The sequence below is a fragment of the Cyprinus carpio genome, chromosome A8, assembly GCF_018340385.1.
Source record: "Cyprinus carpio isolate SPL01 chromosome A8, ASM1834038v1, whole genome shotgun sequence".
Lineage (NCBI taxonomy): Eukaryota > Metazoa > Chordata > Actinopteri > Cypriniformes > Cyprinidae > Cyprinus > Cyprinus carpio.
The window spans coordinates 13,493,388-13,565,476 of NC_056579.1; the positions used below are offsets into that span (position 1 = coordinate 13,493,388).

The window sequence follows — 72,089 nt, forward strand, 5'->3', positions numbered from 1 at the left end:
TTGCAAAATTCCAGTACTACATGCTGAAGTGATGCTGAGACAGGTACCCAGGAGGTCATTTTGGCCCATAATTGATATCACACGTGTTATTATGCCCTATATTTGTTACCGTGATTGTGCTTTAGAAGGCTGCGATACACCAAAATGTATGCAATAATTGTTTTGTTTTTTTAGGGATGACGTCATCACGCACACCATTTTATTGGTAAAAGGTCAGTTGGATGGAAACAGGCTGTAGACAGCAATTTTCGCAAAGTTTTTTTTATGCATATTCTCTTTGTCGTTAACAAAACAGTGCAAAAAGATTCAAGATTCAGGACTTTATTGTCATATGTACTACAGTACAATGAAATTCTTACTTTGCTTACTCCTCTCGAGAATGACAGGGTATAATGGGAACAAATATATCTTACACAGGCAATACAAAGTATGTAAAAAATATAGAAAATACAGTAAAGTAAAAATATAAATAATAATAGCTTAAAAAAGAAAGTGATGACAGAGAAAGAAAAGGAAAAGAGAACCCGTATGCTAATTAGAAAAAAAAATGTCAAAAAATTCTTCACAGAATAAATGTGCAGTGCAAGTAGCAATAAAGTGACAAATTGTAAAGTGTCAAGTGGTGATAAAGTGTCAGTGTAAAGACTAGTGTTTAAATTGTCAGTCAGATGTGTTATGAGTGTAAGACGGTCCAGCAGGTAAAGTGCAGAGTGCCATTAAACAGGCTGAGTTTATACTGATGATACAGGTGGAAGTGGCAGTGGGTTTTGACTATTTATCAGTCTAATGGCCTGGGGGTATAAACGGTTCTGGAGTCTGGATGTTCTGGTCGCAGTTCTCCGGTACCGCTTGCCAGACTTCATGAGGGTGAAGAAATTGTGGATGGGATGGGTGGTGTCCTTGAGGATGTTGCAAGCCCATTTGCAGGTCCTTTTTTTGTATATGTCCTGTAGTGAGGGGAGATCAGTCCCTGTGATTTTCCGGGCCAGATTTATCACGCTCTGTAAAGCCTTTCTATCCTGTGTTGTGCTGTTACCAAACCACACAGCAATGCAGCAAGTTAACACGCTCTCCACAGAGCTTCTGTAGAAGTTATGGAGAATCTGTGATGACATGCCAAATTTCCTTAGCCTCCTCAGGAAGTACATTCTTTGATTGGCCTTACTTACTAGTTTCTTTGTATTTACTGTCCATTGTAGGTCCTCACAGATGTGTGCACCCAGGAACTTAGACAGCTGCCCACTCTCTCAACCTCAGCATCTCTGATCACTGATCAGCAGAGGCTGATAGACACACTCACTCCTCCTCATGTCCACAACCATCTCCTTGGTCTTGCTGATGTTCAGTGTGAGATTGTTAGCCTCACACCATGTGACCAGTTCAGACACTTCTTTCCTTGTATGTGGTCTCATCATTGTTAGTGATAAGGCCAATGACTGTGGTGTCATCTGCAAATTTTATGAAGATGTTGTTAGGATGGCTAGCAACACAGTCATGAGTGAAAAGAGTGTACAGCAACGGGCTGAGAACACAGCCCTGGGGAGTGCCTGTGTTCATTGTGATGGTGCTGGAGGAGTGTTTTCCGAGGCGGACATGTTGAGGTCTACTGGTGAGGAAGCTCAGTATCCAGTTACACAGTGTAGAAGGCAGGCCTAAGTTATATAGCTTTTTTATGAGTTTGGAGGGGATGCTAGTGTTGAATGCTGAACTGTAAACAATGAAAAGCAGTCTGGCATAGCTATCTTTATTTTCCAGGTGAGTTAGGATTTTGGAGTCACTTCCAGTTTTGTCCAGGGCTCTGTGTTCAGGGCTTCAAAACGTGCATAAAAGAGGTTGAGCTCATTGGACAGAGATGCAGAGATGTTTGCAGTTCTTACCGGAGGCAACTGTCCGATCACTCCGGTATATGGAGTGGGTTTGTAAAGAGATTGCATTGTCTGGAATATCCACATTTAGCCACGTTTCAGTAAATATTAAGGCACAACAGTCTCTGTACTCCCTTTGAATTGAAACGCTGGTGCGGATCTCATCCACTTTGTTTAGAAGCAAGCGAACATTTGCAAGTAACAGGCTAGGTAGGGATGAGCCCCTCTTTCCACAACATATCATAAGCTTTTTCTACATCGAAAAGGACTCCCACTCAAACCTCTAGTTTGAGCCTTTCGAATTTCATCTTCCAAACACAGGATTGAATCCATAATATTTGCCCTTTTCAAAATCCAGTGACATGCTGAAAAAATGTTTCTGCTCTCAATTACATACGTCAACAGGTTCATAACCATCCGTTTCATAAGTTTGATGTCAGTGCAATAGCTCTATATTCTAATAAATCTAATGGCTGCAACTAGTATAAAAACCGCTGCATATGATTCAAAGTCACTGATGAAAACAGCGACTCATTTGCGCGAATCGGTTCTTTGGGACAGGTCGATTCAAATAAACAGCTTATGCGAATCGGACCTTCTAAAATAAGCTCGGTTCAATGAGCCGGTGAGTCATTTGAGAAACAGTTGGACTGATTCGTCAATGAATCATTCAGACCGGTTTTGGTTCGATCGCTTTATTACAAAATCCGACTCAGAAGACTGATTCGTTCAGGGACCATACAGAACTGCATATGGTGCATTTGGAATTCAATCAACTGGTCCTGCTCGCACTGCGCCCACACCTCAACCCCATACCGCCGCTCGCGCCAATGATGTCATTCTATTTTAACGGCTGGGGGCGCGGCTGTAACCGGCAGCTCCGCCCTTCGAGCGAACAGCGATCGGGCATAGAGACCTCCAGCCGCCTGTCCACGGTCTATGGGAGGATCTAACGGCAGCGCTCCACTCCTACACGGCCAGCCAAACACTTGAACACACACTGCGCCACGCAAAAACGAAACCTTCAGCTCTGAAACTTCAGTTTGATAAGAAGGTAAGAGTTTAGTTTGAAAGCATTGAGGGTTCTTAGTAGTTCTGATTAAATCGTGGATAAAGCAAGAGCCCTTTCACGGCTTAACACTTCTGCAGGCAGAAAAGAAGTAGGTGTTGGCTTCAGAAAAGCGTCTTTTATGAAGCTCAACAACTTGACGTGTTTCTTAAAAATCCTGGAAAACATACGCACCAACAGACCTGACTGTGATCTATTAAGTGACAAAGGCGTCGACGAAGTTGTGTTGTGTTTCGCGGTGGTCACCACCTGTTTTGATGCGCAGCTCGTTATCGCAGGGTTTGTTTTTGACCACAGCACTGGATTCAGATGGATTCGGCTTGGGAGTGTGAGGCAACACCCCTGTTGAACACCTCACATCGTTGTGTCTAGTTCAACGAGGTCGTAGTTCAGTTTAGAAACGCAAACATTACACTGTAACACGCTCATAAAGGCACAAAGATTAGCGTTCATTAAAGAAACTTAAAGATGAAAGACCGCGCCTCGAAATAGAGCAACTAACTTTCAGCGTAGTGCGTGTTCACGTTACACATTTGTGCGCTGACGCGCGTTCATGCCAAACTATTTTTTTTTCTTCTTCTTCTTCTTCTTCTTATTCTTTTATTAATTTTGGGTCAATGACGTGATGGTCATTTATTTTTAAAAGGATATGTTAGATCGCCACTTAAGTTTTTATTAATGGCAAAAGTTTTACACAACTTTTAAGTTATATGATTATAATGTACACTTACGTGAGATGAAAACTTAAGTCTTCGAGCGAAAAAAAATAGATGATTTATTCGACACGGAGCAGGTCGCCTCCTGAACGCCGCCATGTCGACGTCACATGACACGAATGTCCATTATATGGATGCTGGTGGTATGACATGTAAACGAAAAGAAACTAAACAAAAGATAAACAAAATGGCTTAGGATTTATTTTTTTTTTTTTTGAGGAAAGGAAATGTTGGAGTAATTATTTGAAATTATTGTTTCTGTTGTAAGATATTTTTTTTTTCAATATTTAAATTAAATATTAATAAAATGAATTATTTCTATACATTATAATAATTATAATAATAATTAATTATATACATTAATTATTTGAATAATTATGTTTGAAAACTTAATTAAAAACTGAGTTTTTAATTAATTAAGTTTATTTATTTATTTATTTATTTAGAAAACAGAATCAATGTTTTTGAAAAATGTTTGAAACCACCACAGATATAAACAACTTTCTGTAATCCAGGATTTCCTTGTTTGTCATTGACCCAAGTCAATGTTTTGGACAGAAACAGCTGGTCATGGTCTGTTTTGTAGGCTATTGAAAGTTAAATGTTCATTCAAAAACTTGTTAGACAGGAATGATTCAGGTGTTTGTGTTTAAAGCAGTGACTCCCTATTTGTGTTTGGGAAGGAAGAGGCCACATTTCAGCAGGAATTTCCTAGCTATTCTCTCTGAAAAGACCACCACCACGTTAGGACAACGTTTGCTTCTCCAGATCTCAATGGCTGTGGCACAAAACGTATTGAGCTGCCTACCTAGACAGATTTTTTTTTGTGCCTATTGAGGACTGTAATATTCACTGTATACACTGAAAGAGCATGACTCACTGCTTATCTATTTACCATTTTTTAATCTGATGAGTTTGACTGTGATAAACTGACGCAGAAAAGGAGTGGCGGGTCTGAAAAACATTAGTCTCTCTTGATCAGAATGTCTAAGTATACCAGTCACACTTGGGAGGCTGCGTCTGTTGTGCTACCTCAGCATTGCCAACAGGTGTGGGCCCACTGCCACACCACTCTCTGAGAGGTGCAGGTCTATATCTGGGTCATTATTTAGCTCACTGTCCAAAACATCAAAGTGAGGCGCACTGGTTTGATTCGGAAGCAGCCTTCAGAGCTTTAGTGGGCAGTAAGCCACAGATAACATTAGTGATGCAAACACTGCACATGCTAAATAATTGCAAAATAATAAAAACAGAACTGACGTTTTATCTGAAAATGAATTATTAAATGTGTTTAACAGACTGGGAGGTTTGTTTGTTTACATTTATCTTACATAAGCAGAATATTTTTAAGGGTGGTTTCTTGCTTGCTAAAATCAAGTAGATGTCCTGGAGGTGCGTCTGTATACTGTTGTCCTCTGGGCTGTTTTCTGCTCCTGTGGTATCAGACATTTGTAAAGTAGAGGAGCGCTTGGATCCATCATAAAGGACAGTGATTGTTAATGAGCTTCAGATCTATTTTGTACCACTGTATTTATAAGTTAGAAGTGTGAGGTCTGTCTTGCCCTAAGGGGCCAGATGTAATGTTAAAAGTGTCAAAAGTATGGGGCCTATAGCTATATAATGAAAAAGTTGCAGGACATTTGCATTTTGATCAGCCTGAATTCAAATCCCGGCTCATGGTTCTTTTGCATCCCGTCCCCCACTGGATTCCTTGCTTTGTCTCTTTAACCACCAAGCGGTCCTTGAACTGAATTAGGTTGAAAACCCTTGATCTCTCAAAGGTCAGCATTAATACAGCTGGATTCCCATGTGTCGTTCTGCTGGAAAAGGAAAACAGATTTTTTTATGCCGGAAATGAGAGTATTCAGAATTTTGGATTTTTTTGTTTTAATACACGACACCACTCACTGTAAAAACATAGAGAAGCAGACATGTCCAAACTAGTAGCTGCTACTTTTTGCTCACTTTCTGACTGCTTAAAGATCAGTTTGTAGTGTGCATTGTCACTGATTTTGAGTGATTGTCCATGGAAAGCTGTTTTCAGGTCAGTGTTCGCCCTCTGGGCTACAGTCCATTTTCTCTCTGATGGTGACCTGATCGTGTGAGAAAGAGGGAAAAAAAGAGTAGAGGAGGAGGAAGAGAGGACGGTCTTTAATTAGGACACCCTCTTTTTCTCCTCTCCAACTCCCCCCTCTCTCTAGGAACAAGAACAAACATTCAAGTAGGTCAGACCCTTCTGCTTTTTCTGTCCTTTTGGTTGGAGAAATCTGTCCATTCTGTTTTGCTATGCTGAGGCTTTTTTCTTTCTTTCTTTCTTTCTTTGGAAGTTGAAATCAGAGACACAATCACCGCCTAGAAATCATTATTTACAACAATGTGATATAAATTTTTGTTTCTATTGAGCTTAAGAAATTTATTTAAAGTTGTGAGAGATTTGTTTCTGATTTCCTGCCTTGATGTGTGTGATACACTGGAAGTGTTTCCTCTCTCAGTGTGATAAGGAAGCCAAACATCAGCGAGGCCTTTAAATTAGAGTTTAATCTTCTGTGCTCTTCTCTCTTCTGTCGTGTGGAGAATCCGATCTAAGGATCCGCTGCTGCTCCACAGAAGCATGAGGCAGATGTGTGCTTGTGTCTGGCATTTGCTGTTGATTGGCTATCACCCTCGGGGTCAATGAATCCCGTGATAAAAGTGTAGCTGTTGCAATCTACAAGTGTCACTGGGACTGTGCTTCAGCAAGTGGTTTGTAAAATACCTCATCTGGCTTTCCACACAAACACACACCCATAGTGTCACATCTCACACAGGTGATTAAACATTAAACTGCACAAAAAAACAACACTGCTATACACACAGTAGGTGCCCATATATCACAAAAAAGTTGTTATGCTCGCATGAGGTGGTTTTCAGGCAATGCAAATAATGAATAACACACAAAACTGCAATGGAAAGTTTTTTTTTCTTTTTTTTTTCGCATTTACAGGTCACATGGCGAATGATCATATGATCATTCTTAAATGTGCTATAACCTCCAAGAAACACTTAATACATGGCCGCTCTTCAGTATAAGGGGCTTTCTCTACCATTTATGCTTAGACAGTTTACACTGCACATGTCTGAGGTGCAGTGTGGCTCTGATACGGCCACTGAAGCTGATTGAGGGCACTCTATTCAATGCTTATTACAGCTGCTCCATGCACATTTCTGAAGTTGCTCTCTGTGCCGTTTCTGCAAAGATACATGCATACGCCTCCTTTGATTAAATACAGCCAAAATCCGTTGCCACGTCTTATCGCGAGAGGCAAAAGGTTCCGTTTTAGTCGCATAACATTGGTTAATGGAAACGCCGTCATTTAGCAATACTTTTTTATCAATGTTTATAAAATATTGCCAAAGTTTTGCACAAATTTGTAATGGAAACATGCCTAGTGACAGGAGCAGGGTAATTAGGGATTGTTGCGGCTTGTGTGAAGTAATTATTGATTATTGTGGCTGAAGATAGACTAAATATTGAGTGGTTGTGGCTAATGTAGAGTCATTGTTTATTTCAGTCAGACTAAAACAATAATTTGTCTTAATTTTGTCTTATTAAAATGTTAAATCGTTAAAAACTTTAAACGGGCTGAAATCGTACCATTCCAGTTTTTGCAAAGTAGACAGATATGTGGGAATATTATGAAAAGTTATAAGCCATGAACTAAAACAACCAAGGTGAATCACAACATTACAAACTTAGATTTTAACCATAAAAGTATTTGAAATTTGAGCAAGAAGAAAAAGATACAAGTCCTAAAAAGCATTACAAATGACACAAACAAATTAAAAACAATGGATAAATATAAAACTATCCATTTAAAGTACATTTATTTGAAAATGTTTATATGGTTTAATAACGAAGGGATTTAGGTGTGTTCGATCTTAAAAACACAGTACTGAAAGAGCGATTAGACATCGGATGCCTCCTCATTCTTCCAAATTGCTCTCGTGGTACTTTGATGTCATACAGCGATTGTTCTGCACAGCGTCGCTTCGTCTAACATACCTATTAATTATCATGTCATTCTCAGTGCCTCATGGGAGCAGTTCTTTGGCATGATTCTCCACCTGGTGGAAATTTCTTTGCAGAATCATTGGTAATGTAGTTTTTCACCAGGAATTCCACTAATAAATGCCATAAGTACTTAAAAATAAGTTGAAACAATGCAGGCTGATGGCTTCAACAAAAGTGTACACCACTGATAAACGACTGTAGCTGATGTTCAGTATCCCACACATCAAATCATAAACTTAGGTTTAATCTCTGTTATCTTTTTATTTTACAGAGATTTAGTACCCTTAGCTTCCAAGACTTTTGTTTGCCAGGCAAATGACATGCATTAAAAGCACAACCAATGACAAACACCACTGAAGAATCACACTTTTTTTAGGAATATTTTTAAATTAATTGCTTACTTTGATATGAGGAAGTATTTTCAAAAAAAAAATTATTTAGAGAATAATTTGTCTGTTTAATGTTGAACACAAACGCAACAGTTCTTAAGTTAACGTCTCTAGTTAAGTTGAAACATTCTTAACCTGCCCAGCATGCGTGCAGATTCCAAAAAGTCCAGACACCCAACAGCCTTCATACACTAACCTCAGCACAGCTCTCATCTGTTTTTAGCTTCGAGTCAAGGTTGGATTAGAGAATTGAGAATGATCCTAGATCAGCATTAATAAACTAGTTAATGTGTGCTCTTAGATAAGCATCTTTATTTATTGTTTTATTGTGTGTGTTTACACCTTCTGTAAGTCACTGTGAGCTAGGGCTGCACAGTAAATCGAAATGGAATCGAAATCGTGATTCGACAGAAGCTGCAATTGTCATGCGTATCTTTCAGTGAAGCACGGTTCTGTGATCAGCAGTAAATCTCCATCCGAAGGCCAGAGGGCACTCTCGAATTGAAACTCCAAATACACCTCGCAGAAGAAACCCAGGAAATGCCTATAGCAGTGAGTGGATACTATTGATAGTGGTAGCTGGACAAACAGAAGATTTAACTGCTTTTATTGATTCAATGTGACTAATAAACACACGATTATGACAATATATGTTTTATCTGAGTTATTATTATTATTATAATTTTCATTAAAATAAAGTATATTTATAGTGCAATGCCTTTATCACTGCTTAAAATACTATGAAATATGTTGCGTGCCTTATTCTGTGTAAAAGGCCACATCATCTCACAGAAGGATTTATTTCAAACACTCGACTGACGTTATGAAGTGAGTTTTGAGTAAATTTTTTTTTGTTTTATTAAATGTTTTATTTTCACATGTTTTCAGATGGAGCAGCATTTATGACACAGATCTGTAGTTCACTGAGAAGCTATGCACACCGCTGTCATTATCGCGAATGATTTCTTTAATTTCATAATCGCGCAATAAAATCATCGTGTTTTTTTTTTTTTTTTCTTTTTTTGCGTAACTTGTCAGTGAACTATGGCTATGTGTAGTAAATGCTGCTCCATCTGAAAGCACGTGATGATGATTTACTGCTGATTACACAACCAGCTTTACTAATAAAATGTGTATGACAATTGCGTTCAATTAATCGTGCAGCCCTACTCTGAGCTATATTACTGATATTTTTGTGAAATAAAGGGATATGTAAGGCAAAAAAAGAAACATTTTTCTACCTACCCTCATGTTGTTCCAAACCTGTATGACTTCTGTGGAACACAAAAAAAGATATTTTAAAGTGATTTCATAATATCACCATCTTTGTTCCTCAGAAAAAAAGAAACACACAGGTTTGGAACAACAAGGTGCGTAAATGATAACAGAGGTTTTATTTTTGTGTGAACTGTACCTGCCTGACACTTCCAGCCATATTCTCCAGTCTTTTTGTGTGTTCAGTGTCATTGGCACATAGGGGTGTACAGTTCACTGTGTATTTACGCAGGTATTATCACTAATAGACTTTTAGGATTTCAGAAGCTTCTTTATGATGATGTGATTTAGGGTTGGGCCGATAGACGATGCCATCGTCCATTGCCGATGGCTGATAGACATCACGATGTTGAGCTGACATCGTGACCCCCTTTTACAAAGATTAGATGTTTGTCAGTGGTGCTCAGGATCTGTTAATCATTCACCATTGTCCTCAATGATCTCTCCTTACTCTGTTTATGTGGTAAGTGAAATTTTATGTACTGTAGTGTAACAGGCAACCGTTAGCAACCCCACCACCCCCTTCCCTGATGTCATCGTCCATCGCAATGTTTCACTGTAGACATCGTCCGATGCCAATTTTGAAGACATTGCACAACCCTAAAAGTGATTCAGGTTTTAGGTTATGAAGGTTAAGAATAATGACATACTCAACACAAACTGAAGGATCCTCTTTTTTAGATATCCTCCCATGGAACTTGCCAAAATTTTGACACTTGCGGCAATGTTTATAAAACCAAACTTGGCAATGTTTTACTTATAAAACTATGATGCTGTTTTGCCGGATCTGCAGTGGCTGTGTTGGCTGATTCAGACCATCACCTACTAGAAAACCACATCAAGGGATGCTCCTTATCTGAAAGTGGTTTGGTGGTTCAATCAAAAAGTAATGGGAGTAAGACAAAGATAAGAAATGTGGAGTCGGTGAGTTTTTGGTTGGAGTTTGACCCCCTCACAGGATCATTGAGGACACAAATCGGCAGGTACTTTCCAAAGTCCTCCTGGTTAAATTCAGTTTTGCCTGCATTTTAATTTGTGTGTCTTTTGATCCAGTTGCAAAAGAATAAGTGTGTGCTCCACTGGGTTTGTGTGAGGTGTCTCAGTCTTAAAGGCCCAGTGGACCCCCTGATGATCTCTACAGGTCATTAATTGTGAGATTAGCTGTGAATTGATGGCAGAGCTTCACCTTATTAAATAAATACTTATAGCCCATTAAATATTTCTAATGTGCTCCAGTGGGTTTGAGTATATTGAAGCTCCAGTCAGATTTCCTGGAGAGAGAGATTTATCTGCTTTACCTGTTCATAATCGTACTGAGTGAAATTCCCTCGGATACATACAGAGCAATGAGATTCCTGCTGAAAATAATGTGATCAGTTGTTACATCAAGGTTCATTGTGTTTTGTTCATTGTACATTGCCCTCAGTGCTTTAATTTTTATTCTTAAACATCAATTTCTGATCACTTACTAGTTTATCTTTGTGTGTGTGTGTGTGTGTGTGTTTAGTTTGCCAGAAGTGTTTCGGTTTTAACAAAGCATATGGAAAAAAAATAGTCCCTCAATAATTTGTAAATAGGAGACCTGTATTCTGTTCAGTTGTACTCTGTCAATCTGTTTTTGAATGCAAAAATACATCGTAAACTCACCCGTTTAGGGTAAATGTATTCTGTTCAGTTGTACTCTGTCAATCTGTTTTTGAATGCAAAAATACATCGTAAACTCACCCGTGAGAACAGGGAAGTCCACAACACACCTAGAGTGATAATGACACAGATGAATGATAACACTGGAATCGCTATAGGAACAAGTTTTCCAGCTGAAAAATTATGTAAACATTGGCAGCCAATCGTTGTACTCTGTCAATCTGTTTTTGAATGCAAAAATGTTATGTCAAAACGGCTGTTGGTGTGGATGCTAATATAGTTATTAGTTATCCTCCTTTGTGAAGGGGGCTTAATTATACAGGTCTCGAGGTGTCACAATATACTGGTATTGACGATAATTGTGATATTTAAAGAATGAAATATTGATATAATGTTAGTGCTACACATAACACATTTCAATATAGTAGGTGGGGATATTGCTTATTATCGCTGGTTAACACCGGTTATAAGATGGAAAAATGAAGGCTGCAATGATGTACTGTGTAGTGAGCAATGCCACACAAAATCATTTCAGAGGAGATGACAGATGAAAGCGAGACACTCTACAGAAAATGTTAACAGTAAGGTATTTTTGTGCACTTTTGTTACAGTCACAGTTACATACTCTGTCTCTGCCATATTTTGAGTGTGATTTAATTTCTCAAAAAAAGAAAAACCCAAAATAAACAGTTAAATATGATTTTGGTTGATGCCATTTTATTTTTTTAACATTTCTATAGATATCGCAGTAATATCAGTATCGTGAATTCTTTAAACCACAATAATCATGTAGTGAAAATCTCCCACCGTAACAGCCATATTTCCAGGTCAGACGGCTAACCCAACTATTTCATTTAGAAAAGTCATTTTGCTTATCCCTAGTAAACAGGGTCATTGTGCAAGTTGGTTGGAGCTTTAGGCAGAGACCGAGTGCTGCAGAGTGATTTTACAACTTGCCTATGAGGCTCAGACACATGTTTCACAGAGCTCTGAGTACTGCGGCTCCCACTGCAGGCATCATATATTCACATCATCCTCCAGACACACTCTCGCCTGTGCTCACATCAGCCGTTACTTCCTAAGGACTCAGGAATCAGGCCAGCGGGCATCACTCAGCACCATTTCATTATTCTCATGTACCCAACCTGTCTGAGGCCTTTGTGTGAGCAAGATAGAGACAGAGGGAGAGTTACTCGGTTCAAACGTTACAGTGTCCCCTCAGTGACCAGGCAGACTGACAGATGACTGCAGGCTTTATAGAGATAGTGCCAGGAGGAGACGCGCCCTAGCACACAGCCTGGGCAATATAGACTTTTAACAATATATCTTTTGATGTCAGTGTATCTTTTTCTCCCTGTTTTTATTTATTAATTTTCTGTAATTGTATTTTTCTGTAGATTTTCCACTACCATTTGGAAGTTTGGGGTCAGTAGTCTTTTTTTCTTTTATTCTTTTTTTTTTTTTTTTTAAGAAATGTGTTCTGTTCCAAAAGAATGCATTAAATTGATCAAAAGTAACAGTAAAAAAAAAAAAAAAAAAAAACGGTTATGCCCGGTTACAGTATAATTCAAATAAATGATAATTTTACAATTACTCTATTACTGTTTTCGAACTATTTTAGATCAAATAAATGCAGCCTATGATATGCATAAATGATTGACAGTTTTTGATTTTTGGCAATGATTGAGACAAATTCACCACCTCCATTTAAAGCTATGCTCACATTCCTGGGAGACAGAGGGAACTAGAAACTAGTTTATTGACACTTCAGGAAGCTTAATGGCCAAATTAAAAGCACATTAGAAGTTCTCGGTGTTGCTTAATTTGTTATCACCAGCCAAACTGTCGCAAATCTATCATGGATATACAGTATGGTGGCCAGCTGTATTACAGATCCTTCACTACACAGCTCTTGTGGCTCAAGGTCAATTGAAAGCATTTAAAGTATCTGTTCGTTCACTTCACACCCCAAAACGCTCTCCAGGGCCCTGTTTAGAGAGAGAGAGAGAGAGAGAGAGTGTGTGTGTGTGTGTGCGTGTGTGTGTGTCATTTCTATGGTGGGTTTGGAGGGAAGAAGGCTGTCGTGATGGACTGGACTCAATTATCCCATGTTCCCTTATGGAAATCTTTGAAGCAGAAAGACTAAACCCCCTCCTGAATCCAATTTAAATCTAATTCACTTTCCATATCCAGGTTGTATCGAGCTGTAATAGATTCTTATCAATCATAATGAAACCCACTCATTTTCTTCTGATTAACTCCTGCTGATTCAGTGCAGTGCTTGACTCAACTAGTCTTTGATTCTGTGGGTGTTAGGGTTGTGCAGAACTATTTTCATAATTGACTTTTCGATTCTACAAACAATCCACATCCTCACTTACCTGTATTGATTGACACAGCTCGTCATTTTAAGATTGATGTGATTGATATTTGTTTAAAAACCACCTCCCTTGATGACTAAAGCTAGTAAAATCAGTGTCAGACACTCACTGTAGTTATTGTTTACTAAATCTAAAATTTAAAAAAGTTTACATTAATTGAAACAAAGCTGAAATAAAATAAAATAATGAAAACTGAATGTATAAAAGCTAACTCAAATTATTAATAAATACTTTGATAGTATAAAACATATTAAAAAGACGCTGCTTTGGTTTAACAGTGTTTTACTCTCAGATGCAGCTGTGTGATTTATGAGGGCTGCAATCTCTTAATTTAACAAATATAATAGTTTTTTTGGAGCTTGTGTGTGAACAGGAAGGGAGTTTTCAGAACAGGAAGTGAGCTGCTCCTAATCCTGCAACCAGAGGTTGAGGAGGTGTTTCCTCATTGTGACCTCAGAGATGGGACAGCATTCCCAGAGAAAGCACTGTGGAAAATTCCCAGTATGAAATAAAACAGATTTTTGCATCTCCAAAAAAAAAAAAAAATTGTTCAACTAAACTTTTCAGTGAATTGATATGCAAGTTCTGTAGATTTTCGAGCTCTTCTCAACTGTTTCAAAAAGCCAGTGGTATTAGAGTGGGCAGACCTGGGTGTGTTTGAAGGGTTTGTGAGATAATGGAAGCAAAGATGAATGTGTGTGCATGTAAGAAACCAGGCTGCCGTCACCAAGAACGCATTTCTCTCTCCAGGGACGTACATTCAGGAATAGCACTGACCTGTTTTGGTTCTTTTCTCTCTCTCTCAGAACACATCCTGTGATTTTTGAAGTTCAATATTTGGGCTCAGCTGACAACTTCCTGTGACCATCCATTCCAAATGTCTCATTATGATGCTGCACAGTCATGATTAGTTTGAAACTACAGTAATAAAATGTTGAGCCATTCATTAATTTGTGCATCGCTTTACACACACTGAAGTAAAGACTTACTAAAAGTATTTTAAAGGTACATTCACTACACTTCAAAAGTTTGGTAGTATCTTTTGAAATATATTCTCACCAAGCAGGAATTTATTTGATCAAAAATTCAGTAAAAATTAAATGTATTCCTTTGATGGCAGGCTAAATTTTCAACAACCATTAGTCCAGTTTTTAGTTACATGATACTTCAGAAATCATTCTATAATATGCTGCATCTGATTTTGTTTTCAAGAATATTAATAATATTAAAAGCAGTTTGGCTGCCAATTTTTTTTTTTTTTTTTTTTTTTTTTTTTTTTTTTTTTTTTTTTGTGGAAACTGGTACATTTGTTCAGGATTATCTGATTTATAGACAGTTAAAAAAAATGAAATAGATGTTTTTGTATCAGTGTAATTTTTTTTTTTTTTTTTTTTTACTTATTTCATCTTGCTGAATAGAAGTATTATTTCCTTTCAAAAGATTATTTATATTGACCCCAAACTTTAGAGTAGTAGTTTATGGTAATACCACAGTACTTTGATCTATGGTACATTGTACCTTTAAGGGATAGTTCTCCCAAAAATGAAACTTTGATGTTTATCTGCTTACCCCCAGGGCATCCAAAATGTAGGGGACTTTGTTTCTTCAGTAGAACACAAACCAAGATTTTTAGCTCAAACCATTGCAGTCTATCAGTCTTATAATGGAAGTGGATGTGATTATTGGCTTGAATATAGGATAAAACATAAAATAAAACATAAAAAAAAACCACAAACAAAACCAAATTAAATCGTGACGATACATTGATGTGTAAAGACACAAAACGATCGGTCTGTGCAAGAAACTGAACAGTATTTATATCGTTTTTTTACCTTTATCCTGAGCGCGGCCTCCTATGCGTGTTATCTCCAGCAGGTGGCCAGGCGCCGCCTTCTTGCTTTATGGCGGATTGCATTACTGCCACCTATCTCTCAAATGGACCATTGACACTCCTAATTGAGATTGTAGATCGAGTGTCAATGGTCCATTTTGTGTTCTAACAGTTTGGACATTGCGTCAATCAGAGGTAAAAAACTATATAAATACTGTTCAGTTTCTTGCACAGAACAATCGTTTTGTGTCTTTACACATCAATGTATCGTCACAAGCTGCAGGATTTAATTTGGATTTGTTTTGGGTGAACTATCCCTTTAAGGTAATTCAAAGAATACCATAGTATATAACCACAATACATGTCTTAAATTGGTATTGCCATGGTACTTGTCCAAAATGACATTTAATAAACTGGTATCACAGAACTGTGGTATTACTATGATGCAAGGATATCAAAAATAGTGTTTTTGTGCTTGTTGGCCTGCTGGTGTGCTTGTGGTGGTAAATGCCAACTTTGTTTTAAATGTGTTAGTATAAATTTCTATATATCTATGTGCTACGTCTGACATGTTCTGAATTTGTCTCAGTCTGCTGTCACTCACAGATGCCAAAATCATGTAGCCCCGTTCACTGGGCAGACGTACAGTGTATACTGTATGGCAGACGTATAGTGTGTGTCCTGCTTAAATGTGGGCAGCTGGTTGTATTGGCATTATTTAAAGAAAAATGTGTGGCTGTGAGTGTATGTTATTTGGCTGTGATGTTTTTTGGGCCATTGTGTCCTTATTTGTTCTCCAAATTGTGGGAAAGGGAGGAAAAGGGTGGGGCAGGAAAGTCTCCTCCTTTCTCTTACTGTATTTTTCCATACTTTTCATGCTCTGGCCTTGTTTCTGTCTGTGTGAATGCAAAAACTCCAGAAGCTCCAAATAAGGCCTAGAACAAAATGTGCTCATTTCATTCCAGTGTGTCGTTCATTTTGTGGGTCAGTTAGGTCCTTGATCAGAATTTTGGCCTCCTGATTCTGCATAAATGGAGGATTGATCTTGGAACAGTTTCTGCTACTCTCTATTGTGTTGTGTCTCACACCACAGCGGTTCATTCATGTGAAACGAACTGTTGTGACACTTATTATGATGGATTTTGTGGCTCTCTGGAACAATTTTGATTTGTTAAATGTTTGTATGGAATCACTGCTAAACTGGATATTTTACTATGGTTTTTGCTATGGTTTTTGTAACGGACTATCTTTCTTAGCTAATATAATATTTATTTAGTAATAAATATAGTTCAAGCTGTTCTATACGATTCCATTCATTCATGTAAGCTAATATTTACAATTTAAGCTAATAATAATAAACTAAATAATTTTATTTCATTAATTGTTTATTTGTTAAATAGCTATGTAATAAGTGTCAGTCTACTGCAAGTGAGTCTTTATTTACATCCAAATACAAAATATCCATAAAATGATTATTTTTTTTTTCTTTCATTTTAACCGCTTCTTATGGTAAAATCTCTTCCTCTCTCTTTCTGAAGTGATGGCAGCTATCCGTAAGAAGCTGGTGATTGTGGGAGATGGAGCCTGTGGGAAAACCTGCTTGCTGATTGTGTTCAGTAAAGATCAGTTCCCCGAGGTCTACGTGCCTACAGTGTTTGAAAACTACATCGCTGATATAGAGGTGGACAGCAAACAGGTCAGTTATCCTGAAATAGAGTTGTACACAGTGCTTCTTCTTCGTTTTGTGGACAGAAGCACTGTGAATGGGCCGTGTGTATGTTTGTTTGAGAGAGGGAATAGGGTGTTACTGCAGCCTGTCATATTTTTAGCCTAAATTTGTGGCCATCCCGAACAGACATGCTATAGATATGTTGTGAGAGAAGTTAAATCAGAGTACACACAATATTGAAATGAATATTGGAAAAAATATTTAGATTAGGGATAGATATGATTTCAGAACCTTTGATTAAACAAACAATAGAAAAGAAAATGAATTCTATTTTCTTTATGCTCCAGGACACACATTACACCACTAGTCCAGTGTGGACTGCAGTTATTTCTTTAAATAGCCTCAGGTTTATAAATGGTTTTTATATTTCTGGCCACTCAAAGTCCAGACACGCACCTTCAGCTGACAAACAATACTGAAGTATCTGCATCTCTCTCTCTCTCTCTCTCTCTCTCTCTCTCTCTCTCTCTCTCTCTCTCTCTCTCTCTCTCTCTCTCTCTCAGGTGGAGTTGGCTCTATGGGACACAGCTGGTCAGGAAGACTATGATCGGTTGAGGCCATTGTCATATCCAGACACAGATGTTATTCTGATGTGTTTCTCTATAGACAGTCCAGATAGTTTAGGTACCTAACTACACACGTACACATTGAGGTTTGGAGTCAGTAAGATTTTTGTTTTGATTTATTTATTTATTTATTTTTTGTTTTTGTTTTTTGAAAGAAATTAATGCTTTTATTCAATAAGGAGATATTATTTCCCTTTCCATAAACATGTTAAGCAGCAGCGCAACTTTTTAAAAAATTTTACATGACAAAATGTAAACATTGGTAATAATAATAAATGTTTCTTGAACATCAAAAGATATACTAAAATAGAAAAGTTATTTTAAATGTTTAAAAATGTAATAATTTCAGTTAAAAATGTTATTTTAACTGTTAAATCGTTAAATTATCAAATTTTAATAACTAAAACAAAATTTTATCAACAGAAATGTATATTACATTTAAATTTAATTGAGGCAGTAATTAAACTTGTAAAGATTACATCAAGGTAAAATTTAAGAGAATTTATTAAAAACTGTGAATACACATTCTTTTACTGTATTATTTATAATTTAATTTACTGTATTAAATTATTTCTGAAAGTATCTAACAATGATGTCACGTTTCATAACTTTTTCCCTGGTCTCTTTCAGAAAATATTCCAGAGAAATGGACGCCAGAGGTAAAACATTTCTGTCCCAACGTTCCCATCATCCTTGTGGGCAATAAAAAGGATCTGCGGAATGATGAACACACACGCAGGGAGCTGATTAAGATGAAACAGGTGCGACAGATGCATGTGTGCATGTGTTAAACAGGTGTTGCCATGGTAACTTGAAGTAGAGAGACAGCCGAGGCCTTTTGTTGGCCCTTGCCTTAACAAACAGGACACTTCCCGTCTCTGACAGCCACAAAAGAAAATGGAAATGCAGCTGTTTCCTGTGGGGATAAAGCGGCCCTCAGGGATTGCTTCATACTGAAGAGTTTTTGTAAGAGTAAGGCAGAAGCAGTAGTGAAACTTCCATACTAGTCAGAATAATAATTTTAGATATATATGTTCATGTGATTTCAAGTAATTTGCTAATGTGAACTTGGTATGCAGTTTACACAATTTCCACTATTATGACCCATCATATTCTCCCAAATTGCACATCTACCTTTACCCACAAAGCTTTGTGTTGAAAGGAACTGTTTTGGCTATAGATCTTCAAGCACCATTTAAGGGAGCTAGCAGTGTCGTTAGTGTCTGGGAATGCTCACTGAACTCAACCCTTGATTTTATCTCTATAAGAATGTAGCAGATTGTAAACCATGTGACATTCCACATACTACAGTAGTGCAGTATAAAATTGTTATTGTAGTGTATTCTACTGTTTTATGTGCTACTTTTGCTTTGAAATCAGTGCAAGGCCAGTGCAAGTCTTCAGTGTAACATGATTCATAATCATTTTAATATGCTGATTTGGTGCTCAAGAAACAATTTTTTATTATCAATGTTGAAAATGCATAATAATTTTGTGATATCGGTGATACATTTTTTTCAGGATTTTTTTGATGAATAGAAAGTTCAAAATTAACAATTTATTTGAAATAGAAATCTTTTGTAACCTTGTAAATGTCTTTAATGTCACTTTTGATCAATTTAATGTGTACTTGCAGAAAAAAAGTATTTATTTCTTCTAAAAACAATTTCTCTATCCCTTAACTTTTGAACAGTAGTGAAAGTATTTTTTAAAAGAATTCTGCCTCTTATCATATATGTGTATGTTTCAGGAACCTGTAAAACCAGAGGAGGGCCGTGACATGGCTAACAGGATCAGTGCATTTGGATATTTAGAGTGTTCGGCTAAAACGAAGGACGGAGTGCGGGAGGTGTTTGAGATGGCCACCAGGGCGGCACTGCAGGTCCGCAAGCGCAAGAAGAGAGGCGGCTGCCTGCTGTTATGAGCCACACACTGCAACATACACACACACACACACACACATACACACCTCTATGTACCTTTCAGCTACTGACCCCAGGAAAAGCCTGCACCACCCATCGCGTGTCACATTTCTCACAATCCAGGTGTGGATGACAAAAAATATTTATAAGGGAACCAAAGTGTGTGTCAGTACCCAAAACCTCTCCATCCTGCCATATTTCTCTTTTTTTTTTTCTCTCTTCATTTCACCAGCATAACCTTCCTTCCTTCTCTGGGAGAAATACTGAATGATTAATTTTGTATTTGTACATAAATCTTCTCTGTCTTTTTCGGTTCTGGTTTACAGTTATTCTATGCCTCTGTATATGATGCTCGGTCATTTAAGTAAAGAAATAGAAAAAATACATTTATCAATCATTTAAACTGCCAGCCTGTACTCTCTGTGTCTGTGTGTGTGTGTGTGTGTGTGTGTGTGTTGTTTGTCTGTAATTTGTGTGTGTGTGTGTTTGTTTTTTTTTTGACTGCTGATCTTGGAACTGTCAGACATTCTTTAAATTTGTCCATTGACCATAGTCTGGATAGATGCCATAATTATTTCACATGAATGAAAATGAGGCTGTGAGGAATAGAAGTACAGTCTGATCAATGTGGCTGACTGTCATAAACATTTGTGTTGATTGTTTAGCAGAGGCTTTCTAAAACATGTTGAAAAAAAAAACTAAATGTGATGTCACTATTACGCCAAGTATAATTGTACGTCAAGACTTAATGGTTTCAAAGGCTGAAACTGAATTAGCATTAAGTTGTAACTGAATTAGCTCACTCAGGCTATCAGTCTGGCTTGGTCTGTGCGGCATATTGTTTGTGTGAGAAAGAGAGGAAAAGATTAATCTTTTTTGGCTTTGCCTGTGGTACAGTAGGTTATAATATCAGAAGTGTCATAAACTCAAGGACAATTCATTGACTCCAGATGATACCTGCTAAGAAGAAGTATTGAGTGTCTATTCTTCCATTTTTCTGAGTTCAAGTGGATCTCAGGATCCTTCTCACACGGAAATTTTCAAAAAAAAAAAAAAAAAAAAGGTTTCGGAATAAATAAGGGTGTGGTCACATTTACCATAATTCATTCAAACAGAAATAGAAAGCTGCTTGGTATGAAAGTAACTTCTGTGTGAGCTGTGCTTCATACATTGCTACACTTTTGATAATAGGGAATAGACTTTTTTTGCCCATGAAATTTTGCCACAATGTTGCTAATGTGACTGCACATTTAAGAGGAAAGCATAAACTGTTAGAATCATAATAAAGCACCGTCGTGGAAACACAAGAAAATCTCTAGGTTAATTATGGGTAGAGGTGACTAAGAGAAGAGCTGTTTGTTCTGTCCTTGAACAAAAAAAAAAAAAAAAAAAAAACAGTGGGACTGTCCCTATTGGTGTTCAGCAGGATTGAGAGGACAGTAGTTCAACAGAAGAAGGCCTTAATTGGTTTAAAATTGGGGTAAGTGTTTATTTTTATTTATTTATTTCACTCTGAAAATGTCCCTATTGAATTGGTAGATACCACAAGATGTGCTGATGTTGCAGGGCTGTCTCTGTGACAGTCTTAGGCTCTCTATAAAATGATACATTGAAAAAAAAAAAAAAAACACCCTGTGGTGATGAGGATAGGATTGCAAGCCTTTAGACATCTGGTGTGTCAACAGTACATAATGAGGAAAATGGCGTAAACTCAGCAATGTATAGCAGTACTCCCAATAGCCACAAGGGAGGGACATGCACTGTTCAGTGGTTTAATAATGAAACATTATTAAGAAGCTTAATAATGAAAGATTCAATGTAAGAATAAGAAAGGCACTTTATCATCCAATCAGTCCATGAGCTCATATTTTTTAAGGTAAATTAAAATATTTTCTGTCATTGATAAAAAAAAAAGATTAATATTCAGTTACTTGCAAGCTTTACAGTTACATTTCTAGATTCATAAATATTTAAGCCAGGTTCACACTGTATATAGTCTTGGCTACAATGTTTATCATACAGTCTGACTTAAAATCGTTGATGTTACAGTTTGCTGTGGCTTTAACCAAAGATCCCATTAGGATCATTTCTTGTCTGACGAGCAACAAATGCAAAAGACCATATAAATCACACAGTGTGAGGCCGGCTTTAAACAATAGATAGATCCAGGATTTCCAAGCTAGCTTCAGAAGGTGAGGCTAGTGAAGACAGGCTTGAGTTGGAGGACCTTCTTTGTTAGTAATCGTGTCTCCACTCGGGATGCACATATTGTTGGACTGCACTCTCCTCAGTTTCCACTAGGGGGTGAAAGAACAACAGTGAGTTTTCCACATCATGCCTTCTTGAAACCATTATTCTGCATTTACTATTATTTTTTTGTATTATTAATATAATTATTACTTTTATATTATTACTGTATGTTATTCACTATCACCACTGAACACGTATGGTGGTAACTGTACTTTTCAAACTGAGCATAAACTAATTATTCATTGAACAATAAAAAGGATATATTTAAGTTTGAACTGTGATTGAATGCAGCCAAACAAGTGCTTTAAAGACTTAAAAACCCTAAAAGAGCTTCATTATGAAAATGGAAAAATCAGTTAAGTATTACAGTCAGATGTTTATGTTCGCTGACAACCGGTTTTGAAAAAATGGAGGAAAGAGGACAACATCCTGCTTGCAATGTGGATGTAGACAACAGAGCATTTGTGAAAATGCTAAAACTTGAAATCTGACAGGATTGTTTTTGGCAGAACATCAACAAACACGCATGACTTCTCCATGTATTTCCCTTTCCCATATGAGGACTTCCCAATGTATTTTGAAGGCATTTTGAGTATGATTAAAACCTGTCTCACCTCTCTCATCCTGGATGTTAAGAGCAAGCAGACACTTTTCAACCTCCTCTATTCCCTCTGCACTGATAAAGGGAAGTCCGGTGTAACCGCCCTGCTCAAAGCAGAAGTCAATAAACCTATAAACAAACACAGGAGATACAAATCATTTAGAGGAACAGCTTTCTTTGCATTTCATCCATGTGTATGTAGAAAGTGTACAGTATATACCGGCCCCAGGTTTCATCGGTCCGCAGAATGGTGGGGTTTCCCACCATGATGAACAAGGCTTTTGCTCTTGTCACTGCCACATTGAATCTCTGAAGGAAAGAGACATGAACAAGAACATTTTCAAGACTAAAGTGTGTTCTGGCAAATTGTTAAAGCAAGAGCATATTCACATACAATGTTGCATGCAACTTAATACAAGGTTCCTTGTGCATACACACTATTTGGGGTTGAAACGTGATTTTACGCTACCAAACAAAAGTTTGGGATCTGTAAGATTTTTTAATATTTTTGAAAGAAGTTTCTCCAAAGCTGCATTTATTTGATCAAAAACACAGTAAAAACAACAACACTGTGAAATATTATTACCATTTAAAATAACTGTTCTAATCTAATACATTTTGAAATGTAATTTATTCCTGTGATGCAAAGCTGAATTTTCAGTGTCACATGATCCTTCAGAAATCATTCTAATATGCTGAGTTGCCCCTAAAGAAACACTTTTTATCATTATCAATGTTGATAATAATAAGATAATTAATATTTTTGTGGAAAACTTTTTTCAGGATTTTTTTTAATGTATGGAAGGTTTAAAAGAACAGCATTTGTTTGAAATAGAAAATATATTTATTGTCAATTTTGATCAATTCAAAGTGTTTTTGTTGTGTTCTCGTGTCAGTTTTGGTTAGATACTACCTTCTCATTCTTGAGAAACCCAATATTGAAAGGTTCATCAAAAATGATATGCTCCTTGCTGCTACGAACAGCCGACACCAGGATCACTTTCCTCTCCTGGCCTTGAAACTCCTCCACAGAACCAACCTACATAATACACCGAACACACAAAGGGAGATACCTATTATTTTGTTTTGAAATGGTCCTACTTTACGTTAAAAAGCCATACCAGAGTGTTTAGAAGACTTAAACCCAAACTAACTTTCAGGTCTTTGATGCACATGTAGTTTTGGAGGTCTTCATCTGTTCCTATGGCCCATTTGATCTTCTCAACCTACGAAATCAAACCCCACAAAAAGTAAAGTGATCATACAGACCGTCTGAGATTTGAGAGAAGTGTCATAACCATTTTAACTGCCATTATGGGCTGTCCAATAGCAGTTCCAACCTGTTTCCGGTAGGGGGCAATGATGCCAATATCTCTGGGGGAGATTCTAGAGATTCCCTTCTTGGCCTGGGTCAGGAGCAGCTTCTTCAGGTAGCCTATAATGATTTCGATTTCATAGATGTTAAAAAAGGAGGGACTGTTCGACTCTCTCTCATCCTTCCCAGGCACTCCATGAAAAATCACAGGAAATCCCTGGGGGGAAAAAAACCCTGGGGGGTGGGGGGGGTCTCCTAGAAAAATAGCTGCAACCTTAGCAACAGAGAATAAACAGCTGTTTAATAGGTCTCATACTCTTTTGGGAAGGTGCTCCCAGGTGCAGTACTGGTTGGAGCTGATCTCATTTGCACATGCCACCAACTCCCCATCATAGAACAACTCATTAGGAACTTTCAGAATTGATGGATGAGACCTGGAGAGAGAGAGACAATGAAAAACAGGTGCATGCTATGCCATCTATATCATACTCAGGAGAGAGAGAGACTTTTAATGTAAGGTGCATGCTATGCCATCTATATCATACTCAGACACTAGGGATGCACCAATATGATAAAATTCTGATAATGGTCCATAACTAACATGGTACTGATATATCATGCATCCCTAACTAATATCATATGATGCATCATGGAAGGATTTTTATTTTAGATGGTAGACCCAGGGGTGCAGTGTGAGCAGCAAAAAAAAGTAGCTCTTCATTCTGTTAAAAGTCAGACTGGTGCAGTTCAGAAGTACCTGTAGTTCAGAAGAAGTTTGGTAACGTAGCGTTTGTCAAACTCCATGTTATCTTTCTTATAAAGATCATTCTGTGTCATCAGCCTCTCCAGCAAAGAGATATCTACAGGAGAGACACACAATTCCAGATTACAATACATTTCAATAAAACAGATTCATACACATCATTTTGCTTCTGTTTATGTCGCCATGTTTATGTGTCATGTTTTTTATGTAGTTATGTTTTTGTTTGTAATGTGTAAGAAGTAGTTTTTTTTTGGTTGGTAATATATTTTAAGATTTTTTTAAGGTACATAATATAATTTTAACACAAACATATTTATCAGTTTATAGGTTGCATGAGTGAGTGTGTGTCGGTATATATGTGCTTCTCACCAAGCCCATGATTAATGGCAAGAGGAGATCTCAAGGTTGGCCCAAGCTGTCTAGGATCTCCAGCTAAAACAAGCTGTCCATTCTCTGCATTCAGCAGACCTACATGCACACAATGAGACAATGTAATGATACCAAAGACAGATCTCACTACTATCAGACTTTGGGACTCTTCCTACAGAACATACGAGACTGCCACACCTGCCACACTGATGATGGTCTCTGACTCAATAGCATGTCCTGCCTCATCCACAAAGATGTGAGAAAAATGATCCACAGGAAAGCCTCCAGAGACCAGCCTGCACGCACAAGGCATTTACTGACTGCTGTAAATCATGCGTAATGTGTTTGACTGAGAGAGAGACGGTGAGAGAGAGTGAGTTCATTAAGTTTGTAAGATAATGCCCTTCACCTGCCAGTGGTGACCAGAGTGCTGACCAGGATCTTGTAGCACATCAGATCCTCTTTACATGGGAAAACAAGCATCTCTCCCTCCAGATTACTGTTGTTCTAAACACACACACACACACACACACGGTGGTGTTTAGATTGGAAAACCACATGCATACTTACATACAGTAACACCATTAGGCATTCAGTCACTTAAATCTTACTTAAAAATGCATTCATTTTATTGCATTAACCCTGAAAGCCTGACATATGAAATGATAGACAGAAAAAAAAAAAATACATATATTTAAATGCTTAGTGTGTGTCAGTGTGATGCATTATTTATTTTTCATTTATTGCTAAAACAGATACTAACCTTTAGAACTTCTGGGATATATTTTGGATCCCGTGAACTAGCATAAAGTCTGTATATTTTCCGTGAATCAACATGTTGACTGGTGATCAACTTTTCACACAGTTGATCAGCTGCACTGTTAGATGGAGCGCAAGCTAGGATATAGGCATCAGGCATATTCTTCTCCACCTGAGAGACGTTGAGAAACAGAGAAACAAACAAAAAAGAATGACTGAATGTGATTGGTATTCCACTGAATGGTGAAACCTTTCATACAGGCAATCATAATACCATTTAATGCCACAAGCTGAAGACTTGGTGGGGCTGTGTTTACTCTGCTGTGTGTGATAACCAGTTTTACCTGTTTGATGGCCTCCACTATCGTGACAGTTTTACCAGTGCCAGGAGGTCCAAACACCAAGTACGGTGCTGGCTTGGACGTACCGGCCACAATGTGACATACTGCACTGTACTGTTCAGGGTTCCTCTCAAGATGTTGATTAAAGAGCCTAGGGACACACACATTGTTCTCAAAAACAATGTTTCATTCTGATTGTTTAATAATATATTAATAGCACATCTGGTTCTTACTGACCTCAGTGCAGGTGGAGACGCAGGGGTCACGTCCCGTGAGCCCACAGGGAACAGCACATCTCTGAGCTCGTGCTGGACCGCCATGTGTACTGCTCTGTGTTGCAGTCTTAATGGGAGACGATTCACTGTAAACTCCACACGGAATTTCATCTTTTCTACATATACATGGTCAAGGAACTGACAAACACAAAAAAAAACATGTTAGATGAACAGACATCTACAGTGGTTTTGAGCCACATGCATTTTTTCAAATCTCACTCACACGTCATACCTTCTAGAGAAGCCCAGTTTGACACGATCCAGTTCCACTTTGTGGACGAAGCCCTTGTATTTGGTCACAGTTGAGAGTTGGACCTCCTCACACTTTGTGAGAAGCAGGTGATCTCCCCTCAGGACTGATGGTCTGTTCTCTGATACACCAGGGAGCTTTAACACAACAGATACACAAAGAAACCTCAAAACCTTACATTCTCCAATGCGAATTAAAGTTTCAAGATGTGTTTTCACAAAAGACATTTCCACTCACGTTTAAGACCATTAGTCTTTTGTCAGAGTCTTTGAATAAGGTGACTTGATCTCTGTTGTATCTCTTGATATCCACATGCATCTGACACTCCTCCAGATACAGGAGTAAATCAAAACGTTCTGCATAGTTATGGAAGCCTAGCGGACTCTGCAGTAATGACCTAGAATCCATCAAACATAAAGGAAACAACCATTATTTCTCTTATTATTCAAAGCTGATTCAGGAACATTCATAACTATAAATTATGTATAACAATTGTAACATGCAAATAGTAAGAACAAACAAACTAACAAACAAGCATATTAGAATGATTTCTGAAGGAATAAAGACTGGAGTAATGACAACAGTGCTGACAATTCAACAGTGGCAACACAGAAATAAATTACACTCTAAATTTATTAAAACTGAAAACAGTTATTTTAAATCGTAATAATATTTGACTTGAAGGACACTAACTGGAGTTCCTGAAACTTTCCTCTGAGGATCCGGGAAGAACAGCCATCTTTCAGGAGCTTGGCTAGTTCAGGGATGTGAGGAGGAGGAGTGTATTGCCCCAGTGGCAGAACATTTTCAAGAAAGTTCTGAACATAACTAAAGGAGAGAGAAGCACATGAGATACACACTTATATATACACACTATATATATATATATATATATATATATATACATATATATATATATATACACTATATATATATATATATATATATATATATATATATATACAGTATATTTACATCTCTATAACTTTAAGGAGGCCACAATATGTAAATGCTTGTTTTATTCATTTTTAATTATTAAAATTGGTTTATTAAAATAACGTGTATAAACGATAATTTCTTATTATTTCATATTTTATCAAAAAAGTTAAAAAAATAACTAAATAAACTCACCCCTCAGGTGGAACACCCTCGTCCACTTTACAGTTTTCGGGTTCAAAGATGTTGAGTCTCAGAGGTTTGAATGGTTCTGTAGGACCCAGTAAGGCTGCAAGCTTAGTCCTGTACTCCACTTCTATGAAGCGGACAATGTGGAAGGGAAGGGTGGTGGGCTGGGTGTTCTGCTTAAACTCAAATGCTAGAGTAGCAGAATAAACTCCAACATGACTAGATTTGAATCTCACAGTCACCTCATACTTCTCACCTATTTGAAAAACAAACAAGAGTTTACCTTCATTTCCGATAGATCACATTAAAGGTTTAAAACCAGAATATTTGCAAATATAACCTGCAGACAACATGGTACAACTGAATCAGAATGTTAAGTGTCACCCGCACTTACGTGGCTCCAGACGGAGTGGATTGTTGCGTGTGACTCTTCTGCTGTCTTCCAGAGTGAAATACTGTAGCCAGCAAAGAGCAGTGTAGTATGTGAAATACACAGCCTCCTGACCAGTGTTCTCCACAAACATCTTTAGCTCATAAACTTCTGCCCGATCCACACAGATCTGTATCTTTCCATCTTCCATACGCAGCCCTGAGGACACCCGCACCCCATACTTATCAGTTATAAAAAAGGACCTGGGAAAGAGAAGAGCAGCTATATGAATTTGTGATGTTATTATGTAAATAAGCACTTGCAAAAGTCTTACTTTGTGTATATATGTTTCATCCATTTACATTTATCAGACACTTTTATCCAAAGCGACTTACAGTGCATTCAGGTTAATATCTTTTACCTAACGTGTTCCCTTGGAATCAAACCCACAACCTTTTGCACTGCTAACGCAATGCTCTACCACTTAGCCTCAGGAACACTGTCTGGAACTGTCCGGATCAGATCACTGTCAGATCACTATCTGGAACAAGATAGTGATCATCCAGTCACTATCTTGGTCAAAAAAAAAAATTCAAGCATATCAACTCACCTCTCTGTACTGTTCAGTCGCTGTAGGATGTCTTTCGCCAATCTTCTCCTTCCTCTGACTCCACCCTCTGGCCCTGGAACAGAGGCATCCTGGCCACTAGTCGCTGAAAAAGCCGGAGCGGGGCTAGCTTGGTTTTGCCGTCTTCGACAGTTTCTAAACCACTGGTCGTGCAGCCTCACTCGGACCTGGATGTTTCATATTCATGAGTGCAGGGTGTCCAAGTTGCATCACATATTTTAAAATCTTAACCCACATAAGACAATACATGACCATATAATGTACAACTTACTGTTAGATAATACAATTAAAACTGCCATAAAATAGCCTAATATAGACTTTCAGCTTTTTTTAAAAAATAATAATAATAAAATAAAGGTTAAAATAATTCTGAATCTTCTTGTAATTATGTGTTTAAACAAGTTTATTATTATGATTTTTTTTTTTTTTTTTTTAAAGGTTAGACTAGTGTACTAGTGTGGTATTGTGTTTACTTGTTTACCAAAATGCTACTAATTTTTAATTCTGAGAGAAAATAGCCATGTAGTAAATAATATTTCTTACATTGGTGTTAAAGTAAACATGCCTTCCTGATCTGAAAAGACGGGCTTTGTTGTCTTTTCTCAGTGCAAAGATGACTCTAGAGAAGTTTGGATCTTTGACAAGACCGTCCCTGTGAATACAAGTGCGCAGTTGAGGATGCACTTGTTAATTAAACTAAATAAATTTTAATACAGACGTTCACTGATATGCATTGATATTGTTTTACCTATCTCGAAACTCTTCATTGTAGATGTCTCTGAGTGTGTTTCGGTCAGTAATGGATCTCCTGTTGGTTTCCTCCAGCATCTCGATGAAGTCCAGTCCAATTGCGCGCACAGCGGCTATTGAGAGATAATTATTCCTGTTTCTTCTGTTCATACTGTTTGATAACTGAAACTCGTATGTCAGTACCGTAGAAACGAAATGAACGGTTTATGACCACACTCTCTCCTGTAAACCAGGCGCAAGATGTTTTTACGGAAGCGTTATAAAGCAGACAAAACGAAACTTAAGTAGTGAAGGGTTAAACCTGCAGGGTACTTAAGGAAAAATATGATATGAAGTTTATAAGGTGTTATTATTCCCAAAACAATAGTTTCAGAGTTATTAGAATAAACCCAATTGAAGCGTCCGAAGAGTTACGCGCGCCCCTGTCGATCAGAGGGCATCGAAGATTATATTACGTAAGGATTATAAACAGTGTTGGCAATTTGGCACTTGGCAGATCAGGTGGACGATTTCCAGCCCAAAAGCTCACCGAAACCCGCCAAAAAAAAAATAAAAAAAAAAAAAAAAAATAATACTTTACCTGTCAGATTAATGTGATTTTATTGCCATGTCAGTCAAGGTTGATAAGGACCACTTTTAACTCCGTAACCCCAAAACAGGCAAGAGTGAAAAATGATGAAAAAAATCATTTCATGTCACTTTTTATATCACCTTGAATTAAGTAAAAATAAAGTAAACGTAATGTGTTAAGTAAAAATAAATAAATAAGTGCATAATAATTTAGCAGTAAATAAATAAAATGATCCACATGATGACCTTTCTCCTCCGGGACAATCCCTCACGTTCACCTTGATATAGCACACGATTCCATAACGTGCTTGTATACTTTTATTATTAAATTATTATTATTTTACAAGAACGACGAGAAGAGAGCATGCACAGCTGTTGTTTATATATATATTTATATTTATTTATTATTAATTTATATTTTTTTTGAAAGAAGGGAGGGGAGAGTGCAAGAAGAGAGCATGCACAGCTGTTGTTTATATATATATTTAATAAATGCTCAAAACAGTATACAAACAGTACAAATATCAACAAATAAAAAATAATAATAATAATAAAGACGTACATGCCATTAAAGATGGGAAAGGAATTACAAACAGCTTAAGTTTTTAAAGCTTTTTTTGTTCTTAGACAATTGGATCAATGAAAGGTATTGGTTGAATTATTTCATGAAAACAAAAAAGAGAGGTCTGGAGTTTTAATATTTGCATCTGTGGAATCAGCAATATCAGATTAACTACATAAAATTGTTTTTTATTAGACTGTTCAGTAAAACCCAGTCCAAAGTCCAAACCCAAGTCTTTCCAAAACAGGACACATTCATTATAAATTTTACTCTGAAATCTAAAACATCTTGCCAAAATTTATTTGTAAAAGGACAATTTTAAAGAGACGAACGACAGTTTCAACAGAGTCATCACAAAAAGAGCAATCAGAGGAAATATCTCTTTTGAATTTCTTCATGTAGTGATATGCTGGATAGAACTTATGAATTATTTTGTAAGAAATCTCCTTTACTTTGTTGCATACACTGCAGGAGAGAACATCAGGTCATAGCTGTCTCTTTGAATTTAAATCCAGATTTATTTACACTTGCCCATGAAAACCAGTAAACGTGAACACACCTGCACGAATAAAGTGTGGGGGAAGAATTTACATTTTATTCAAATTAAATATTTATAAAATATTAAAATGCATTGTATTTCTGTAAACAACAATCAGCAATTTTAAAACCTTCCTTATACTTTGAGCACCTGCCCCTCTAAAGGTCTCTGCACAGCCCTGTAACTAATTCCTTAATCCAAAATTTGCATCGACTTGTGATTTAACAATCCATTTTACAATATTTTATTTACTTCAGCCAAAAGTCTTTGAAATTAAGTACACTTTTTTTTTTTTTTTTTTTTTTTTTGTGATTTGATTTGCAATGATGTGATGTTAAAATTCAATTTGATTTTTATTTTCTAACCAGTGGGAAAACAAACAAAAACATTACCACCATGAATAAGCATTATTAAATGAATAATACATTCCTGTGTTGTTTGATAATTTTATAAAACAAGGCACTTATTTAATGGCAGTAATCAATTAAATATCAACTACGTGTTTCATATGTCTATGGCATCAGATGAATGCATTTTCTTTAAAACATCTAATAAAATCTTTTAATTCTATATAGGCAACATTGCATACAAAGCCCTCAGAATAGTTTGCAGATTTTCAACCAGCTCTTTTTCTCTGTTTTCTCATGTAGCACTGATTTTCAAAAGACTTACCCCTTTAGTTTAATCCAGTGTTTATATAGCATAGTGCAGTTTTTGAATTAAAATTAAACTTCTAAGTTCATTAAGACTTTCCCTAACTAACTTCAGCAAGGGGAAGGGAAAAGGGGTGTGGTTATGCTAATGAGAGGGGCCTGACTAGGAGGCTTTTTAATAATAGCACTTCATTTAATGGTCATGTCTCCACTCAGGATTCAGATATTGCTGGACCACACTCTCCTCTGTTTTCACTAGGATGAGAAAGAACATGACAGTTAGCACCTGGTATATGATTTATTTTAAATCCCAAAGAAGAAAAAAAGCACAGAAAATTTCCTTAAATAGTTCCAATATAAACAAAACGTTCCAGTTACTAAAATAGCCATGGTTCCCTGAGATAATGGAATGAGCGTTGCTTTCACACACTTATGAGGAAACTCCTGTTTACTCTGATACTAAAGCCTAATTTGTTCACGTTTGTGTAGCTGCACGACCAATGGCGCTTCAACCCACCAAAAGGGGAGGAGCCGACCTCTATATAAGTCGACTCCATTTCATCAGAATCTTTTGACTGAAGCGATAGTCATCGATTCACGTGCAGCCTTATAGCACTGCAATAAATACAATAAATACATCCATCAAAAGCATGCTCACAGCTGTTAAACAACAACAGAGAACAAAACAATGCTTATGAAGTGGATATTCACGATTTAAAAAAAAAAAACTTTTGGTGTGAATGACCGCTTATTCATGACACTGCTTAATTTTCTCAAAGTTAGCCTCTCAATAATTCGGCTTTTGTTTCAGTTATTTGTAGGCATTGCTATGCATTGAGAGGAAGAGAAAGAGCTTGTTTTTTATTTTAGTCGCTTGTGTGTGTGACAGAACACGTTGTCCACAGATCAATAGTTTTTCAAACTGTTTGATGCAAAGGACCCAGAAATATAATAATTCCCTTCAGGTCTGTTTTTATGGAGCTGCTAAAGATGAAGCTGTAATATAACATTGGCGAAACAGATCTGGTGGGAGGAATGCTGACTGCACCCTTTTAGGTTCCACTCGTCACTCGTCCTCCACAGCCTTAGATAGAATGTGGATCAGCTCACTGTCCACGCTGGGCCGTGTTGTCTGCGTCAGAGGCGGGGTTTCGGGCTCTTCGCCGGAACACACCCACTCTTCAGCATCCTAAGCCATTAATTACATGGAGTCATCAAAATTCTGACAATATGGTGCTCAGAGACGACTTATATAGAGGTCAGTCCTCCCTTTTTGGTTCGTGCAGCTACACGAACGTAAACAAATTAGGCTTCAGTATTAGAGTAAACAGGAGTTTCCCCATAAGTGTCAACGCAACGGGAGAGACTGCTCGAAAGGGAACAGGTGTACAGTTGTGTAGTTCGAAATACACTACCGTTTAAGAGTTTGGGGTCGGTACGATTTTTTTTTAAAGATTTCTCTTATGCTCACTAAGGCTGAATTTATTTGATCAAAATACCATAAAAACAGTAATACTGTAAAATAATATTACCATTTAAAAAAAAAACTGTAAAAATTTTTTTATTAATTCCTGTGATTGCAAAGCTGAAAGAGTCATCACTCCACTCTTCAGTGTCATGTGATCCTTCAGAAATCATCCTAATAAAAAGTAAGAAAAATGTCTTATTATTATCCATTTTGAAAACAGCTGTGCTGCTTAATAATTTTGTGGAAACCCTGATACAGTTTTTTTTTTTTTCAGAATACTTTTGATGAATAGAAAGCACAAAAGAACAGCATTTATTTGAAAGAGAAAACGTCTGTAACATTATAAATATCTCTGTCTCTTTTGAACAAATTAAGTGGCCTTAACTACTATGTACTTACATCAAAAGATAAGCATAATGTACTTATTGAGTTCTGTCTCTTTTGAACAAATTAATTTTAAATGGTAGTGTATTTGTATAACCTGTCAGTAAATGATTAATTATGAATGTGAGGTCGTCACTCTAGGCTAACACCAAACAAACATGAGAAACAGGATGTGATGTCATCCTCTTAGGTCACTTTTATTAAATAATCAATTATAAATAAAGTATATTCAAAGTTTTCAAATATATTTCTTTACGCAAAGTTGCAGATCAGCGTTCACTACATTTGAACTTCAGCAAAAGACTACCTTTAGCTTGCATTTCCTATTCCGCATTAATGGAAGCAAATGAAGTACAAAGTCTAGTGTGACCGTACTTTAATTAAAGCCATGCCTTACCTATGGTCTCCTCATTGATGTTTAGAGCGAGCAGGCGCTCAATAACCGCCTCTGTTTCCTCCAAATGGGAAATATCATATCCAGTGTAACCTCCATTCTCAATGCAGTAATTAATAAACCTACAAACACATAAATCAACAGGGTAAAAATATAAAATAAAAATCAGCTCGTATTGTCAACTCGCACCATGTCCTGAAATCATAAAAAGAGTATTTTATGTATGTGTTAGTTGGAAGTTTCTATACCTGCCCCAGTTTGCGTCTGTCTGTAGAATGATGGGGTTTCCCACCATGATGAGCAGGGATTTTGCTCTCGTCACTGCCACATTGAATCTCTGGAGAAGAGAAAGCAAGAGGTGGAACAACTTTGTTTTGAAGACTTCTGTGTGGTGTATTGCCATGTGTTAGACACTACCTTCTCATTCTTCAGAAACCCAATGCTGAATGTTTCATCCAAAATGATGTGTTTCTTGTCACTGCGAACAGTTGACACAATGATCACTTTCCTCTCCTGGCCTTGAAACTCCTCCACGGAACCAACCTACAAAACACGTGCAGCAGTCATGTTTTTGCTCAAGTGTCCTGACAAGGATGAGAACTGATAACAGAGTGTAGGAGTCTCCGCACGGTTCAGACTCGCTGACCTTCATCTCCTCAATGCCCAAACAGGATTTAAGCTCAGTATGCATCTTAATGGCCTTCCTGATTTTCTCCACCTATAAAAATAAAACAGATATTTACAATAAAAAATGAAAGCAGAGTGAAAAATTATGAGGAAAAAAATCACCTTAAAGAGAATGATAACAATGATCTGCATAAAAACTAAATTTTAATTTTAATTTTTTGTAATAGCAGGCAGTCTGTGTGTGAGGGTTGTTTGTGGAAAAAAAAAAGTAGAAAATGTCCAAATGTCCAAAAGTAGTAAGTACAGACTATTTTATGGATTTACACTACTGTTTAAAAAATGTGGAGTTTATACTTTTATTCAGCAAGGACACATTAAATTTATCAAAAGTACATTTCTATTCATCAGAGAATCTTGAAAAAAGTCTCATGTTTTCCACACAAAAAAAAAAATAAAAAAAATAAATAAATATTATTCAGCGTTAATGTTTTCATTTGTGACTTGAGCAGCAAATCAGCATTTTAGAATAATTTCTGAAGGAAGACTGGAGTAATGGATGCTGAAATTCAGCTTTTAGAATATACATTTTAAAACATAAAAGTTATTTTAAATTGTACTATAATATTTTACAGTATTATTGTTTTTACTGTAATATGAGACTTCTTTAAAACAAAAAACAAACAACATTTCTTGAGGATTTACTGGATACTAACTGCATTGTGTGTGCAGTAAGCATCAGGTTTGCTGCTGCTGAGCTGTGTGTGAGGTATTTTTAAGTTTTTCTTGTGGTGGGCTATAATGCCAATCTCTTTGGGGGTGATTTTTGCAATGCCCTTCTTGGCCTGTGTCAGGAGCAGCTTCTTCAGGTAGTCGATCATGATATCGATTTCAGAAGTGTTGAAAAAGGAGGGGCTGTTTGATTCTCTCTCATCCTTTCCGATCACTCCATGGAAAATCACAGGAAATCCCTGATCCCTGAAGTCTTTCTGTTGAACTTTCTAGACATAAACAGTAACATCAGCATTACAAAGCACAAGTGGAAACTGGCTATTGAAAAAATCTGACATCTCTAAGCACCAAATGTAGCCATGAAATACAACCAAGTTCAAGAAGGCAGTTATCTCAGTTTCTGGCCTTCACATTCCTTACACTAATGACTTGTGTGTTTGTGCGGGCATGTGTGACCAGATAACCAATGAGGAGGAGGTGGACTACATGTTAAAAAGTAAATATGGGAGCTGTAAGCTAAGCAGATTTTCTGCAGTTTTTTTTTAATATGTTTTTTGAGTTTTTTAGAGATGCTGAGATGAAGAATAAACATTGCATGCCGTTACAGAACAAACTCATATAATCTTATTTTGAAATGTCAATGCTTTACTACTTCCAGCTGCTCGTTCAAAAAGATGAGATACAAAACATACACTCTTACAACAATCTACGACATAATATAAAAACCATAACGTAAACATTGACAGTTTATCAGTGGTGCATGATAAGCAATCGCATTCACTGATTGCAAACTGCTCTGAAACCGCAATCCTGTGCAATACACAACAGTGCCACATTTTGAAATGTGCTCATAATTGAATCGTAGCCTTTTAATGTTTAATAATCAAATAACTGTATCGTGGTGACTGTTTTTCCGTCCCCAAATTTAAGACTTTTGTTATACAGTTTAAGACTGTTTACGGCCTTAAATTTGATCAAACCAAATGTAAGTGTATCCCAACATTCATTATGTTCAGGTACTTGTGTCCCAAAATTGTGTGATGTTGTAGAAAACTTTACAGTTTAAGTTAAATTAATTATATAATGCATATAATTTTGGTAGTAAAATGTGAAGTGGTGCACATTTTATTGGCGCTGTGATGAGCATGTGTATTTTTAAAACATTTGCAACTGCTTTGAACCACCTAATTAGAAGCATCGCAGTTACTAAATGATCTCGTCTTTTACATATGGACTACTAAGTTTATTTTAAAGTGCAAAGTTTTGAAAATCAAAATGTGTAAATAAAGCAATGTTGTAAGTGTTCTATCAGATAGTAAAAAGTTATACATACATTTGGAGTCTACATGCCTACTTGAACACTTGGCCCAAATACAGAAAATACATCATGTAAGTACACAGACAAGTGCTCAAGTGCAACACTGCAAATGTGGGTATTGGGACAGTGCCATATCTTCTAATCGACTAAATTTGAAAAAATGTGTTGCCAGCAGGCAATCACATTTCAGTTTTGTCAAATCTGATTACGAAAATGGATATATTTGTACAACATCAGAAAATACGTGTTTACCAAATTTTGAGAAAACTGGCAATAAGCAACTTTACATTTTCACTAATAACTCATCACACAACTTTCACAAGAGACTGAGTCAGTTCACTAGGTACCGAACATTGATGTGTTGTTCTGGGTGTATATAGCAACTGTATAACATCATAACCTAACCAAAATGCATTGTCTTGACATTCCTGAACTGCTTTTTTTTATCAGGTTTTTGTGTCTGGGATGTCTCATACACTTTTTGGCAGGTGCTCCCACATGCAGTACTGGCGGGAGATGATCTCATCTGCACATGGCACCAACTCCCCATCATAGAACAACTCATTAGGAATCTTCAGAATGGATGGATGAGACCTGGAGCGACAAAGAGGGAAAGAAAATTGGGAATAAGAAACAGAGATTAGAACACCGACTTATTTACAGTGTCGCTAAAACAGATTCAGACATTTTAAATTTTCATACAAACTAATTTTGTGGTAGAAATTGTACATCTGATTTAGGATACATGATCAGGTATTCCGAACACTTATTTTGGATTGGGCCTATCCCAATCTGTTTTACTCAGACTGGGGCTTTCCCAACCTTTTCATATGGCATCCTGTCCTCTGCCTTTTTCTGCACAGCAAAAACCCAGACAACACCAGCTTCCTCTGGTTCTCATGTTCATTCATGGGCAGGAGGCAGATTTTATGTTCAAGTTTATTTGTTTACTTCTTTATAATGGGCTATGCCCCTGTCTTTTCTACTCTTACTGGCTCCTGGCTACAAGTCAAAACTACTAAATCAAAAAGACAAATGGCTCTAGCTGGTATGTATTCCTCATCCATAACCATCTGCACTCCCTCCACACAAAGGTCTAAGAATGTTTGATCCTCTATACAACTCAGAAACTTTCTTTACTTGCATCAGTAATTTTACCCTGACAAGTTAAAAATAGTTTTGTTCAGCCTTGAGAACTTTGTACTCCATCAAGTGTTTTTTTTTTTTTTTTGTCCTTATTTGGAGCTTATTATTAGGTTTTTGTTAGTATAAGATGGTGGTCAGGCTGGTAGTAAATTTATTGTTTTTATAGTTTTGCAGAGGAGGTCTTTGGATTATTCAGACTTTACCTGTAGTTCTGCAGCAGTTTGGTTACATAACGGCTGTCGTATTTTGTAGTACCTTTCTGGTAAAGTTCATTCTGTGTCATCAGCCTCTCTAGCAAGGAAAGACCTACAAACACATTTACAATGCAAATTTCACCATGAATTGAAGCCACACTGCTTTAAGTGGGAGCCCTCTACCCCTGTTATCAATGCATCAAAAATGTGTAACAAACACAGTTCAAGAGCTTTTTACTGTATCAAAAGTAATTTAGCACAAATTTGGCAATATTCCCAATCAAAAATTTATAAATAAATAAAAATGTGTTAAATAAAAAATAAAGTAATTTAGCACAAATTTGGCAATATTCCCAATCAAAAATTTTCCATGTTGCTTATTAACAAACATTATTTTCTGATTGGCAGGTAGGTGGAATTTACAGTAACTCTGTATAACTGGAGACAGCTATGAACTTTAATTGTCCATTATTTATAAGAAATACAAGGTGTGGGCCATGTGAACTGGTTGAAATGCATGAGACTTGAGAGCCCTGGTATGTGTGTCCTTATTCATCTCACCAAGTCCATATTTAATGGCAAAAGGAGATCTCAAGATTGGCCCCAGCTGCTTGGGATCACCAGCCAAAACAAGCTGTCCAGTTTTTGCATTCAGCAGTCCTACATGCACACAAAGATGAAATGCTAAAACAGACTGATTTCAAATGAAAGATCTGATAGTTTTCCCAATGTTATTCTGTGAAGTGCTCCACCTGCCACACTGATGATGGTCTCTGGCTCCACAGCATGTCCTGCCTCATCCACAAAGATATGCGAAAAATGACCCACAGGGAAACCCCCACCCACCAGCCTACCAACACACACACACACACACACACACACACACATATAGTAAACACTCTTTATCTTTTGACTGCTATGATGTGTATGTGGGTGAGAACGGGTTTCTTTGTGTTTGTAGAGGATGAAGTCCTTCACCTGCCTGCGGTGACCAAAGTGCTGACCAGGATCTTGTAGGACATTAGATCCTCTTTGCATGGGAAAATAATTGTGTCTCCTTTTACATTACTGTTTTTCTAAACAAACAAAAAAAGACAGTCATCAATATCAACAACAATTACAATCTCTTTCTCTCTCTCTCTCTCTCTCTCTCTCTAAGATGTCACTTTATCTTGTTTGTGTCAAATATCTAAATTTAAGAGCATTGAAAGATCTTCCAGAGACCAAATGGACTAATTTTGTTGAATTAGGTGCTTCTCCAAAACAGCTGAAAAATAGAAGTGGGGATTTGCAATGGCGGATTTCTCATTGGATTTTGGCAACAAACTGTCATTAAGGTCATCTAAATCCTTTGCAAGGAGAAGAGTGTTTGCTTTGTGGTCTTCCAGAAACAGTATTTCAAATATTATGGATGTTCAAGGTTATTAGGAATTATTGGAGTGTTAAGAAACTTGAGCAATAATCTTGGTTTTATTTTTTCAAATAGTTTCTTTATTTTTGGACCAAAATATAGCACCTCAAACAAGAGTAAAATTGTTTTGATGAATTTTTTTATTTGGTAAGGCAAAAATGGCAATTTGGCTGACAAGAAAGAGCAAAATGCTGCTTAACAGTGATACTGATCCTTTAAACATGTTCAGATCTCTGCTAAAAAGTAGGCTGGTTATAGAGTATAAGTATTATGAATTGGTGAATGATATAGAATCTTTCTTTTTTTATCTGGTGTTGCAAATATTTTATGTCAACCCAATGAAGAGGGAAGTTGTGAAATGTTGTAAAAGAAGCTGTTTTAATTCATTTTAAATAATTTTATTTATAAGAATATGTATTTATGAAGTAATGTATTGTGTTTAATGGTGTATGTATTTTGTGTTAATGGATTGTAATTAAAGAGATGTTGAAAGGTCTCTCTCTCTCTCTATATATAACTATTTATTTTAATTTTTTTTTAGTTAGTTAAGAATGTATAGTTATGATTATGATTTTTTTTTTTTTATTTAGTTAAACATTTAATTAATAAATAAAGTCAGACAAGCACTAACCGTTAGGACTTTAGGGATATCTTTTGGGTTGCGTGAGCTAGCGTAGACTCTGTATATTTTCCCTGCATCAACATGTTCACTAGTGATCAACTTTTCACACAGTTGATCAGCTGCACTGTTAGATGGAGCACAAGCTAGGATAAAGGCACCAGGTATATTTTTCTCCACCTGTGAGATGAAAATAAAGTGAAATCGTTAATTAAAATATCTGTTTTACCTTTTCAATTTTGCATACAGACACAATGAGATGATTTGCATGTAGGTGTGTCTGTTGGGTGTATATTTATTTGAGCATAACCAGTTTTACCTGTTTGATGGCCTCCACTATCGTGACAGTTTTACCAGTGCCAGGAGGTCCAAACACCAAGTACGGTGCCGGCTTGGACGTACCGGCCACAATGTGACATACTGCAGTTTTCTGTTCATGGTTATTGTCCAGCTTTCGATCAAAGAGCCTGTAGATCCCCAAATACACACACACACACACACACACACACACGCATACACATACACATACACAAAAGAGCCTGTAGATCCCCAAATACACACATACACATCCAGCTGAAATAATCCATACTGCTTCACTAAAATTTGATTTTGTTCAGTACAGATGCTTCTTACTGACCTCAGTGCAGGTGGAGACGCAGGGGTCACGTCCCGTGAGCCCACAGGGAACAGCACATCTCTGAGCTCATGCTGGACTGCCATGTGTACTGCTCTGTGTTGCAGTCTTAATGGGAGACGATTCAATGTAAACTCCACACGGAATTTCATATTATCTATGAAATCGTCAAGCAGCCTTTACACATAAAACACACATAATACACAAAGCTTTAATCTGGTCTTTAAATAAATATGAAAAATAAGACCAAATGTATAATAATTGCATAATGCATAATTTTTGTAAACCTTAGGTATGTAAAACATTTGATGTTTGACTTACACTACCGTTCAAAGTTTGGGGTCTGTAAGATTTTTTATGTTTTTGAAAGAAGTCTCTTATGCTTAAAAAAGGCTGCATTTATTTGTTAAAAACAGTAAATACAGTAAAACAGCAATCTGGTGAAATATTATTGAAATACAAAACTGTTTTCTATTTCAATATATTTTATAATGTAATTTATTCCTGTGACAATAAAGCTGAATGTTCAGTAGCCATTACTCCAGTATTCAGTGTCACTTAATCCTTCAAGAATCATTCTAATGCTGATTTGCGGCTTAAGAAACATTTCTTACTATCAATGTTGAAAACAGTTCTACTTAATATTTTTGTGGACACTGTGTTTTTGCTGGATTGCACAAATGAAGAACCAATCATATTAAGAGAAAAATTATTTAATGGGTCATGTTACCATTGCCATGTACCTATTCTATATACTGTATACTGTTGGATTCTCTGTGATTAGTATTGAGTCTTCCTAGCTGTGATTAAAACATATTCAAAGGCACTAAGGAGTCTGTCAGGTCACTGCATATTAGTTGAACACTAAATACCTTACATCTGATAGTGTTCATAAGGGGCTAGACGTCATACGATGTGGACTGGAGACATGGATAGACGATAAATTTGTAAGCGTCAATTGGAAACCCAAAGTTAACTTAAGTCAGGTGCGTAGGGTAAATCTACCACAGACCCTTTTTAGTGAGCCTTCTTCAGTAATTTTTCAGTGTGCTCCTTAGCCTAAAATACTTTGTTGGGCTGCAGCATTTTAGCAAATGCCACATTTGTATTAATGGGAATCAAGACTGTAAAGAGACAAACTTCATCAAGTAATGATCAATTACATGTGCTGATTTTTGCTGCTATGTCTTTAAGGCTTATATGTAAATAAGTGAACTGAAACTGAGCTGCAGGTTTGCTGTCCAGTCAAGCATAGTTTGCACTGGCCCAAGTTTTGTGTTCTGGAAGTTACATTATGTTTTTGTAGCACATAAAGATCTTGTTTCTTGTATCTGGGACTTTGATTATCGACAATATCATGCCTGCTCTATTTAATACTCCTTCAGTGTTCTGATGTTCAAATGACACCTGTCTTAAACTTCTCACACTTCATACCTTCTAGAGAAGTGCAGTTTGACCTGATCCAGTTCTACTCTGTAGACGTAGCCCTTGTATTTGGTCACAGTTGAGCGTTTGACCTCCTCACTCTTGGTGAGAAGCAGGTGATCTCCCCTCAGCACTGATGGTCTGTTCTCTGATACGCCAGGAAGCTTTATCACAACAAATACATTATAAGTCCTCAAAACCTTATTCTTTCCAACAAATATAAAAGCACATACTACTTAAAGGGAGAGTTCACCCAAAAATGACATTGCTGTCATTTCTTTCTTTGTAGCACATTTACTACATCTTTAGCGGAATTTAAGATTAACAAATTAAAGTAAATAATTACGGAATTTAAATTTTGGGGTGCACTGTCCCTTTAAGAGCCATGCACGTGTCTATGCTTTTGATACTCTGTATGTGTCTAACATAGGCGTCCGAAAGCATAGACAGCTGACTTGTTGCCTCTCTGCCATATCAGGCAATGATATTGCAGGCAACAGAAACTGACATAATGGTTTTATGATCTACAACAAAATAAAAAGAGCTTTGGTGATAACTTAGTGAATATTTAACTACTACAATACAAATTTTCTGCTAGAAATTACATCAGAAGTGGAACGAGTCAATCAAAAATGGACATTTACACACAAACTGACCACTAACTGCAATTTTCAGATGCCATTTTTATTTTTTAGCTCAACTGTCATGGAACTGGGATATCAAAGGAAGCAATGGATACATCTATGTTGCCTTCAAAACTCTCTAATATTGGATTTGGATGTGCTTTGTTGCCTTCCAACCTTAAAAATGCATCCTCCGATGGCAGCATTTTTTAGCTTTCGGACGCAGCCACAATCACATGCTTTAATAACAGTCAGTAAAACACTGCCACTCACCTCTAAGACCAGCAGTCCTTTTTCCTTATGGTCCTTCACCATGGACACATCATTTTTGTCATACCTCTTGATGTCCAGACACATTTGATCCTCCTCCAGGTACAACAGTAAATCAAAGCGATCCATATAGTTATGAAAACTCAGATCACTCTCCAGCAGTGACCTAAAAACCACCGAACGCCCAATGAAATAGGTTCAGTAGCTTATACATATTCATGCAGAGAGCTGATTCTAGACCATTCAAAGACCAGTAACAGGCCTAAGACCTAAAAGCACAATTAGGCACAACTAGAGACCACTAACTTCTGTTTCTGGTGCTTCGGAGAAGAACGGTTGCCTTTAAGGACCTCGGCTAAGTCAGAGATGTAAGAAGGACGAATGTAGTGATCCAGTGACACCACAAACTCCAAAAGGTTTTGGGCAGAACTGCAAATGAGAGAAAAACATGCAAATAAATAATTTATGTACAAATGTAAACACAGGGAAAAACAACATAAAAAAATAATTCTTAAAAAGAGTGTTTATCTTTCACCTCTCTGGTTTATTCCCCTCTTCTATGTTGCACCAGGCAGGTTCATATGTCTCAAGCCTCTTAGGTCTGAATGGTTCTACTGGACCCAGCAGAGCTGCAAGCTCAGATCTGTATTCTGCCTGAATGAACCGAACAATGTGGAAAGGATGGGTGGCGGGCTGGGTGTTTTCCTTGAACTCAAATGCCAGAGTGGCTGAATAAACTCCTATTTGTTCTGCTTTGAATCTTAAGGTCACCTCATATTTCTCACCTTTGAAAAAATGTGAGAGAGAGCAACAGCTAGGGTTCAAACCTGTGACACTCACCTTAAAATCACAACCCAACAAGTCAAGGGCACATGCGCTAAGCACAGCACAGTGGCTCCAAAAAACATTTTCCTTTTATAATACATCAGAGACTAAAGTCAGCAACTAGCATGATACCAAATGAAACCTACAAACAACACCAACACCAGTTTCCCCTGTACACATGTAGAGTTTGGTTGCACTCACTTGGCTCCAGACGGAGTGGATTGTTGCGTGTGACTCTTCTGCTGTCTTCCAGAATGAAATACTGAATCCAGTGAAGAGCAGAGTAGTATGTGAAATACACGGGCGCCTGACCCGTGTTCTCCACAAACAGCTTTAGTTCATGAATTTCTGCCTTTTTCACAAAGAGCTGAATCATGCCATCCTCTATCTGAAGTTCTGAGGACACCCGCACCCCACCTTTATCAGCGATAAACACAGACCTGGGAAGGAAAAGAGCAACAACAGAGCTAGTTTTCATACTCAGATGTTGTAAAACATAAAATAGGAATCCAAAGAGCAATACTGCATCATAAATGACAGCAGGCTGTAATGTATGAAGGTTGTACAGTATCTCTTTGCATTCGGTGTATTTTCAGAGGTTGGTTTGTACCCATCATACAGAGAGACCAGCTCACTTTTCTGTTGTGTTTATTCTGCGCAGGAGGTCTTTCGACAGTTTTCTCCTTGCTCTAACTCCATCTTCTGGCCCTGGCACTGACGTTGGGTTAGGAACCTGGGCACTGGTGGGTGGCGGTGAGCTACCATTACTCAGAGGGGGAGTAGCTTGGTTGTGCTGTCTGTGACGGGGTCTAAACCACTGATCATGCTGCACTCTGACCTAAAAATGCCACAATAGGGTTACAAGTTTTTGACCATTATCTGCATGTGTACATCACACTAACACATTAGGGTATAACAGGGCTCAAGGGTCATGATTTTTTGTTTGCTCCAGTATTTCAGATTTTTGCTTATTTATGGTAATTAATAAAAGCTGAAATAAAATGTAAATATTAGATCTAAAACTTAATCACCCTCAATTGAAGATCTAGTAAACTACCCAGGGCGTATTTGTGTTTACGGTCTGGAAAGTGTCAAAAGTCACTTTTTACAACGTGTTTTTGCAGCATTGAGCAATGTAGATGCATAATGGCCAATCAGAGACGTTTTAGTTGGTCACAATTGACTCACCGCTGAGAGTTTTTGTTCAGTGCAGTTCACTCTCGTGAATCTATATAACAAAATGCATACGCGATGTAAGGTTTATTGTACAAATCTAAGAGCTTTATTGATTATAACTGAACTTTGTGATTTCTCGACGAACTAAGATAAGTAACAGCTTTTACTGATTATAAATAGAGGGTGCTTTGCACGCTTTTTAAGCAGAATTTGTATGAGAAACTTTTGTTTTTCGGACACAAAGCTTTGGGAATGACATCCACATATTTATGCTGGATTCACTCTCGAAATATCCACGATTGACACTATTATGAAGTGATAACCATAGCAATGAACGGGACACCCTCAGTGATTTAATTCTAGAACCGTGCCTGGCCAAGCCTGCACAGACAGTGCACGTTCATGGACCAAAAACTTTATTGAGATCTGGCCACATCAACCAGCAATTTCATTTCAATTCCAGCAATTTATGACAGGCTGGGATACAGTCCTACATCTAAGTTTTTTTCTTCTTCTTCACATCGTGTCTCGCATTTTGGTGGCAACGAGTCCAAAACGGACATCGCATTGTCATTCAAATCAACAGCAAAAGTAGTCCACATGTTATGCTGTATTGTGCAGGACATTGTTTTGAAACTTATATTCGTAAAGACTTTTTGAGAAAGTGAGTTAAATGACTGAAGAGTTAAATGTCACCCATGTGTATTGCTAATATATATACATTTTTACCAATTCCTTTAAGACAGCCACAAGCCATTTTTACAATTTTGACAAAAAACTGGCCTAAAAGAGCAAGTGACTGTTGCATCAGCTGACTTGAAACTGTTTCATACTTGCCCCAAACTAGCAGGCCTTCCTTATTTTTGAACCCTTTAACCAACCTGTATTTATCACAGGGCTAGATGATCATATTTAACTGCAGGGTTATAAATTACCCAGCCATTCATCAATAAGCCATTAGTCCAAGTTTCATGTTAGTCATGAATATTTTGTTTCATGAATAATAATTCTACGTAGGAATCAGTGACTTTGGCTACCAGCAACTGTTTGGTTAACGACATTCTTCTTCAAAAAAAAATCTTCTATTGTGTTCAACAGAAGAAAGAAACCCATATAGGTGTGAAATATTTTGAGGGTGATTAAATGATGACAGAACTTCCATTTTTTGGGTGAACTATGCCTTTAACATTTTAGATATTTTTACTGTAAAAACAATAACTCATGCTCTTCATTGCTTTTTAGTGTGTGTGTGTGTGTGTGTGTGTGTGTGTGTGTGTGTGTGTGTGTGTGTGTGTGTGTGTGTGTGTGTGTGTGTTGTGGCCAATGATCTGCTGTCCATTTGCAGTAACAGTTTTTACTCATTTTGTCTCCCAAAATGAATCCACACACCTAATCTATGTTACAATATTATTTTCTAAATAGATGAGCACATGGTGTGTCTTTCTCTTTTACTGTCTTTTTCCAAAGCATTCCCCAGAGACAATAAGAGACTCCTTTTCTCAGAAGGCACTGTGGACCTTGTCTAAAATTGCAGAGTGGAGATTGGTATGGTTTTCTCACTTATTATTAACATTCAGTAGACAAGATGATGCCCAGGAAACTTCAAAGATTGAGGATGTGCTGTCTTGAGAAATGTTGATTTACTCTTTTGATCTGAACCCACTGTCTTTTAAAAAATTAATTAGCTTTGGTGATAAAAGTTACAGTTTTACAGTTATCTTGGATTTGATTCATCAACTAGGCAATAGACTAAAATTAAGTGAAAGTGAAAGTGAAAGTGGTGTGTGGCCAAGTATGGTGTCCCATACTCAGAATTTGTGCTCTGCATTTAAGCCATTCAAGTGCACACACAGCAGTGAGTAGTGAACACACAGCCGGAGCAGTGGGCAGACATTTTTGCTGGGGTGCCTGAGGAGCAGTTGGAGGTTTGATGCCTTGCTCAAGGGTTTCACCTCGTGTTATTGAGCGCTGTACATTCACTCCCCCCACCTACAATCCCTGCTGGTATTGAGACTCAAACCCACAACCTTTGTCTTAGAAGTCAAACTCTCTAACCAATAGGTCCCCTAACATTATGTCATGCTATTAAATTAAGGCTTAATGGGCATAATAGTTACAAGAAGTTACAAATAACAATACAGGTACCATTATAGGTAGCTAAAAAAAAAAAAAAGGTTTTAAAATAAGCTGTGGCATCAAAAGCCGGTGTGTGTAAATGTCTGATGACAACAGTATGCAGTTGCATAACAGTCAGTAGTTTTAAATGCACAGACTTTGGTGTTATTGTCCAAAGGACTTTGTATCAACAGCTAATCAAGGAAACACTGAATCAACTCTGATCCAAAGTTTCAGTTTGATAAAAATTCAAGTATACCTTTAGGCTTCAAATTCAGACATGAGTATGTTTTGCATTATGAAAAAAAAAAACATTTGGTAACAGTCACATTTCTATTACAAACTACTGAGATAAAGTGTATGTAATTACAGTATGAGATGATTTATTTTTCTAAAACCCCAACACTAGACATGTTCATACTCTGGGTGTTGCTGGGTGTGTGTCATAAAAACCACAGTTTGTTACAAGCTTAGCATATACGGACACTGATATTAGTGTATGTTTTGATATATGCAGTCTAATAGAACTGCAGTGGTAATAAATGAAAAGTTCTTACACTGGTGTTGAAGTAAACATGTCCTGATCTGGTGATGCGCGCTTTTCTGCAATTTCTCAATGCAAAGAGGACTGAAGAGAAGTTTGGGTCTCTGACTCCGTCTCTGTGAATAAAAATGCCTGAAAATAAATAAATATAACCTGACAGAAAAGTTTTGGAAACTGAAAAAAAAAAAGTTTGTTCACATAGCTTTCTGATGCACTTTCTGTCTTATTAAATGAATTGTCTGTTTAAATGAATTCCAAAAATCGATAATTTCAGTGGACATAACTGGAAAATTATAAGCAATAATTATATATATATATATATATTTAAAAGAAGTTGTGAGAACATGTTAAATGTTTACCTGTCTCGGAACTCTTTATTGTAGATGTCTTTGAGAAGTGTTCTATCAATAATGGATCTCCTTTCGCTTTCTTCCAGAAACTCTATAAAGTCAAATCCAACTATACGCAAATCAGCCTTAGAGAGCTGATTATTTCTCTTTTTCCTGCTCATGTTTCTTAACTCTGGTACCGTGAGCTCTGTGGTGATGTACAATAAGGGTCAGTTATGATCTACACTGGCTTATATGAAGCAAGCGCAGCTGTCTCTGCGGAAGCGGTAAGAACGGAGGAAACGAAACTTAAGGTCTATTACGGTTGGACTATTCTTCTACAATGAAAACCCCTTTATATGCACTTAGATTACATGTGATAATAGAGGAGAACCATATAGGAAATGTACTAAGCTCTAGGGGCCAAAAATAAACGAAAGCACAATATTATATATTATATTATATAAGAATACTCTACAGTACTATAGGAAACTCTAGTCAGGTGGTCGGAGAAGTGCGCTCTCTGTTGGTCAAAGGAAGCTGCGCTCCAACAGTGACAGAGCGCATTTAGGCCACGCCCACACCCGGGGGCAATCCAACGCTCTTCATTGACTTTCTATTGCGGGAAGCTGCCTCCCTGTCATTTCTGACTTATAACAAAAAACAGAGCAATGCCTAAAAGGTGCTATGTGACAAGGTGTAAAGTAAACAAGCTAAAAAACCCAGAACTACGATTTCGACCCCCCCAAAAACGAGCGTTTTGGACACAAATAGTTGTAGATGTCGGGGTATTTCACATTTGGGTGTACATTTATATTGACCACTGTGCTTATTTTATTACATATTCTCTCTGTATAATACAGTACAGTGTTTCAGACCGGTCCAAACAGATGACTCGGTTTAGAATTATTCAAAAGAACCGACTCCACGTGAACCGATAGGAGTCTTTCAGGGAATTGGCTACTGGTCTCATTTTTTTTTTTTTTTTTTTTTTTTTTTTTTTTTAGGGTGACTACGTTTTTTAAGCACAAATGTCTATAAAGTTATTAGTATTCGGCAGTAGTATTAATATAATAATCCCTGAGATGACCATCTCTAAGAGAGATACTTTTATTAAGCTACTTTTTTTTTTTATTGTATGTAGTTTTTACAAAATAATTTTGGCAGCTGTGGTTGCCAGAATACTTTTGTAAAAAATACAGAAAAACTGTAAACACAATTACGGCCCAAAAACTGTAAATTTTACAGTATACTGTAAAAAAAAAGTCTGTAGTTTTTACAAAATAATTTTGGCAGCTGTGGTTTGCCAGAATACTTTGTAAAAAAATACAGAAAAACTGTAAACACAATTACGGCCAAAAACTGTAAATTTTACAGTATAAAAAACTGTTATTTACAAACAAGAAAATTTGAATGTAAACCAGTAAATTCAACAACGCACACTGCTATTAAAATCTGTTTTGTACCTTTAACATACTGACAACCACCATAATAATGCAGGTGGTAAAAGAGAAAGCCACATGAAGAATCGAAGTTCATCACAAGTAGCTTCGCCACAAGCAGAAGTTTATATTAATATATAGAAGGTGCACAAAGTCATTCATGCAAACACAAAACACCATCATGGTGACACACGATACTTAAACAATTCAATAAACTTTCATTAAACAGCAGAAGATGTAACATAAAGCCCAAATGTACAACTGATAACAAAAAACTATTAAAAAACATGATTATTTTAAACAAAATACTTTCAAATGTGGAGCGTCACACAGGGAATTCTGGGAATATCAGTTTACAGTTTTTTGACTGTAAATTATACATTGATTTGTTCTTTTTTTATTTCTAAAAACTGTAAAATTAACAGCATTTTACTGTAAAATTACATGAAATGTCTGGTTAGATCTTTTACAGTTTTTCCCTGTATATAGTACAGGAACTTACTGTTAACCTATTAACACTTTTTTTTTTGTAGCGTTTTTTACACAAATTGTACAGTTAAAATGACACTTATTTTTTACAGTGTACAATATGCTACAAACAAATAGCCTAAATTAAAAAAAACAATATTATTATAATTGTAGCCATATTTTTATATATATAGATGGGCAACCTCTCAGGTTCACAATTATTTTTATTTTTTTGTGGAAAAAAATTGTATTACCTCAATTTGCATCGTTTCATCAATCATGCTAAAATTAGTCTACAGCATAAACTTGTAAAGTGACATACATACTTTATTTGTATTTTTAAAAACAACAGACTAAAACTTTAGTTTTTTACAATATTTGCATGTCAAATTAACAAAATTGTTTTGTTATGAGTATTACAGTATTTCTCTGTTTTTGATACCAATAATTTGTAATTTTAACAAATAATTTTGATTACAATCACATATTGTTATTGTAAATATAACAAAATATTATGTTTAATAGTTTACAAAATTCCACTGTGAATTAAACAAAAAAAATATGTTTTGGGGTTTACAATACTTTTCTGTATGGATTTTACATAGTTTTTCTGTAAATTTCACGGTCATTTTTTACAGTGTAGTTAGTTGTATATATTTGAGTGTTTTTATTTTTTTTAGACTTTTTTTTGGTATTACTGTTTTTTTTTTAAACATTGTAGAAATTTTTTTGGAATTAAGTCCACCATTAACTGCAAAATTATATTTAAATTTGTCTTAAACCGGCATAAAGGGATGTATTGCTCTTATCAAACACTAGATGTCAGTCTTAGATTTCTTTTTTGTTCTTTTCAATAATGGCCAAAAGTCTCTTGTAAATCAAATTAAAATTTACCATTAAATGCACTTGATTGAACATTTGAACATTCATATTATATAGTAAAAAAAATAAATAAAAAAAAATCTACATTTAGCAGGTCTAATAATATTAACATTCTGACCAAATAAAATTAGTAAGTATCTGTACCTGTAGCATTTTTTTTTTAATCCTCGAACCCCTACACACTCTCTGTCTCTCACTTTGATAAAGGTGATATGGGTGGATAGATGTTAAGTGTGTGTCTGTCTGTGGTAAAGAGGCTGCTTGAGGTTCTTATCAGTTCCTGCTTTTGCCTCTTATGACCCAGACAGACTGGAGAGCCCCTCTTCAGCTGCCTGCCCTCCCCAGGATGAGTGCACCCTGCCAGGCCAACACTCCATCATTAGACCCTTATTTCTACCTGTGGAGGAATTCACCAGCCATATAAGCAGTTCTCTTACTACTGTATGCACGACAGATGAGGCCAAGTGTTCTATAGCCAGCTTTTGAGTGTGTGTGTGTGTGTGTGTGTGTGTAGGGTAGATGAAGTCTAAATTTGTGGTTGTAAGTAGTTAGTGAATGGTGTATGTCTGTCTTTGGTCTCTTTCTCTGACAAGATGTTAAAGCTTCTCATCTCTTTCTGGCTTTGATGCTTTAAGACTCCATTTTTTATAGACTGTTTGGACTGATAATCTCTGTTTACAAGCTTTACCTTTATTTACAGCGCTGTTTACGAGCTATTCTTCCTCTTAGTATTGGGAAAGAGAACAGGAAGGAGGAGGGAGAGTGGGAGATGAGAGGAAAGGAAAGAGTGTTTGTTAAGGAATGCAAAGTGGTGATGGGCAGGTTATGGTGTCTATGTGTGTGTGAGTGAATGTGTATTGTAGATTGTAAAACTAGGAAAGTCATGAGAGGGTTAAGAGCCATGTTGTACTTCCCCAAAAGTCATGATCAAAGGAGTGTCTGCCTGGTCCCTCTTTTCAGTGGAGTGATTTGAGTCCATCTCTGTCAGAAACAGGGATTTGTGCTGTAATTAACTTTTCGGTTCACCCTATAAGCTATTTTCGGTGAATGGGAGAGACTTCTGATTTATTAGCCACAATATGTTAACTAGAATAAGAATAAAGTGCAGTAAATGGTAAAACTATCTGTGCTGCAAACCAACTGTGTTTATGATTATGGTAATAAATGAACATAACAAATACTAGTTTGCAATATTAGACTGAATGTTTTTGTACACCTAAAATATATACAAGCATCTGACAATGAAAGCTTTGTACTTTCAAGTTACAAATGGCTGTGGCTGCATATATTTTAAAAATAAGGTGGATATAACAATGGCTTATAGGTGATCCTTTCCAGTGATTGTGATTTTAGCTGATCCTCTCCTTGAAATGATCAGCTTTTCAATACAGTGATTTGAACTGATCTCTCTGGCTTTGAGCTGATATTTCTCATTGAGCTGATCTGTCTGTCAGTGACAGTTATTTAGGCAGATCCCTCTCTTCGAGCTGATTTCCTTTACAGTACAGTGATTTGAGCTGTTCTCTCTATCAGTGACTGTGATTTGAGCTGATCACTCTATCCAAACTAATCCTTTTCTATATGACAGTGACTTGAGCTGATCCCGGTCAGTGGCAGTGACTTGAGCTGAATTCTCTATTTATGACAGAAACTTTAGCTCATCCCTCTCTTTGATCTGATTTCTCATTCAGTGACAGTGATTTGAGCTGATCTCTCTCTGTGACAGTGATCATAGTTTAGACTCTGTGACAGTGACTGATCCCTCTTCCGTGTGACGCATTCTCTCGTCTCTTTTCTGCTAATAGATGGTCAATGTCTGTGTGAACAGAGCAGTGGGATCCAGAGCAGAAAAAATGTTTACAACACTGTGATCTATCGACCATTAACAACAGGCTTAAAGCAGCCAGCCCACATATCTCAGCATAACTCTGCACACCATGGAGAATATCACTGCATGATGGATTCGCTGGTGTAAATTAGAGTGCTGTGTGCATATGTGTGTGTTTAGTACATATATGTGTACTGGTATGGCTGGTTTGCTTCTAGAAATGTTATTACATAAGACAGAGCTCTTTTTGGATGTATGTCTGACTGTCTGTCTGTGTGCATTTGTGCGTGTGTGTGTGGGTGAAAAGAGATGGATTACATAAATATTCTGACTGTCTGTCTGTGTGCATTTGTGCGTGTGTGTGTGGGTGAAAAGAGATGGATTACATAAAGGCTCATTGTGCTGAATGACATTTTTATTGGAAGCCTTGCACAGATAGATTCATTTTGATAGGTACACTGTAAAAAAAAAACTGTTTATTTACAGTAAACAGCTCAGCTAAATAGTCGGCTGTGTATTTTACAGTGCATGTACTGTAATATGGAATGACAGTTATTACTGTAGACATATTTTATTAAAAAAAAAAATTATGCCCCTGCACATTTATTGGTGGAATCAGTTTTTTATGTATTTTGAAAAACTGTTTGTTATTTATGATTTAAAATTTGGATAAACCAAAAGATGGAAAACTTTGGAAAAGCCTGTAAATGTGTATACTTAACAAATATGTATATAATGGACTCTCTGAACATGTACTTTGCACACTGAAGAGCAGCATTTCTCATTTAGCATATAGATGTACTGACTTCACAAGGCAAACAAACAAGCACTACAAGACCACATGTAATATTTATTCTGAACATCAGCTGTACTGGCTTTTATTACTGCACAAAACTCCACTCAAAGTCCCAAAAGATTCAGGTTGGCTACGTGCAGTTGCAGTCTTTTTATGGCCACTTTTGGAGATCACCTTCAAGCTTTGGTCCCTCAAAGCTTCATGGCAGGGACTTCACGTTTATGTTTATGTTTATGTTTTTTATTTTTTGTATATGGTTTAGTTTATGTTAATTAATATTTTTTTTTTTTTTGATGATTATATTTTTTATGTTGGAAAATGTTATATTGTAAACAAAGAATGTCAGAACTAACTGCATGTGTTTTAGTCTGTAAAATCCAGCATGATTGATTAAATAATCTATATTTTTTCCAAACATAACTGTATGACTGCAGGATACAGGCTTTCTGTTAAATCATTCACTTTGAAATTAAATTTGATAGCTTAAAAAAAAGATCCAAAGAGTTCAAAGGATGTTTTTAACTATGGGTATTAGTCTTGATTTTGACATGAAACGATGTAGTGTTTTTTTACCTCTTGAAAACATCATAATGGCCCTCAGAGATGGAATGATCCTTATGTTCAGAAAAGATTGCGGGTGCTATACAGCCAGGAGTCGCGCCGGCGCATCAACAAGCCAGTACACGCTCACACACCACATCAGCACACAAACCGCTCGTTTTCGTGTCTTAATTCATAATGTGTACATTACGGTTTAATTTGAATCATTTCTTTTATAGGTGACATAGGCTGTAGGCCATGTGAAGATCAAAAACCAGCATGAGGGTATTTTTCTTTTAGACATAGGCAAAAACTCAAGAAACTAAAAAAATCAAAATTGAAAAAGCAGAAACAAATACAGAATCTTGGATGCCATTTAAAACATTTGGGTCTGCATACCAAAACAATATTTACCTTTGGAGATTTAACTTTGAGCTGGTAGTTTAGGCTGTTCGGACACCTTGAGCTGGTCCTAAGCAACTAGCTAAAGACAACTGCTCATCAACTAGCTCCTGCTCAAACTAGCTCCTGCTCAGGACCAGCTAAAACCAGCAGCGGTCAGAGTGCTCTCAACATCTGCTGCCGTGGCAGATATCTGCAGAACACAGACAATTGTTTTAAAAAGGGTACTAATAAAGATATAATGGTACCAATTATCTTTGCAAAGATCCCAAGATGGTCAACAGTATAATGGTATTGAAAGGTACTTATGACCTGTGAGTCCAAGACACGTCTTCACGAAGTGATTGATGTGCTAAGGCCACAGCATATCTTCGATGGACGGTGATGGAGCCTGATTTATGTGTCTTGAATTTGTTTTCATAAGGTTTTTTTTTTTCTTGTCTTAACTGTTCATCAATTTCTGTGCTTTCCAGGCACTGATTTTTTTTGTGTGCACTGGGTCCAAATTTATGACCATATGTGTTCATCAATTTCTGTTTTTGGTGCACTGGGTAGGTTAAGCCAAAGATTGCCTGAAGATTGATAATTGAATTATCTTTGGTGTTTTTTTAATTGCAAGGTTACAGGGCCAGACAACACCTGAAATAGGCACACACACACACACACACACACACACACACACACACACACACACACACACACACATTTGTACACACAAACATTCGCTGATACACACACACACACACACACACACACACTTAAAAGTGAGACTGTATTTTGGAAGGTGAAAAGAAACAAATGTCAAGTATGGTCTCAAGGCAAACAAACAAGCAGGAAATAGATGGTTTATTGGGTGAAGTTGGAGAAATAGATTCATGGATGTTTATTCTGTTTTGTTTGGCACAAAGCTTCATGGCAGGGAATTATGTGTTTTGTTTATGTTTGTGTATATATTTTTTATCTTGGAAAATGATATACTGCCAGTGCAAAAGATCAAAGAGTTCAAAGGTGTTGTGTGTATTAGTGATTTGAAATGGCCCTCAGAGGGAAGAGATCCTTATCACAGAGCGGGTCTATACCTCACATCAGCACATGTAGGCCATGTGAAGATGAAGATAAAAGAATGGGGTTAGGGTAGATAAAATAAATGAAGGTAAAATACAGGAATGAGGGTAGATTTTCCTTATCACAGAGCGGGTCTATTGAACCGTGTTTCATGCTTCAAAACATCCTAAAACCAGCAGCCATGCTTCAAAACATACCTAACCAGCATATAATGGTTCTTTTAAAAAGGGTACCAATTTTTTTTGTATATGTAACTATTTTGTCAATATATGTTTTATTTTGTATTGGGTAGGTTAAGCCAAAGATTGCCAGATTGATAATTGAATTATCTAATCTGAAAAGGCACACACACACACACACCACACACACACACACACACCACACCACACACACACACACACACACATATTGTACACACAAACATTCGCTTTTGATACCAGGGACAGGTGTGAAAAAGACTGGAAGTGAAAAGAAAACAAAGGTCTATCTTTGCTATCTATCAAGGTTACAGGGCCAGACAATCTATTCTTATCTATCTATCTATCTATCTATCTATCTATCTATTTGTCTGTCTGTCTGTCTGTCTGTCTCGGTCTGTCTGTCATCTAGTCTGTCTGTTTGCTGCATAAGCTGTTCTTATAAGCCAATTTTTATCTAACTTAACCAGCAAGACTCCTTGGTGAACCATCTTTATCATGAAAACTGGTTTCCCAAAGAAGTATTTGATTGTTTTGTTGTTTTGTTGGTTTAGTTTATTTTTTTATGTTTTTATGGAAAATAGATATGGCTGTGCAAGAACTAGACCAGCACAAATCAGCATAAACCAGACTAGATCAGCATGGAATTGGATATGCCTGTTGGTCTATCTGAACATAAATATACCAACATACACAGAATTTTGCTGTGCTATGCTGTGTACCGCTGTGCTTGGTTGCATGTATCTCTCTTCTGTCTGCCCTCAGTTTGCTGTCTGTGGGTGTGATGAGGTGTGAAGTAACGCAGCCAGTTGTTTACAAACAGACGTGCGGCTTGACAGGGTGACGCTCTTATTGTTTGTGTTTGGCGTTCCATTGAGGCTGGCGGACACTGACCCAGGGCGAGAGGAGTCGGTGGAGAGTGGGGAGTGTTTGAAAAGATGTAGATAAGTGGAGAGCAACATTCCGTATGCTGACCGGAGGCGTCTGAGAGGCAGAACACTGTCACAGGATCAAATCCAGCCTCTGCTTTGACTCTGATGGTCTGGACCACAATATTTTCAGTTCAAGCTTATGTCCTATAGATGCTGACTGATGTGCCTGCAAAACATTCCCTCAATATCTAGATCAGCTGAGCAATATCTCAAATTGCACCCTTTCATTCAAACAGTATGTGAGGGAAGTGCAGATAGAGAGTTTGAGAAAGTTCAAAATTTAGGGTCTGTATGTATTTTAATGTTTTTGAAAGAAGTCTCTTATGCTCACCAAGACTTCATATTTGATTGAAATAATAATTTTGTGAAATATTATTACAATTTAAAATAACTATTTTCTATTTTAATATATATTTAAAGATTTAATTTATTCCTGTGATGGCAAAGCTGAATTTTCAGCAGCTATTACTCCAGGCTTCAGTGTCAAATGATCCTTCAGAAGTCTTTTTAATATGCAGATTTTGTGCTCAAGAAACATTTCTTATTAATATCATTGTTGAAAACAGTAGCGCTGCTTAATATTTTCATCAAAACCTTAATACATTTTCTTTTTCCAGGATTCTTTGATGAATAGAAAGTTCAACATCAACAGCAGTTACATTAGACATTTATAATGTATACTGTCTTTACTGTCACTTTTGATCAATTAAGTTTCCTTGCTGTGTAAAGTATTAATTTCTTTAATAAATAAACCACAAAATTTTGAATGTTAGTGTATATCACAATGAGGCATGTATACAGTATATGTATACAGTATATCACAATTCTTAGTCTATATCTATCAGTGACACTTTCGCACTATTGCAACTTTATTTGTGAACTGTTTGTGAGTATTTTTCATAATTGCAACGTCATATTTCGCAATGTGAGAGAGTCCTGCCTATACTCACACTATTGGTTGCTGTGTCTGGCATGTTGAGATGCTCAAACAAACAGAGCAGTGTTTTGATAGCGCCAATGTGTTTACAGTTTTTGGGTAAATCAACCTACAAACAGCTTACTTTTACTTGTCTCTGTATATTAAGCTGGGACGGGAGAAAGTAAGTGTGCATAGACATGAGGAACACACAGAAAGCAAAAGGAGTCTGACATTACAAACTGTCAAATCACAGAAAGAGAGAAATAAGACAAAGATGGTACGTACAGAGGGACCACCGAGGGTTCTATTGAAAGCACATGGTGGGTGGGGGGCAAACTATGTTCTGTTTTAGGGGCTGTGGAACAGCACGACCAGGCCTGTGAGATCTGCGTAATCTACAACAGACCAGACCACCTTAACCTTCACCTTCCCCCTTCTCTCTTTCATCTCCTTCCCTTTTCTCTCCTTATGCACTGGTCATTTTAAACAATTTGTCTCATAATTCATTAATGATAATGATTCACTAGCTCTCATCCTGTCAAACATCTGATGTTAACTCAACTCTGAGGAGAAGATTGCTGTGGTAGAGCAATCTGGTCAGTGGCCTCACTTTCGATCGCTCTCACTCTTTTTCTCTCTCAGGTGAAATATGGCTGGAGTTGGGCAAAAGTTTTTTGGCTTTCTCAGCAGCTGACTCCATTTGAAATGGAGATGGGTTTCACGCTGCTTGCAAAATCATAACTCAGGCAGGCAGGAGGAGAAGCCAGAAACGAAGCCCAGAGATTCGAGATGCTCAGTCAGTCTTCTCTGCAGGTACAGAAAACAGCACAGGAGTCCATATCAGGTCAGAGGGTTCATGTCCCTAGAGCACCCTGCTCTCAGTCATATTGCAAAAAAACTATTACTGAGCCCTTTTCACCTAAACAGTTTTGTAGTGTAGTGCAGGATCACTTATCTATCTATCTATCTATCTATCTATCTATCTATCTATCTATCTATCTATCTATCTATCTATCTATCTATCTATCTATCTATCTATCTATCTATCTATCTATCTATCACATCATCTTTTATGTCATTCTACCTAAATAATCGTTTTATCATTCTGTATATTTATTGTTTATCTACCATTCTATACATCTATTGTTTTAGCTATTATTCTATAGTTTTATCAATCATTCTATATATCTATTGTTCAATCTATTTTTCTACAGTAGCTATCATTCTTTTGTTTTATCCTTTTATCAGTTTATCACATTATCATTTGATCTAGCTGTCTATCGTATCTTTTGTTGTTCTGCCTATCAATCTATCATTCTGTCATTCCATCGTTCTGTTTGTCTTGGTGTTGATCTTTGGTCTGAATGTTCTTCCAACTCATGTGTAGCACACCGAGAGAAAAAGACAAAGAAACGTACTCTATTCTACCACATCAAAATGACATCAGCAGAGAAATATCACCATCTCAGGAAACAAAGGTGCTGCAATCCTCTAATATCACCTGCCAATAGTTTTAACACACGTTTAAGAAATACGGCCAAATGCGATATCTCTCTTTCTCTCTGCTTCTATCTCTCTCTCTCTCACCATTTGTCTCTGGAGAATGATGAAAGAAACACAAATCATTCAGCCGTAGTGGTCGTTCAGAGGAATGACAGTTTGATTTTTTTGGAAAAATGATTTCTCAAAGTGTTATCTGGCAGGACTGATGAAATATGAGCACTTCTAAGCACAGATCTCTCTATCACATCCAATCCACAGAAATATGAAGCCCTTGGACCTTTGTATAAGTAGTTCATTTACATACACCTAAACTATTAATGAGTCATTCAGTCCAGTCCAGTCAAGAACTTACTTTTTCAATTTTGTTCAAGCACATTTGTTATTTCATGGTATTGTCATATTCATGATGCTGTTGAATCCATATTTAGGCAAAGTTCCAGTACAAAAACAGTATGAATGATTGAGCTGAGACATATATGACCTTTCTCTTAAAATATGTACACAAAATATGAACTTCATCTAAGATTTTAACTTGTAAAGAATGAATGAAAAACAGGAATACATTAGAAAATGTGAACCACCGCCATAAGCAAATTGCAGATTTGACTTTCAGCTGATTAGAGATATAATTTATAACAGAAAACATATAAGTTAGATAAAGTCATATTACTTTAGTCACACATAATTGTAATGAATAATCCTTTGCTTCTTTGATAGTCATGCCAATATGGCCTTATCAGTTTTATTTTAAATGAGAAAGAGAGAAACAAGACCAAGAGAGTTTGTATAAATCGAAACAGAATATGTTTCGGCTGTGTGCTGGTTGATCTGTGGTGTAGAGCAGGTCAGTGCTGGCTCGAATATCAAAGCTTTCCTGTAGCCTCTTCTACATTCAGGCTACACACACACACACACACAAGCACCTGCAGCAAGTTAGAAATGGTGTCATCGCTCAGAGAATAGTGAGGTATTCTCATTCTCTCTCTCTCTCTCTCTCTCTCTCTCTCTCTCTCTCTCTCTCTCTCTCTCTCTGATTTCTCATGTTGACCCCCTCCAGGCTGAAACATCATGTGTTGCCCTTAGATTATGCACACACAAAAACACAAACATACAAGTATTTTACATTACAAATAGTTCTTCAGTTTTATTTTCTTGGTAATTTTGTGCTTAAATGAATAGTTCACCCAAAGATGAAAATTCGGTCACTATACTATCATTTACATATGCTGTTATGTCATTCCAAAACTCATCATTGTGTGTAACACAAAAAGATGAAGAACAGTGAGGTTCAAACTAAATTGGACCCAATTGACTTCAACTATATATATATATATAGGTCCTTCTCAAAAAATTAGCACATTGTGAAAAAGTTCATTATTTTCCATAATGTAATGATAAAAATTAAACTTTCATATATTTTAGATTCATTGCACACCAACTGAAATATTTCAGGTCTTTTATTGTTTTAATACTGATGATTTTGGCATACAGCTCATGAAAACCCAAAATTCCTATCTCAAAAAATTAGCATATCATGAAAAGGTTCTCTAAACGAGCTATTAACCTAATCATCTGAATCAACTAATTAACTCTAAAAACCTGCAAAAGATTCCTGAGGCTTTTAAAAACTCCCAGCCTGGTTCAGTACTCAAAACCGCAATCATGGGTAAGATTGCCGACCTGACTGCTGTCCAGAAGGCCATCATTGACACCCTCAAGCGAGAGGGTAAGACACAGAAAGAAATTTCTGAACGAATAGGCTGTTCCCAGAGTGCTGTATCAAGGCACCTCAGTGGGAAGTCTGTGGGAAGGAAAAAGTGTGGCAAAAAACGCTGCACAACGAGAAGAGGTGACCGGACCCTGAGGAAGATTGTGGAGAAGGACCGATTCCAGACCTTGGGGACCTGCAGAAGCAGTGGCCTGAGTCTGGAGTAGAAACATCCAGAGCCACCGTGCACAGGCGTGTGCTTTTGAACCAGAAACAGCAGCAGAAGCGCCTGACCTGGGCTACAGAGAAGCAGCACTGGACTGTTGCTCAGTGGTCCAAAGTACTTTTTTTCGGATGAAAGCAAATTTTGCATGTCATTCGGAAATCAAGGTGCCAGAGTCTGGAGGAAGACTGGGGAGAAGGAAATGCCAAAATGCCTGAAGTCCAGTGTCAAGTACCCACAGTCAGTGATGGTCTGGGGTGCCATGTCAGCTGCTGGTGTTGGTCCACTGTGTTTTATCAAGGGCAGGGTCAATGCAGCTAGCTATCAGGAGATTTTGGAGCACTTCGTGCTTCCATCTGCTGAAAAGCTTTATGGAGATGAAGATTTCGTTTTTCAGCACGACCTGGCACCTGCTCACAGTGCCAAAACCACTGGTAAATGGTTTACTGACCATGGTATTACTGTGCTCAATTGGCCTGCCAACTCTCCTGACCTGAACCCCATAGAGAATCTGTGGGATATTGTGAAGAGAAAGTTGAGAGACGCAAGACCCAACACTCTGGATGAGCTTAAGGCCGCTATCGAAGCATCCTGGGCCTCCATAACACCTCAGCAGTGCCACAGGCTGATTGCCTCCATGCCACGCCGCATTGAAGCAGTCATTTCTGCAAAAGGATTCCCGACCAAGTATTGAGTGCATAACTGAACATAATTATTTGAAGGTTGACTTTTTTTGTATTAAAAACACTTTTCTTTTATTGGTCGGATGAAATATGCTAATTTTTTCAGATAGGAATTTTGGGTTTTCATGAGCTGTATGCCAAAATCATCAGTATTAAAACAATAAAAGACCTGAAATATTTCAGTTGGTGTGCAATGAATCTAAAATATATGAAAGTTTAATTTTTATCATTACATTATGGAAAATAATGAACTTTTTCACAATATGCTAATTTTTTGAGAAGGACCTGTATATATATAGATATAGAATATATGAAAGTTTAGTTTTTGTGATTGAGTTATAGAGAGAGAGACAAAACACAGCTGAGGCATTTTTCAAAATATGTTCTTTCATGTTCCACAGAAGGAAGACAGTTATATAGGTTTGTTATGACGTGAGTTTGAGTAATGATGACAACTTTCATTTTTGGTTGAAGTGTCCATTTCATGGCACTTGCTGTTTAATCTTAATTTGCTTAATTGCCAGCAAATGCAATATTTGCATGTTCTCACGAGTCACTTTATTTTAATAATCAACGTTATGTGAATCTTATTTAAACTTAGATTCATTTTAAGGCTTTGTTCAGACAGGAAGCAAAAATCTGATTATTGGATGCGATCTAGATTGTATAGATGTTTACAGTCTGAATTTGCAAAAAGATGAAATTAGGTTTTTACATTAATGTGGTTTAAAATCAGAATTCAAACAGTTTGAACAGACTGAATTTCAAGTACAGTAGGTTTTTGTCTCTTTGGAAAAATGTGATGACAACACAAAACATTGGTGGTACTGTACATTGTGACATATACAATGTATTGAATGATGAGTGAGTGAACATGTCTGTGTTAGACAAAGCACATGCATGAATGTGTAAATGAATTACTTTCTTGAATATGCCTTGTAAATTCAACGCCATGGTGGGATGCCATGAAGGACACAAGCACAGACAGTGAGTTGGACATGAGTCGCTGTCAGTTTTTCTTCATTATGTCTCTTGACTTCATGTTGATGTTTATTAAAGATCAGGTTTGAAAACAAATCAGAATTTGGTGCAGTGTGAACAAAGCCTTAATCTAACTTCTCTTTAGATCACTTTCATCTTATTTGAAATTCATCAGCTTCACCTTTCAAAATCAGCTGACATCAGGTCCACATGTATTTGCAGATTCACTCCTCAGTTAAACGTGCAGGCCATCACATGACTCTGCAGCAGATTGAAATTGTTTCCTCCTGTAGCGCAAGAGATCAGAGCAAATTCTGCAAAATAAACAGCTCGGCTTCAACTAACCAGCCTGCATCGTGCAAAAGAGTGAGTGAGAGAAAGGGAAAGTGAGGCACATTCACAGACACATCAACACACTGACCCTGCACAGAGCTGACAGCACTGCTGACGAAGACATATTAGATTTATATCTGTCTTTTTCTGAGATATTTAAACACACACACACACACATACACACATTACACACCATGAGGCACTGTGACATGTTGGACATGAGCAGTGAATGAGCACATGTGCTCTTATGCAGATCACTGGGGTTGTTCCTTCCTGCTTTGCTGTGAGAGGTGGTCTGCGTGTAGCAGATACGTGCATGTCTAAACATGACCATTGCATTGAGTTATCTGCAAATAAATAAATAAATAAATAAAAGCTTCAGTGATAATCATTTGATCATTTGATCAGATGACAGACAGACAGACAGACAGATAGACAGATAGACAGATAGATAGATAGATAGATAGATAGATAGATAGATAGATAGATTTAAAAATAATTTCACACTTATTACTATATATAGAGAGAGGTAATACTCTTGCAAGCAAAAGTGAGAAACAAATAGAGACAGAGCGTGAGAGAGGTTGCGCCAGGACTTCGCTGAAATCGCTGAATTAGTTATAAACACATTAATCTGGTTAAGCAGGATGGCGTCGTGCCAGAGAGAGAGAGAGATTTCCCCATATTAACCACAGAGGAGGAGAGGAGAGGAGGTCCATTATAAAACATTGACACTCCCTCTATATTCCTCTGTTCTCCTCTCAGCAGACAGACAGTGATGCAGACAGTGAGGGGCCCAGTCTGGAGATGTGAACTTATTTTAAGCTGTGTGTTCTCCTGCCTAGTCAGATCATGTGTGTGTGTGTGTGTGTGTGTGTGTGTGTGTGTGTGTGTGTGTGTGTGTGTGTGTGTGTGTGTGTGTGTGTGTGTGTGTGTGTGTGTGTGTGTGTGTGTGTGTGTGTGTGTATAATGACATGGGTATGTATTACAAGGAGAAATTTTGGTCAGTTTAGTTTTTTTTCAAAACGCTTATAAACCATACAGTATTAGTTTTTTTGAGAAAATTTTGGTAATGGTGATGCGTCATGACTTGTGACCCTCACTGCATGACTCAGAGACAGACGGGGAAAGAGAAAGAGACAGAGACAGAGAGTCTCTCCTGCATCATTTCCTCATCTGTGGTTCCCAGTGCTCAGCTGTATCCTGTCTGACACACAGATACACAGTCTCCAAAATGATTGAAACAACTGATATCACTTAGGAAAAAGTTAAACACTTACTTATTTGTTTTACATCACTATAAGCTGATAGTAAATTGTACAGTCTAAATATCGCCTATATACAATTGTGGTAAGATATCTCTAATTTACTATTTACTTGCAGTTTAAATGACCTTTAAATCAATTTAATAACCCAGTAAAGGCTACAAGGCTAACTTACAACATATTTATTCAAAAACCACAATAAATTCTATATCGGATGTTTATAGCATCGCTTATGTAACTGAATGATACATAACAAGTGTCTTTGGGTGAGAGAGTGTATGTATGTGTGCACAGTAGCTGGAAAGAGAGTTAGATTCAGAGAGTCACATCAGAGTGTCTGAATGTGAATAGATTCCTTCATGCTGTCAGAACATCCAAAAATACAAGACCATAAATTAGTGTAAAGTTTGAGACAGATGACAGCATGGTGCAGTCTCTCTCTTATTTCTTTCTCTCTTTCCAGTGAAGGTATATTTAGATGCTTTATTCTTATTGACCTTTACTTCATTTAAGTAATGCTCATGAATACACGCTGAATAATTTTAATTGTCTCTTGTGTTCTGCTCATTCACTGCACTGGTCGTCTCCATCTTCTGTTTGTATGGCAGCCAGTCCTATCTAATTACTTTGATCAGAAGACCAAGATGAAGACCAACTAGTTAAATGATTATCAAAAACATTAAAATTATGCAGCTACATCAAAATGGTGTGTTATTTTGTGTTTATGTGATATTTATGCAGTACTGATACTGCAGAACTCTCTTATGTTATCAGGAATCTTCTCCTTTATCAGCATTAGTTCTAAAAACTGTGCTGATGGGTTCATATTTCTACAGAGTGACAGAGGCTTTTTTTTTTCTTTGAACAATGTACAGAACTATAAAGCATTATTTATTTATTTTTTGTAACATTTTGTGTGCTGATTTTGTAAGAAAAATCTTTCAAATCTACAGAAAATGTAGAATTCTGTAGAATGGATTTAAATGGTAATGGTTCAATGTGTTAAATGTAAGTAGAGTACTAATAATGGAAATGTATAAATACCAAATAATTTTGAGTACAATATTGAGTACAAAATATGTCCAGAAATAAATAAAATATATACTTTTTTCATTTTTATCAAATGATCAGTGTCATCGACTTCAGAAGTTCTAAATAACTACATATCATAATAGCTATTTTATTAATAATATAATTTAAATGGGAGTTGTATTTTTATAACCTTATAGACTAAATACAGGTTAAAATCCTTATTTGTGTTTATTTTTTATTTTTTTCTGTGAATAGAAATGAAAGGTGTAGTTTTGGTTTGTAGTTTAATAATCTTCATTTTAGTTGCAGTTATTTCAGTATCAATAAAGCAGAGTGATTGTTGTCAAAACAGCTACATTGCTGTTTGATTTTAATGGTTGGATTCAGTCTGGAAGGCTAAGTACATCATCAAAAAATAAAAGAAAAACGCTATCACATTTACTTTCACTGTATCACATTCACATTTACTGTTTTTAAGTACCTTAAATGTATATATTAGTAAGTACATATTACCTTTTCAAAGGGTACTACACCAATGACAGTTTTGTACCTTTTTTCTGAGAGTGTAGGTGACCAAATTGTACACCTATTTGTGGAAAGTGCCATTTAATAAGCTAAAGAAGGGTAGAACAAGTGTTCATAACATACGCTTTATATTTATATAAATGCATTTTCTTTAGCTTGGTTTTGATTTTTCTAAATCTATTTTAATTTTATAGTGATAATTACAAAATTAAATGTATTATTGGACAGAATTAGCCGAACTCAAACAGTTGGAAGAAGTTTTATAATCAGGTGAGTGTTTCCCAGAGCCCCTTTCTAAAATAGCCAGCGGTGGACTTCTGAGCAGGCAGACGGGAGGACACTCAGTGTCCTCATTCCTGAAACAGAGCCAAACCTGACGACACTGAAGAGTTAAGACCTGTCACACAAACACAGGTTCAGATTCACACAGGTACAGAAATAAACCGTGAGCTCATTCTCTCAGGTGTTCTTGTACCCTGTGGTCACCAACTGATCTCATACATGGAGTTATGACATTCTCAATGTTCAGCATCGCAGCAATGTGCTTGTTAATTTGTATTGCTCTAATTTATGTATGTATGTATTTGTATATATGTACACTACCTTTTTAAAATTTTAGGGTCAGTAAGATTTTTATTATTATTATTATTATTACTTGACAAAGATGCATTAACTTCATCAAAGGTCTTCTTTCAAAAACATTTTAAAAATGATACGATCCTCAAACTTGTGAATGTCACTGTATGTTCGCATGAATACTTGTACAAGGGTTATATGTGAAATGCAGTTTATAGTTATGCTCATGAGTGAATATACCCTTGCAGAATATGCAAAATGTTAATAATGTAAAAAAAAGAAAAGGATACACCCCATCCCCACCTCTTAATGCATGATGTTGCCTTCTTTTGAGCATTATTAAATGTTTTCCTCTTTTGTAATAGTTGCGTATGAGTCCCTCAGTTGTTCTCAATGTGAAAAGATGGATCTCAAAATTATGCAGCCACTGTTGGAAAAAGGTCAAATATGCAGAAGATGCTGGAAATGCCTTTGGTGTTATCAGGTGTACTCAACCAGAAATATGTAGATTAAACATATTTAATTATTTTATTAGAGTATAGTCTCTCAGTTTTAAAACTCCCAAAAGGCCTTGTTCCGTCCAAATAATATGAAGCAAATGGCTTCAGTAAGAATGTATAACTTCAAATTCCATGTTTCTGGACTAAAAATTACTGGAACAGACTGGCAAATCACCCCCTTCTCTCTCTCTCTCTCTCTCTCTCTCTCTCTCTCTTTGCACAATAGAATCACCATCTGAACTGACATGTTCTCCACGTTTAGTGGATAGGCCTCTCTGTTTCACAGACTAAAAGCCATGCCAGCTTTAGGTGGACAAAAGCGTCTAAGGGGCTAAAGTTTAAGTACAAATGAAAATTTCAGGACTAGAAGATAAGCCTAATTTAGGATTAACATCTAAACATTATAATTGCTCATTTAATCCTTGGTGGAAAGTGCAGTTGACTCTAATAGTTTCAATTCCAACAGGGATTTGGGCCTATTTCTGCGTCAGTTCACTTTCAATTGCTCAGTGAAGTGTTACAGTCTTGGGTGATGGAGATCCCTCATCTGGAGCTGAAGTTGCTACTGTTGAAACGCTGTATTTGCTTTATATTGTGTGCTTTAAATTGTCTATCTTGTCTATGCAGGAGCAGTGCAGCTGCAGCCATGGGATGCGTGCTAATTATAAAGGATTATATCTCCTGCATGTTGCATTAATGAAGAGAATGGTTTCACTTATCAGAGAGTCATGCAACAGGCAACTATACTGTATGTGATGGTTTGAAACTGGAATCCGCGCGATGTTTATACACAGCAGCACTCGTGCAAGCTCTAGAGCCTTATCTGTAAACACGAGCTTGTGTATTCAGACACGCGCATCTCTCCAGATGATAAAGGCCTAGCAATTGCTGCTACAATCAGTTCGAATGCTGCATGCTTGAGTGCATTAAAATATGTGATTGTAATAAGTATTTTATTTTTAGATACACCGATAATTTTATGGGTTTTGCAATTGCATAGTATCATACGAGAAAAAATATACTAAGCAAAAAAGCGTAGCTATATGTTTAGATATCTTACTTTATGATATAAATAACTGTTTCAGTCATATTTGATAATGGATTAATTAATATTTGTCAATATATGGCGTCCCTAAAATTCACACTGTAACTTTTTAATTCGCCAAAATTATACATTTAAGTTTATGCCTTATTTTAAGTACCACGGTTATTGTTTGTAGTGATACGCTGAACTATTTGAACCGCTTATTTATTAGTATTATTATTATTATGACAGCGATTTTAAAAATACATTTTAAAATTGTGTGTCTCATTTTCCCTCACATCATGAATATTTTGCTGTGTTTGTGAAATTGTGAGCGTGAATTCCGGAATGGTGTGTAAATGAGGATGCTGCGTGTCGTTCAGCAGGTGAAAGGACTGTTGCGCGTATCTCCACTGACCAGGGAACGGCGCGTATCCCGCGCGAGCTCAAGCTTCCCCAGGGCTCCGGTCTCTGAGAGCTCTGCCCAATAAGAGCGGAGAGACGGCGGGCTGTCAACATTCCTATCGCCCCTCTCTCTCTCCCCCCTTCGCCCACCCCTTAGTTCTGCAGTTCGCACAGTTCATCGCCCCGGTTTATCTCGCGCAGTCTGCTATCAGCGCTCGCAGACTCCAATGGAAAAACGAAGAGGCGCGTGTTTCACAGCCCTGCCTGAACGCAAAGCGTGTGGAGAAAAAGTGGAAAAGTTGGCACTCTTTCTGATCAAATTGCACCTCACCGAGACTACATCTGTTCTCAAGAGGAGGTGAAAAAAGAAAAGAAAGCGCACCCTGGACCTGCCGTCTGGCTTGGATTATTTCTGCTGCGGTTGCCAGATTTTGGGGAATACTTTTATATGGCACGCGCTAATATCCGGGCAGATACATGATATCCGCCCGTGCATCGTCCGCACGGAGCTCTACATCTGTCCAGCTATCAGCAATCCCAACTCTAGCAGGTCCCCGCGGACCTAAACGGTCTTTACACCGGTTTCCTTCCATTCTGTAATCGTGTTTTCTTATCATCGCTGGAGGACACGCTCAATATGTTTAGCTGCGGTAAAGTTCTTGGGTCGCCCCGGATTCTCAACAGATCTACTGCTGTTCCCGGAGACTCAGGATTAAGACATATAATCAGAAACAGCGCCGGCTCATCCTACGGTCCCCGTGCGTCCTCGCGGTTGTGTTGCGCGCTCCTGTTTCTCCTGCTCATCCTCACACCGCGCGTGGACTCGTCCTGGTGGTGAGTAGCGTCCAGCATCCCCGCGCGCCGCCGCCGGCCCACACTCGCGCGCAGAAGCCGGGTGATTTTTTTTCTTTTTTCCCTCACTTCACGGTGACTGAGCTGCTGTCAGTTGGGAGACTGAACATTTGCAAATGTTTATTATTAGGTACATTATTCTAGTTTTTATAAGTGACAGTTCAGTTTTATAATAACAGAGGTTTGCGTTTAAGTGAGGTATGTAGTGTGTACAGTACTGTACTCTTAAAACACATGGAGGAGAGGTTAATGAAAAACAGAGGTTTAAAACCTTGGAGTAATGTTTTCAATAATATCTGCGTTTTAATGGTAATATAAAGTCTAGGGCTGGTTTCAGGGTTTTTGACTTTTAAAAAAGCAATTGCTGTCAGTAATTTGTCAGGGCGAAATATGTTGATGTTCGTTCCGCGCAGACGAATGTCTTGGTGCCCATAGTACAGTATGCTAAACATAGACTATTTTAAATGAAGAACAAAACTTTATTATTTAGTCATACTATGCAAATATAATAAAGTGATAAAACATACTGATATAGCTGTTGTATGGTTATCTTCTCAGGCGAACGCGCGCTGTTCGCGAGCGCCTGTTTGGCGTGGTCCGAATAACTTGTAATCTAACTTTTGTGGTTACTAAAACAGTTTTTTTTTTTTTTTTTTTTTTTTTTTTTTTTTTTTTTTTGAAAACGCTGTTGAAATATGTATAGACCTATACTTATATGTAAACGAATACATAGTTTTGAGACCCCCAACCTTATGTTTTTATTTCCTTTGGGGAGGTTAGAGCCATAATAATGGGTCTCAGACCCCCCAAACTCCACATAATTCGCACCCTGGTGGTGGGCAGACAGAGGTCGGGAGATGGCAGTCGACTCAAATGAACACACACGTCGCGCTTGGTGCAGGAACGCAGCTTCACCGCTCTCCCCACCAAGATATTGGCATTTAAAACACAGTTATTCTAAAAACACACAAATCACACAAATCACATGCTTCTCCCCCTCAAAAAAGTCTCATGAGGGATGGGGTTTTCCCCAGAGCTTGTGCTTATGTATAGTAACAGGCCCTGCATATCATTATATCACAGTTATGGGTCTGGTTTTCATGGTGTGCTTGAGGTGTGGTGCCAGCCAATAACAAGAGGAATAAATGAAATAACTGCAATATGTGTCAGGCCTCCTGGTTAGATATGTATGCACACACACACACTTAGCTGGTAAATACAGTGCAATGAGCCTAAACAATCATGAAGAAATCAGCCACATGTCAATTTCTCACATATAAATGTAGTTTGGGAATGGTTGGGCTTTATGAATACACAGAATATGTGTGCATATTGTTGTGTGTGTGATTAAGAAGACAAAAGCTGATTTAATGTTTTTGCTCATTATACCAAGAATAAAACATGCATGTACTACAGTGACCTCTGTTGAAGATCATATACGTTCATTACTGTAACTTGCTGCAACAACAGTATCTGAAGTTACAGTTATTACTAACAGCTCAGAAATCAGTTAAATGTTAAGCTTGATGTGCATGGAACTAAGAAAGAAAGAAACTAGAGGAAAGCAAGTCCTTTGTCACTATTGTGGTGTAATAAGTCAGGCTGACATTCCCAATGTGAGGCACTCACCAGAGCCAGAGAGAAAGGGTTCTCTTTCACCCTCTTTCTCTCTTTCTCTCTCTCTGATCTGCTCATCCATCACTTTAAGCAGACAGAGCAGGAATCCTCTTAAGCTACTGGGCGGCTTGTTAGCGTCTCATACTAGTGGACGGATATCATACACACACACACACACACACACACACACACACACACACACACACACACACACACACACACACACACACACACACACACACACACAGATGAAGCCAGTTGTAAGCCTGCCCCTGGACTTCCACACAAATAGAAAGGTGTGTGTGTGTGTGTCCTTTGAAGTGAACTTCATCTTTGACCTTTTGTTCCAGGGCTGGACAAAATTCAGAACTGAAAATTGGACACACCCCACAGGATGTTGAATTGGAATTCCTATCTATTTATCTATCTGTAAGACCTTTAACCTTTTTTTAAAACAAGGTCAACATGTCTTGACAAACTTTGCATTTCTAGTTAAAAATTACAGTCAAATGAATTTCTTTAATTTCTTAGTTTGATTCTGAATGACTCACACACTAGTTTTGTAATGGTCCAACCATATTGCAATCTGCATACATAAAGATTGCAACATTATGGCACATGTAAGTTCCAACAGTTCCCAAGTGATCCCTATAGAACAGCAGACCCCTGGAAACCTAATTTTGATCTTCCATCAAGGGCCTGAAAATTTTTTTCCTTAACTTGCTTTTCTGTCTAATCTACAGTATATAAAGGAGAAAATGTGATTAGACCAATAATGAAAAAGACAAAGATGGGAAGATACAGAGAGATGGAGAGAAATAGGGAGGACAGGAGTTTTCACCCTCTGTTTGGGAAGTAGAAGCAACAGATTACTACAGTCGAACATTCTTTACCCAGTCAAGCCTATCTACACACACAGAGAGACATGCAGTGTAGATGAGAGCAGATTTTACTGTGTTTTTACAGCATGTGGTTGTGGTCCTGTGGATAATGATTTACTGCTGCTGGTAAAGCCAACCTGCAAACCACCACAGTTTGTGAGACCAGCCTGGTGTGTGTGTGTGTGTGTGTGTGTGTGTGTGTGTGTGTGTGTGTGTGTGTGTGTGTGTGTGTGTGTGTGTGTGTGTGTGTGTGTGTGTGTGTGTGAGCGAGTGTTTCCAAACTCTATCGAACACAAAGCACAGGGGACGATAAAGCCCTATAATCACAGTCAAATGAGGCATCGGAGTGGGAGGAACACAGTCATAATAAAAAGGCTGATCAGCATTCACAAAGATTTTTTTCAAAAGGTAAAACCTTCATTTGTCATTAGAAATGCTCATTTTAGCAGACTAAAATATTTGAAACTAAATCCTGCTTTCGTATGACATGAGCGAGTGTGTGTTTGTGTGAAGGCTGAGATCAGGCTTGATGTGATATGGTTTTGGGTGTGTATGAGAACGAGAGGGATTTTATGCCAGTTTCTGTTGCCGTTAGACAAATAAATATTGAACAGTGATGGATTGAAACATCAGAATGTGAGTGAAATCTATACAGATTAAATCTCCTTCTGTTCTGATTGGCTGTTTCGATTAAGTAGAACCAAATATGACATCAGATAGTC

At 37.1% G+C, this 72,089-nt stretch overlaps 4 protein-coding genes across 4 annotated transcripts in view; 2 read left to right on the plus strand and 2 right to left on the minus strand.

Moving 5' to 3' along the window:
• The first annotated feature begins 2,760 nt into the window (after positions 1-2,760).
• On the plus strand, positions 2,761-19,841 carry LOC109069765 (rho-related GTP-binding protein RhoA-D). The gene is made up of 5 exons (XM_019086377.2): positions 2,761-2,919; positions 16,760-16,917; positions 17,454-17,574; positions 18,147-18,277; positions 19,267-19,841. The coding sequence occupies exons 2-5, from the start codon at positions 16,762-16,764 to the stop codon at positions 19,438-19,440; spliced, it is 582 nt and encodes a 193-aa protein (XP_018941922.1). The 5' UTR covers positions 2,761-2,919; positions 16,760-16,761; the 3' UTR covers positions 19,441-19,841.
• Positions 19,842-20,814: 973 nt separating this feature from the next.
• LOC109069758 (putative helicase mov-10-B.2) lies at positions 20,815-29,776 on the minus strand. Its single transcript, XM_042762366.1, has 22 exons — positions 29,233-29,776; positions 29,028-29,136; positions 28,467-28,651; positions 27,881-28,119; positions 27,493-27,742; positions 27,055-27,189; positions 26,599-26,758; positions 26,337-26,498; positions 26,074-26,249; positions 25,840-25,987; positions 25,500-25,667; positions 25,146-25,243; positions 24,935-25,032; positions 24,737-24,835; positions 24,362-24,464; positions 23,921-24,038; positions 23,630-23,821; positions 23,444-23,515; positions 23,203-23,328; positions 22,510-22,598; positions 22,303-22,418; positions 20,815-21,735 (listed from the first exon to the last, which is right to left on the minus strand). The coding sequence occupies exons 1-22, from the start codon at positions 29,382-29,384 to the stop codon at positions 21,674-21,676; spliced, it is 3,057 nt and encodes a 1,018-aa protein (XP_042618300.1). The 5' UTR covers positions 29,385-29,776; the 3' UTR covers positions 20,815-21,673.
• Positions 29,777-31,605: 1,829 nt separating this feature from the next.
• Positions 31,606-48,235, minus strand: LOC109081571 (putative helicase mov-10-B.1). Its single transcript, XM_042762369.1, has 22 exons — positions 47,819-48,235; positions 47,473-47,575; positions 44,260-44,462; positions 43,826-44,064; positions 43,335-43,584; positions 43,106-43,228; positions 42,803-42,965; positions 41,916-42,070; positions 40,485-40,658; positions 40,167-40,314; positions 39,860-40,027; positions 38,796-38,893; positions 38,570-38,667; positions 38,379-38,477; positions 37,827-37,929; positions 36,954-37,071; positions 35,209-35,428; positions 34,450-34,523; positions 34,221-34,346; positions 34,052-34,140; positions 33,807-33,925; positions 31,606-31,812 (listed from the first exon to the last, which is right to left on the minus strand). The coding sequence occupies exons 1-22, from the start codon at positions 47,968-47,970 to the stop codon at positions 31,751-31,753; spliced, it is 3,084 nt and encodes a 1,027-aa protein (XP_042618303.1). The 5' UTR covers positions 47,971-48,235; the 3' UTR covers positions 31,606-31,750.
• Positions 48,236-67,927: 19,692 nt separating this feature from the next.
• The window catches only part of LOC109065732 (protein Wnt-2b-A), an 11,692-nt gene continuing 7,530 nt past the window's right edge, over positions 67,928-72,089 (plus strand). Inside the window, exon 1 of the mRNA XM_019082731.2 lies at positions 67,928-68,851. Within this exon, the coding sequence (XP_018938276.1) occupies positions 68,655-68,851 (197 nt within the window). The 5' untranslated portion in view covers positions 67,928-68,654. The remainder of the gene's footprint in view (positions 68,852-72,089) is intronic.

Bases quoted from the DNA above. Each gene is read 5' to 3' on its own strand.
- LOC109081571 (XM_042762369.1), bottom strand. From the start codon at position 47,970: ATGAGCAGGAAAAAGAGAAATAATCAGCTCTCTAAGGCTGATTTGCGT. The intron at 43,585-43,825 runs GTGAGTGCAACC...ATTTTTTCAAAG, and splicing joins TCCACTCCGTCTGGAGCCAA to GTGAGAAATATGAGGTGACC. The intron at 40,028-40,166 runs GTAAAACTGGTT...TTCATCTCACAG, and splicing joins TAGTGGAGGCCATCAAACAG to GTGGAGAAAAATATACCTGG.
- LOC109069765 (XM_019086377.2), top strand. From the start codon at position 16,762: ATGGCAGCTATCCGTAAGAAGCTGGTGATTGTGGGAGATGGAGCCTGT. The intron at 16,918-17,453 runs GTCAGTTATCCT...TCTCTCTCTCAG, and splicing joins TAGAGGTGGACAGCAAACAG to GTGGAGTTGGCTCTATGGGA. The intron at 18,278-19,266 runs GTGCGACAGATG...TGTATGTTTCAG, and splicing joins AGCTGATTAAGATGAAACAG to GAACCTGTAAAACCAGAGGA.
- LOC109069758 (XM_042762366.1), bottom strand. From the start codon at position 29,384: ATGAACAGAAGAAACAGGAATAATTATCTCTCAATAGCCGCTGTGCGC. The intron at 29,137-29,232 runs GTAAAACAATAT...TTGTATTCACAG, and splicing joins AATGAAGAGTTTCGAGATAG to GGACGGTCTTGTCAAAGATC. The intron at 25,988-26,073 runs GTCAGTAAGAAC...GTGTGTCCCTAG, and splicing joins GCGTCTCCACCTGCACTGAG to GCTCTTTAATCAACATCTTG.